Source organism: Octopus sinensis, unplaced genomic scaffold (genome assembly GCF_006345805.1).
Source record: "Octopus sinensis unplaced genomic scaffold, ASM634580v1 Contig10964, whole genome shotgun sequence".
NCBI lineage: Eukaryota > Metazoa > Mollusca > Cephalopoda > Octopoda > Octopodidae > Octopus > Octopus sinensis.
Window position 1 is genome coordinate 355397 of NW_021832231.1, and position 72089 is coordinate 427485.

Consider the following 72089-nt stretch of genomic DNA (forward strand, 5'->3'; position numbering starts at 1 on the left):
CAATTCTTTCTAAAATCAGCAATCAATTGTCTTATTCCAAATCCACAGTTTCTGATGAAATGGTGAAATCAACAAACATCAAGTCATACATCATTTTTAATTTAATTAGAATTATGAAGACCATAACAAATATAATAATTTCTACTGATGCCAAACCCGGCACAACCAGATTTAGTTTAGAAAATTTTGATGCAAAGTTGTTGACTTTGAACAGAACAAACATAAATTCGTCGATTCTAGATAATACTGAATCCGCAATTAAAATAAAATTTGACAAAAAACATCTTCAGGATTTAGTAGAAGGTAAAATAAAATATCTTACCTGTAAGAATCTGCAAAACTAAAAATAGCATTTGTTTTTTGGAAGAACGATGAACTTTTTAACATTTTTAATAAATCAAAGCTTCAGACATCTGTTGTGGGAATATTGGTGAATACTAACAAACCGATTCATAATTTGAAAATAAAACTTGAGTTTCCAGGAAGTATGTTTGTATAATAATAAACAAGATTTCACTATAAAATCAGTTTGTGTATATCTGAATGTGTCCACACAAGACTGGAAGTCAAATGGATGCACCAGTAAGATTACAAAAAATGGGATACAATGTACGTGTACTCATCTGACTAATTTTGCAGTCATTTTTGTATTTTTTGTGAAATAATTATTGCATATAGGACCCGTCTATAGTAAAAGAATATAAATGGCTGAGCATTCTTACAAATGTTGGTCTTGCAATATCAATAATAACAGAGATTGTCGTCATTGTTTACTCGATTGTGTCGTGGAGGTCATGTGATTACTTTAATTTTCAGAAATGGACATAAATCTTATTCATTTAAGTTATTTTTAAATTTATGCATTGCAATGCTTCTGATGAACCTTGTTTTTGCTTTTGGGATGGAATTCGGTAAAAATAGGAGTTGTGGGGCAGTTGGATTCCTACTGCATTATTTACTGTTGTCTGTGTTTGCCTGGATGACAGTAGAAGGAGTCTTCTTTTACTATTTATTTGTCCGAGTTTTTGGAAATATTCCAGTCGATTTTTTAAAAATTGCATTTTGCACTGCTTGGGGTCAGTTTCTAATAATAAAATCAACTAGGCGTTCCCATCATTCCACCAATCATCATATCTGCTATTAATTGGAAAATGTATATGCAAAAACAAATGTTTTTGTTTAACTTCATTTTTAGATGCTGGCTTAATGGACTTGCATTATATTTGGGCTTATACTTCCCTATTGCTATTTGCTTAGCAATTAATATCATTATTTTCATACTCATCCTTATTAATCTCGATAAAAACAGAAGACGAAAAAAATTATTTTCAAGAAACATGTCGTCAAAATTTAAAGAATTCTTTTTGCTATTCGGATTAATATTCTTTTTTGGTAAATTATTTTTATTTTTTAAGGCATAACTTGGGTTTTTGGTTTTTTCATAAAATATAACCATTCAGTATTTCTGCAATTTATCTTCGTTTTCTTAAATTCGTTTCAAGGTTTTTATCTGGCTGCTTTGAGATTTTCCGCATATAAATACCAATCAAAACCTTAGTCCAATTATGTAACTTAATACATTTAAAATATTTTTCGATTTAAACTAATTAAGTAACGTGGTTTATTAAATGTAATAGTTATGAACTTGAATTCAAGTTATTTTGTAGATTTCATTAAAAGTGTAGTAGGTATTCTAATTTTTGTTATATTTCCCTTTACTTATTTCTTAAAATGATCATTTACTCTTTTTTTAATGTCGGTCTTGTTTAAAGTTTACCTAAATTTCAACATTTTTGTGTATAATTAAGTTTTAGACGCAAATATTCCTGAGTTTTGCTTACATCTGGCGTTTTTCTTTTTGAAGATTGTTCTTTTTGTTTAAAGACTGACTTACATCTTTTTTTCCCTATGTTTCGTTCCCTCTAATTCTCTATCAAAAATCGACAATCTTGTCTACGAATCATAAATATAAAATCTCAATTCGAGTTGTACTGGTGACGGTTTTAACCCTGCCAGGCTACCTACACGTTTCGCAGGGATCGGAATTCGCTCCTGTGCGGACCTGGCTTTGCCTTGCTATTTTTTCCACCTCGGCTTTCAGGAATTTTGTTTGCTCAGTTCTATTATCTTTTTTTGAATTCAACGAGTTTTTGGAATACTCCTCCGCCTGCTGTGTTTGCTGCTTATTTGGCCTTTGTTTCCTTGCGATTTCTTTAGTACAAAGGAGCTGAAACAAAATTTACTGTTTAAATACATTACCCAAACTTCGCTTAAATTCGGACCAACATTAGCTGGCCTCACTATACTGCATTTGTCAGCCGCATATGAGAGACTGGCTCAAAGCACTCCCTATCCCCAGTACGGGATTACTACTGGACGATGAATCCTTGCGGATTATCTGTTTATGCTTGGGCTTGGACATCTGCTAGCCCCACCCATGCCGGTACGGAACCAAAATTTTGCGAACGGCTTGTACGCCTTGTCGTTCAAGAAGAATGTTAATAGAATTCCTTCCCACACTTAACTAAACGTTGTCAGGAGGGCTCTAGAGTCGGCAGGTTTTCTTTTCACTCTAAAGGCAGTCAGTCTCTTCCTGAGTGACGGTAAGCGTTTCGACGGGGTGACAACCTTTTTCTTTTAGGGAAAGAAAGTTTTTGGTTTGAGATGTCACCTGCGTCGACTTTTTTCTGCGGCGATGCAACCTAAGACTGTTAGCAACCCGAGCTTTGCCATTGCTCAGGCTACAACGTCAATGAAGAAGAAATTCTTGTGTATTCCGGATTTTTTGAGTTTGTCCCTTTTGGCTTTAAAACCTCAGGAATTGTCGGCAAGGCTGCGACTAAACTTTTCACTTACATTGGTAAAGAATCTCCTTGAAAACAAACGATTGGAGGGAGACAAGCTGGCTTTTCCAACGAATCTTGGTCGCTGTGCTCCGCGGAAACTGCCATTCGATACGCAGCGCGGCATCGTTGAGCTGAGCTTCTTGGCTATTCTTTAGCTACTTACCTATCTAGCCTCTAATTTTTTGGGACTTTCATTTATAAATATTTAATCTAAAAAATATCACGATCACGCTTTGATATTTATCGTTAAAGTGAAGATTATCTCAAGCAGTGAATTGCACTTAATTCGTAAAAAGTGACTTCCTAGATAAATTTTCTTTATCTGAGATTGTCTCTACATTCTTTAAGAAATATAAGATCAAGGAAAGTTGGCACGGATATATACAATTTATTTGAAGAAAACACTGTAGAGCACGTTCGTTGAATAAAAGTATGGTTCTGAAAATACGCCTTATTTTGCTAAAAAGGGATAACGACAAGATTCTATAATCGAAGAAGGCGAACAAAATAACTCCAATTGGTAACACCAATCATGGGAAGAGGATTACAGAGGTAAACTTTTTTGTGGCTGTCGAGCAGCCTGTAAACTATTTAATTTAGCCATAATCACTTTACAAATTGGAAATATTTAATTAATCTTTTTTTTTTTTAATTTTTTTTTTATTAAAACTAGTTTTTTTTAATTAATCACGACAGAGAAAAACACTTAATTTATCAAATAGTGTAACTTTTGTGTAGAATTGAAAGAGCCATTGCAAGCGCCTCTTTGTTGAGACAAAGCACACTCATTCTGTTGCGGAGAGGAAGCTCGGTGTTCTTCTTGCAGAGATGGCACACAACTGTCCATCCTGTTTTACAAATTTGATTGACTATGCATCGATTGCACATAGTATGTCGACATTTTGTAAGAATTTTCGGTTCTCTCAAGTATTCGTCGTAGATACGAGAACACGAGTTACAAATCCCATCATTTACTTGTTCCATGATAATACCATCCGACTCTACTGAGCTAACTTCATCGATAGAATTTTCAGGAGTGTCGATTTTATTTATTGCTGCTAAGTCGAATAGAAAGTCTCTAAAAAGGTTTTCTGTGGGCTCTTCAACATGACTGCATTTTATATAATTCAAAATCTAACTAAAAATGTTCGACATTTTCTTCAAATATTTGTGGTGAATAATAATAGTCGTTTTTACGCGGAGATGAATTTGAGTATGAATCAGACATATTATTATCTCACGAACATTTTTGATTTATATACTACTCTAGAGCGATGTAATTTTAAGACATTGGATGACTTTGAAGTATAATATTTTTATGACATTTTTAGGATTAAGATTTTAGAATAATTATGTTTCAAAAACATAGTGATTCTATAACGAAATAAGTTGATTTTCCTTTCTAAAAAAGAGGAAATTAATCACTTCTTTGACTTATGTTCTCCTCCAAATTAGAGACGTAGAAGAAATGTATTAATAGAATTAAATTTTGTAATAAATTATGTCAACGGAGAATCTTGTTTATCGTTCAATCGTATATTTTTGAAGAGTAAATTTGAATTGACCTGATTTTGTTTCTTTTTCGACTTTGTCCTTGATAAAAAGTCAATTTATAATGTAAATTAATCTTTCATTTCTTCGTCCTGTGGAGTCCAACAGGGTGATCCTTTGGGCCCTTTATTGTTCGCTCTTACCGTAGATTATATTGCCAGGTAAATGAATCATCTCTAAATCTCTGGTATCTCGATGATTGTATCCTGGGCCGTCCGCCTGATGTTTTGTTAAAGGACTTAGCCACTCTAATTCCGGCGTTATCTAACATTAGTCTGGTCATTAATTCCAGCAAGTCTGAATTTGTCAATCTCTCTGTTGAGCCATCCATGTTTAAAAACTTCTTCTCTCTTTTCTGCGGACTCCTTCCTCAGTTGAGACAGACACCTCTGTCTGATCTAGTAATTCTGGGGTCACCGATTCTCGCCGACTCAGCTACACATATCCTCCTCGCCAAAAAAAATCTTATCGCATCTTTTTGTAAAAAACTTTCTGTCATTGATCCTCATCCTTTATTTTCAAGAACTATCTTTTGATCCCAAAAATCATTTATATACTGAGGAGCTGTCTTTGTTTTTATGTCACGAAGTGCTGGAATCTTTGAGAAAATTCTTAATGTTCATTTCGATGATATTGACTGGTGTCAGGTAAACTTCCTGTGAGTCACGGAGGTCTGAATCTCCGTTCCAGTCTTGATTTGGCTCTTCCTGCCTGAGAGACAAAGACGAATTCAATGATTCTATTTTTTTCGTAAAAAACTGCCACGTTTCCACTTTGAATAATTTCAGTAGTTTCAAAGCACATCTCTAAACCACACATCTGACTATCCGCAGAGAGGGCAACTGTAACAACCATAAGAGTAAAGTCACTATCAATCATTTGCCAACGCTATCTCTCGGATCACCTAAACAATCGTTTCTACAGATAAAGTTCGTCTCAGATGTCAAAAACAGACGACATAAATAGACGAAGGGGGCGATAATATATTTAATAAAATATTCGAATTTAAATATAATACAAGTATTTATACATGCTAATTTTAATGTTTCAGATTTATTAATATTTTTTCTATAGTGTTTATCCTTAAATATTTTATTCAAAATAACACGCTGTTTTTACATCTAAGATGTCTTCTCGCTCAAATAAGAAAAGTTGTCATTATCAAAACGAATATTTAAAATATGGGTTTATTCTAAGGACTGAAGATACAAAACAGCCTTATTGTCTTATTTGTCAATGTTCTTTTTCAAATGAAGCGATGAAGCCATCATTATTATAGGATCATTTAAAACGCAAGCACCCGGATAAAATGTCAAAGCCGATTTAGTATTTTCAAACTTTAAAATACAATTTTGAAAATAAGAAAACGATCGAATCGTTTTTCACAAAGCCAGTACATGATGGTTATTTAACATTTACATGGTTATTTGTGGGTGCGCAGATCGCTTATTATAAAATTGTTGAAATTCAAGGGTCTCACTAATAATTTTTAATAAAAATTCAATTTTTGCATTTGATTTATTGTTGTATATTTTGATTTGTGAGTTATATACAAAAAAACTAATTAAGGGACAATGCACAAAAATTTTTAAATTGTATGTGGACGATGAACAAAAAAAGGTCGAGAATGCCTGACTTAAACAATCGTTTCTACAGATAAAGTTCGTCTCAGATGTCAAAAACGGACGATATAAATAAACGATAAAAACAGCAATCTTAAGTAAAGAAAAAAACACCGAAATGTTATTTACAAACAAAATAGCAATCACGTCCACAAATATTTATTGAATTAACGAATCAGATCCAATTGTATCATCGGGATTACACCATAAATTAATCCCATTAAAAGGGAGATTTTGAGGAGAAAGTGTCCCCATCAACTGCATTACCGTAGCTTTCAAACTCCGATTACTTACATACTCCCTTCTCCTTCCACAACTCGGAATGGGGACTGTCGACATATATTCCTCACCTACCAATCATACATCATCACTTACATAACTTGCGGGCTGCCAAAAGGTCTATTCGACAGCAAGGCTTCAGTCGTAGTGTAGAATATGACAACAACGAAGAACTGGAAGCCACACTGCGAGCCAGTTTCCCCACAGGAGTAACCACAAGACAGAACGACTCCCGATCTTTCGGCGGATTTGAAACATCGAGAGAGCCTCTAAAAACAGGAATAATTCCATATTTCCTCCACAGAAGCCAGCATTTAATACAAAGAGAGGTCTCATTAGTCGAATCCAGTTTATATATAGTCTCGGAGACACCACACCCTCCGCACGTGGCTTGAATTGACACTTGGCTCTCAATTGGATCCAAATAAGCCATTGTAATGGAAGTGACCTTCTTCTGCTTTTGTAGAGCCTTGGCAGACTTCTATTCCGTAATATCGACTAAATAACCGTGGGGACATATCTGTTTGTGGTTTTCCAGATGTAATACATTTCTACTAGACTGGCGTGTGTCTTCCAAGGCAACTACAAATCATTCAACGACAAAACAAAGCATTCTTTTATCGAAGAAAATTTTTTAGACGACTTTTCAAGACCTTGTTCGAAGAGACTGATCTCCGAGGGAGACCAACGTTCCAATTCGTCCAAATAGAGAATTGGACTCCCCTCCGACATGAGCATTCCAACAGCTCTTTCAAAGTCGTAATCTGCTTCGTTCAAAATGTCATGAGCGAATTGAGTTGTCACATCCCGACAGGCCGAGGACACGCTTGAATGAAGGGAAGGTTGACGTACAGAACTCACACAGTCAAAAGCCCGTGCCAATGTCCCAAGTCCACTGCAATGCCTCTTTATAAACTCATTACCGGGCTACTGTCAAATAATTCTCTATTTGAGCCATTTTAAAGTCGGCCTTCCATAACTGGGTCTCCCTTTCTTGGGGAAGCACTCCATCAACTATTTTTAGATATTTTTGTTAGTACATGAAGGTTGTGGGGACAACACAGCCTGATTAGCAGAACCAATGTGTATTTCCCCTTTGTATTCCTTCATCTCTCCATCAGTGACTGTAAATTTGAAATAGAACCAGTCCTTGTGATAGAGGATAAAAAATACTTCTTTGGATGTTATTTCTTCTACAGTGTCAAAATTGTTGAGGTGGACAACCACACATTTCCCGCGAACTGTCCCTGCTTCAATCCAACTGTCAGAATTAGACAGGAGGATCAATTCTCGACATTTTTTGGAGTCAACTAAGAATGGAATAAAAGAATTTCTCACCTAATTTTGGTAGTGGTTGGGTTCTCTGGTAGGATTGTACTTTCATCATGATTTGTCCTGTGGGTCCCTAATAGAGAATATAAGAAATAAAGAAGACAGGCTGCATTTCGATTATTTTTTTAATTTCGTAGGGTTTTTTGTAGTCTTCTTCAATATATACATGATCTAAAGATTATTATAATAAATTAAATTACCACCAACATTGTACAACGTATCATCCATCACACACCAAAACAAATTAATTAATTAAAATCAAACAAAAATATATTAAAAATAAAACAATTAATATTTCAAATCCTCATTAATATTATCATAATAATGACTATGATTAAATTGAGAAATCCAAGGATGTTCTTGTGCCTCAGCAAGAGACATTCTCTCTCCAGGCTCACTCCTCATCAACTAAAAATACAAAAAAACTCAACTTACACTCAAAATAAAATCTTTAGCCTCCCTGGACACACATTCTGGCACAGAAAAGTCCATATTTTCAATATTTTTCATAATTTGTAGCTCACTCGAATGAGAAAAAGGAGTTTTCCCCACCAAAAGTTCATAGGAAAGCACTCCCAGGGCCCAAATATCAACAGAGTGGTCATATCCAAGTCCCCTGACCACCTCTGGGGACATGTACTCGACAGTCCCCCCCATCGTGATGCACCGGGAGGCATCTGGGTGGACGGATATCCCAAAATCGGAAAGACGGACAATATCGTGGAGTGCAAACAATACATTGGCGGGCTTTATATCTCGGTGGATAACCCCAAATGAATGACAATGTTTAAGCGCGAAAATAAGTTCGGAAATTATCTTAATTGTTATTTAAGTATTACTCGTGAGGCTTCTCGTTCAGTGAGGGCCCCCCTTGCCTGTAATTTGTCCTCGAGTGACCCGTTGATGGCATGTTCCATGACTAAATAGACTGTCTCGTCGTCGTAGAAGTAGTCGAATAGTCTGAGGATGTAGGGATGTCTTGTATGACTCACTCCACTTACCTCAAATGGTAGTGGAACTCTATTTCTCGGTAGACGTTGATTATTCCGTTTTTGGGGAGTCTGTCGTAGTCGATTGCTTTTATTGCATATACGGTCTTTGTTTTCTTTTCTTGGACCAGGAATACATTTGCCAATGCTCCTGAGCCTATTTTCTTCCCGATTATAAAATCGTCTAAACAGTAGCGCTTTCTATTTTAATTATGTCATTATTGACTACTTATTGTCGCACATCGATATTTATTAATTTCCGGTATTTTATTTAAAATATAAGTTGTATATAAACTATTTATTATATAACTTAATTAAAAATTCGAATTACTGATCACATTATTTATATTTTTGCGATTTAACAAATTTCCCGGATTTTCTAAACGATTCTTTTTAAAAAAATAATTAAAAAACTCTGATTTATATAAATATTATTTTTTTATTGTAACAGTTTTTAATAATTAATTTTTTTAATAAAAGAAAAATAACAATTAAGTGGGGCATGCATCATTCAATAGAGAATTTAGTTAAGCATGCGTCGTGTGATTCGCCTTTTGTGGTGGCGCAAAAATCCAGTTATTGGATTGAAAAAAGAATCATTCGCTCATCCCCCCGCGACTATCGTCAGTCCGGGGCGGCCTTCTCTGTGGACCTCACTCTCCCGTTTTGCCCTTCTCACTATCTGTGGGGATGTGGAACCTAATCCCGGCCCAAAGAGGCATATATCAATTCTCCAACTGAACATCAACGGAGTTACCGGAAAATCAACAGAACTAAACTCTTTTTTGATCAAGCATGATATCGACATATGTGTACTCCAAGAAACAAAACTCAATCCTTCTTCGAGGTCTCCACGTTTCCCCAACTACCACATGGAACGCCTGGACAGACCCTCAGGCCGTGGAGGGGGTCTCATAACACTTATTAAGAAGGGAATCACTTACCAGGAGAGCTCCCCTTCGCTCAGCCCTAAAGGAAGCAAAAACACGAGTCTGGAATTTTCTGCAATTACTATCCCCATCTCACTTGGAAACATAGTGATTTGCAATATGTATATCCCACCAACAGGATCGTGCCCGAAACATTTTATCACAGATCTACGCCCGTTTGATAATCACGATAATCTAATTATTTGTGGGGACTTGAATGCAAAACACCCGCATTGTTTAAAGTCACAAACCGCTGACTCCCGAGGAAAGTCTATTCTCGAGCAATTGGACAACCTTGTAATCCTGAACAACCCATCACTGCACACAAGAACTCCTTACAACACCAAGGACAAGCCTACCTCCCCCGATCTGACCCTCTGTTCCTCCAACCTCGCACCTCTGGTCAAATGGGGCGTTACCTACGATCTACGGACCACCTCGCACCTTGTCACTTTGACGAACTTCATCTCAGATGGACTATCTACCAAACCGTATAACCAAAAAACGGTTATGTGCTCAGTGGATATCCATAAGGCTTTTGACTCCGTTCCCAGAAAAATACTGACCAGGAAAATATCCTTAGTGGAATTCACCCAAGACTGAAAATGTGGCTAGCTAACTTCCTCAGCGGCCGAAGAGGCAGAATCCAACAAAACAATACAAGATCGATGTCTCGATACTTTCCAAACGGGGTCCCTCAAGGCTCCCCCCTTTCACCAGCCCTGTTCAACCTATTCTTATCGGATCTACCGCTACCAAACGACAAAGACTCAATCATTTTATCATACGCTGACGATATCGTAATTGCTACCCGGAGCCGTGAGGTGAACACGGCGAGTACAAAACTGCAGAATCACCTTAACAATCTCGAAAGTTGGCTCTCGCTAAACCGACTATCAACGAGTCCGGAAAAATCGGTCACCACGCTTATGACCTCAGCAAGGAAGCTTGGTAAAACGGTGATGAACCTGTACCTAAATAACATGGAAATCCCGTTTCAAAAATCTCAGAAAATCCTCGGGGTGACTTACGACAGTCATATGTGTTTCTCTCAACAAGTCGATAATATTACTACGAGGTGCATGAAGAAACTGAACATCTTGAAAGTGTTTCTTCGTAAATGCAGACAGTGTATCAGCTTCCCCGCACGACAAGCCTTATACCGGCAATTCATCGAACCCTCCCTTAGCTATGCTTGTGAGGCGTGGGGAGGGTTTATCAGTGGAACGAACCGCACTAAAATCGAGAAAACTCAAGATCGCTTTCGAAAAGCACTGCAGGGACCGAACGAACATCTACTCATCGCCCCATTTAATGAAATCTTGAGAAGAAACCTCGGGGCTACAGGGCCTAAAACACCACCACCGCGCCCTCACAGAAATTGTGCCGGGACAAGGGAGGAGCACCGGGCAAAGCTGAGGACCCTCCTCAGAGAAGCCGGGATCACCTGATTAATTAGTTTTATGTTTTGGACGGTGATCTTGGTTCTAATAATAATAATAATAATTAATTTTTTTAATAAAAGAAAAATAACAATTAAGTGGGGCATGCATCATTCAATAGAGATTCTGCCCTTAGGCAAGTGTCCTAATCATATATCTTTAAGGAGCTGGACAGGACGTCGGCAGGAGTTGTATAATCCTCACAATTGCTGACAAACGAATCATGCTTGACTGTGGAATGCACATGGGCTACAGTGACGAGGTGACATTCTCCCTTCACACTCCCACAGAGAAGATTCCCCGACTTTAATTTAATCACATCGGAAGGACGAAGTCTTACAGATGTCATCGACTGTGTAGTCATAAGGTATTTCTGACTATATATACGACCAGTCACTTCCATTTAGACCACGTAGGAGCCCTTCCTTACATGACTGAGGTTGTGGGATATCAAGGACCAATATTTATGACTTATCCTACAAAAGCAGTGTCCCCAATTCTCCTGGTAGTGACAGAATCACATTTCAGGACGACATGAGGAAAGTCATGTTTCAAAAAGACAAGGAAGAAGTATTTACTTACAATATGATCTCTGCTTGTATGTTGAAAGTGACACCTCTCAGCATCAACGAGACTTTCAATGTCGACGTGTCTTTAAGTCTGAGGACATTTCCCGCTGGGCATGTTTTGGGGGCAGCCATGTTCCTTATAAAAGTCGGGGACATTTCTGTGCTTTATACAGTAGTTTGGGGTTGTTGTTTTGCAGGGGGATTTCAATATGACTGCCGACAGACACCTCGGGGCTGCCAAAATAGACTTTGGGTTGGAGCCGAATGTTGTTATTAGCGAATCGACCTACGCCACGACGATTCGGCAGCCAAAGAGGTTCAGAGAGCGAGAATTTTTGTCCAAAATTCAAAACTGTCTTGTCAACTCAGGAAAAGTGCTTGTTCCTGTGTTTGCCCTTGGGAGAGCCCAGGAACTGTGCATTCTCTTGGAAAATCACTGGGAGAGACTCGGACTGGATTATCCAATCTATTTCAGTGCGGGACTTGTAGAGAAAGTTATTATTACGTAATAATGGCAGGCACATTTTTATTATCGACTTTTTGTGACGTGGGAGAGTGAAAAGATTCGGGAAACTTTCGTCGATCGTAATTTATTTGAGTTTAAGCATATAAAAGTAGTATTTATACATATTTTTGGTTTTGCAAAAATCGACGTGTGATGAAGAAGGGCCGATGGTTGTTTTTGCCACTCCCGGAATGCTCCATGCAGGGACGTCTCTGCAGATATTCAAAAAATGGCATTCGGACCCCAAGAATATGGTTTTATTCCGTGATTACCAATTTTAGGTGATCATTCCGGGATATTGTGTTCAGGGGACAGTCGGAGAACAGCTTTTGAGCGGGAAACGAAAGTTCCAGATTGACTCGGATGAATTCGTGGATGTCAAATTGAGCGTAGAATATCTATCGTTTTCTGCCCATGCCGATGCTCGGGGAATAGTGCAGTTACTGCAGCAATGTCGTCCTCAAAACGTGGTCCTTGTGCACGGGGAATTGGCCAAAATGAAGTTTCTCTCACACAAAATAACCGACGAGTTGGGTATTTGGATTATCCGAATATTTCAGACATTCCTTGTTATATGCCAGCAAATGGAGAGAGATGTCTTATTAATATTAATAAACATGTGCCTTGTCTTGTCGAAAAGTCTGTTCGACCTCCACATGTTTATATTGACCAATCAAATGATATTCCTCTTGTTTGTGATCCACGAACAGTGTCCGAAAGAATGGGGTGGCCAGCCATGTCAGTCACTCAGAGGTATCGGCGTGAGCACGTGTGTGACTCACCAGTCGATTTAATATCGAGATTGGCTGCTGCATTGAAGTGTGTGATCTTCGGGATATTACCATGACGGAGGGAGGGTTTGTTGCAAGAGTTATTGATGAAGAGGAAATTATTCTGGTTGAGGTACAAAATGGAGGTGAGCGAGTCATTACTACTGTCTCGTGGCCTATTCAAGTTTGTGTTCGTTGATTTAATTGTAGAATTCGAAGAGGGGAATTAGTTTATCCAGCTTTATTGATTATTTGTTCTAATTTTTGTATTTTTAAATGTATTTTTATATGGCAAACCTAAATTTTTGAATAGACTATTTGAAATTTATCAATAAATGATTTTTATTTTTGTAATTTTAACAACAATCCAAATTGGATGTTATTATCAGTTTAATAATCCAAATGCTCTGAAAATAGATCGAAACGAGCCTTTAATAATTACTGATTATTTGAATAATGGACAAGCTGATTTGGCCAGAGAATTGAGCAGAGTTGAACCATTTCTTGGAAATATTGAAAGTTTCGCTGGTTTTTTCAGAGTCAGTGAGGATTGTGTGAGAAATATGTATTTCTGGTATTTTCCAGCTCAGGTAAATTTAATTTATATTTTGATAAGAATGGGAATTCTTCAGCACCTATTTTAGTTTGGCTACAAGGTGGTCCTGGCGCTTCCTCACTCTATGGCCTCTTTGTCGAAAATGGTCCATATTATTTTGACTCAAACGACAACTGTTTTCGACTATTTTATTATTTTAGTGAATTTAAGAGAAATAGCATGGACGAACGAGTTCAATGTCATTTACATCGACAATCCGGTATTCAATTATTCCGATTTCAGGTTGGAGTGGGATTTAGTTTCTCTGATGAAGAATGTTATCTCACTACAGAAGAAGAAGTCGGTTTATATTTATCAATGTAATTTTATCAAAATTTGAAGATTAGATTAATGCAACAATTTTATCAGTTATTTCCTGAACTGATTCCTAACCAATTGTATATAACTGGAGAATCTTATGCTGGAAAATATGTCCCAATTATGGTTTATTCCATCGATCAATTTAATAAAAACAATCCTACTCCAATAAATCTGATTGGAATGGCAATCGGGGACGGTTCGTGTGATCCATATAATGTAAATAATCATTATTAACTTGTTTTAAGATGTTGGATCTTGGAACATATTTATACAACATTGGGCTTATTTTTGATAATCAAATTTCCCGGTTTGACGATTTATTTTTATTGGCTCGTCAAAATATTGAAGCAGGGGATTATTATCGAGCTAGTCAAGTTTGTTTTTTAATAAATTGCAAGTACAAAAGTGAAATATTTAAACTTTTCCACACTGTGACTGGACTTAGTGATATTTATAATTATTACGCAGACCAGGTCTATTTATAAAAGCACACATTTAGGAAGAACCATATCAAAATTACATCGATTTTGTAAATAAAAATTCAAGAAGACTGAATGCTGGAAATTTGACATTTTATGACGAATCTGATTCTGTTTATATGGCTCTTTTTGAAGATAGAGCAAAAACGATGGCTCCTATAATACAACAAATAATTAATGCGGGATATAAAGTTATTAAATTTGCTATTAAACTTTAGACTCTCTTTTTTTCAGGACAATTAGATGTCATTATACCATATCCAGCGACTAGTGAATTTCTGAGGCAGCTTGAGTGGAATGGAAAAAAGGATTTTGCGACCGCTTCTCAACAAATTTGGTATTCAACAGACGGTCCTAAACGAGTAAATGGATACTACAAATCAGCTGGGAATGTCATGCAGCTGATTGTCAGAGATGTCGGACATATGGTTCCAATGGATAATCCTGAGGCTGCTATCGAAATGCTCAGATTATTCATTTATGGATTCTAATTTGCTAAATTTTAACGATAGTCAATACTAATCTCATTGAATATTTTTAATAACTAATTTGATTTTTCAATAAGCAATTTTAAAATTTTGACCTGATTTTATTATTTTTACAACTTTTAGTAATTCTTTAATAAATTAAAAAATTTGAATTAAAGTATTAATTTAGTGACTAGACCTCAATATCGCACAAATAAATAGCTGGAAGAACAAAATTCCACAACGATCCCTAAACTAAGCCTTAAACCAACATACTGTATCAAGAGTACAATTCCGTCTAGTCTGAAACTCAAGAGTGTAAAATATGAAAAATATTGAGAAGCCGAATGTCATTGCCAGCATAAATAAGATATTCGTCAACTGAGGAAACAATTTCAGATCAGGAAGTAACGACAAAAGTGCTAGATTTAAAAAATAATCACAACTTCCAAAGCCCAAAAAAAGAACCAAAAGTACCGGATAGTAAAATCCAAGAGCAACATACACAATATATTCATGAACGATCGCAGAAATTAAAAAAACACACAATTTCCCTAACAGTTTGAACCGCATTCCAAAAATCTAAAATAATAAAACTCGAATCAAACCAAACAAACATCCCGATAGACATGAGTATGTAGCCAATCATGTACCACCAAATTCCACGTACGGAAAAACTGCGAGAAATGCACGGAATTCCACCAGTCCTTCAAATCAAGACCTTCAAATACCTTATAAAAAAGACGATCACCAAAAAGTAATAATTCCCCGAAAATGTTAAGCCAGCAGTGCTGGAAAGAATAAAAGACTGCCAATAATTAAACTTAAAAACCCATAAAGAGAGTAAGTACCGACGGAAGTGCCACCCGAATAAATAAAATTGCCAAATTTTGTGCCGTTTTTTTTCCATCACGGAAATTCCTCATATAAACAACGCAGTAATCGAGGTAGAGGAAATAAAATAATACGACACACACCACAAATTGGATCAAATAATAAATAGTCCGCCACCAATTGACCTTCAAGTTCGCACTCCTACCATCAAAATCCACCAAACAAAAACCGTGGGTATTCACGTCTATATAATAAAGTCGGGGCCAAAAAAAAGTAGGCATAACTCCTGAGACTTGGAAATCCCTTATCCGCTCCTTCTTCTATATTTTTAAGTACAATTCTATTACTCGTGATTTTGTAGAAGACCACGTGTCTTAGAAATGAGTGGATCTTCATCAGTATTCTGATCTAAGCATTTTATTCAAACGTCCGACCTGTTCACAGAGAATCACCAGTCTTGAACAAACTGAGAGGTTTTTACGAAAAATTAGCATAGTAGGAACCATCAAATATAATATCATCAAAAAAGTATAAATCCCAGAAAAAAGACAATCAATAGTAATTTCTAAATTAATTAATTTTGTTTATTAATAAAATTATTTTAATTGATAAATAAAATTGAACCAACTTTGATGTGATCTTGTTCGAACAATGGTCCACAGCCACGCAAGGGCATAAATAAATAAGTAAAACATAGTCATGGCGCATTCCACTTGTACAATAAATAATTTATGGGTAAAATGATTAAGAAAGTAATTCCTTCAACAACGTTAAATACTTGGACTAACTCAGTGCCAATTTTAGGAAAAATTGAGTTGCCAATCAAGACGAGAGCAACAACTATCAATATATTAAAAACCGTCTCGAAATGTTTAAGCCTCAAAAGACGCCTCAAATAAATAATAAATATGCAACGTGATTATAGATTCTTGACAGACGAATTGTTTTTCTGGAATGTTCGCCGTGTCTCTGGAATTTTTTTAAGTATTTTTATTACCTCTTGTAGCTCGAAATAGTTTTTTTATGTGGTTTGATCTCTTTTATAAATTCGTCGAGATGTTTAATTAAAAATTTATCAAATTCATGAACAAGATTTTCTCTAAAGACCTGTCAGTAGTGAATCAGTTAATCATACGGAGGCTCTTTCTAGGATGTCGACCACTTCTTCAGAATCTAGAAAATTGGACTATTGTGACGACCAACCAGACATTAATGTTAATTTTTGCTAATTAACTTAATTATATTTCGTTTATCTAACGATATTAAATAAATATCAAATGTTATTATTATTAAAAAATTGAATTTTGATAGTATTTGTAATTACCTAATATTTGGAAGGACGTACAGATTTTCGGATTATCTAAATAATTTTTTAATGTTGACAAATACGGACTCGTTATGCTACTTTTCAAACTCGTTGTTTTTTTACTTCAATCCCTTTGGAGTCTTCAAGACGTATCGTCGGAGGATGTCGATTCGATGATCTTAAACAGAATAAAATTACTTTATTTGGTAGGTTGAAAAATAAAAACAGTCATTTTCTTGGTTAATTTCTATAATAGAGGTCTATCCCAAAGTCGTCTATTTTAGTTCTTGCGTGTTTCTATAATTGGATAATGGAACCGAATTTAAGAACTCTCATGTGACAAAAGTCTGTGAAGAGTTCTGTGTTATTTAAATACATTGAAGATTAAGCAATCCATAAATTCATTGAATTGTTGAAAGATTCAATCAGACAATTACAAGGAGTTAATCCAAAATCACAAGTTTGAATAACAAAAAAGAGTAGATAAAACATATAAAAAGGCTGTTTTTATATTGTCACACACCTCACTTATCCACAAATTAATTTTTTGCTTTAATTTCTGATAAAAATACGACCGAAAAGACTTACACATTTTGAAAAGGAAAGTATTTGTTTCCTAATTGACTTTGGCCAAAATTCCACTAAAGCATATTTGAACAAATTTTTCAAAATCAAATTTTTAAAAGTAAGAGTTTTATCATTTTATTTAATCCATCTTTGAAATCTTAATAATAAAATGGTATGGTGTGTGTCGTCTGTCTGTCTGTGTGTCTGTCTGTCTGTCTGTCTGTGCACACCCACATTCAAATTGTTACAAACCAGATCAATAAAAAATTATTTTCTGCGTTTTTGTTAAAATGAACAACAAGAAAGTCCTCGACTCACATGATGTGGTCCCCCAAAACCTTCAAGGTAAAAAATTAAAAAAATTATTTTCTGCGTTTTTGTTAAAATGAACAACAAGAAAGTCCTCGACTCACATGATGTGGTCCCCCAAAACTTTCAAGCCAAAAAATTAAAAAAATTATTTTCTGCGTTTTTGTTAAAAAAACAACAAGAAAGTCCTCGACTCACATGATGTGGTCCCCCAAAACCTTCAAGCCAAAAAATTAAAAAAAATTATTTTCTGCGTTTTTGTTAAAATGAACAACAAGAAAGTCCTCGACTCACATGATGTGGTCCCCCAAAACCTTCAAGCCAAAATAAAAAAAAATTATTTTCTGCGTTTTTGTTAAAATGAACAACAAGAAAGTCCTCGACTCACATGATGTGGTCCCCCAAAACCTTCAAGCCAAAAAATTAAAAAAAATTATTTTCTGCGTTTTTGTTAAAATGAACACAAGAAAGTCCTCGACTCACATGATGTGGTCCCCCAAAACCTTCAAGCCAAAAAATTAAAAAAATTATTTTCTGCGTTTTTGTTAAAATGAACAACAAGAAAGTCCTCGACTCACATGATGTGGTCCCTCCTCAAAACCTTCAAGCCAAAAAATTAAAAAAATTATTTTCTGCGTTTTTGTTAAAATGAACAACAAGAAAGTCCTCGACTCACATGATGTGGTCCCTCATAACCTTCAAGCCAAAAAATTAAAAAAAATTATTTTCTGCGTTTTTGTTAAATGAACAACAAGAAAGTCCTCGACTCACATGATGTGGTCCCCCAAAACCTTCAAGCCCAAAAATTAAAAAAAAATATTTTCTGCGTTTTTGTTAAAATGAACGACAAGAAAGTCCTCGACTCACATGATGTGGTCCCTCAAAACCTTCAAGCCAAAAAATTAAAAAAATTATTTTCTGCGTTTTTGTTAAAATGAACAACAAGAAAGTCCTCGACTCACATGATGTGGTCCTCAAAACCTTCAAGCCAAAAAATTAAAAAAATTATTTTCTGCGTTTTTGTTAAAATGAACAACAAGAAAGTCCTCGACTCACATGATGTGGTCCCTCATAACCTTCAAGCCAAAAAATTAAAAAAAATTATTTTCTGCGTTTTTGTTAAATGAACAACAAGAAGTCCTCGACTCACATGATGTGGTCCCCCAAAACCTTCAAGCCCAAAAATTAAAAAAAAATATTTTCTGCGTTTTTGTTAAAATGAACGACAAGAAAGTCCTCGACTCACATGATGTGGTCCCTCAAAACCTTCAAGCCAAAAAATTAAAAAAATTATTTTCTGCGTTTTTGTTAAAATGAACAACAAGAAAGTCCTCGACTCACATGATGTGGTCCCTCAAAACCTTCAAGCCAAAAAATTAAAAAAAATTATTTTCTGCGTTTTTGTTAAATGAACAACAAGAAAGTCCTCGACTCACATGATGTGGTCCCCCAAAACCTTCAAGCCCAAAAATTAAAAAAAAATATTTTCTGCGTTTTTGTTAAAATGAACGACAAGAAAGTCCTCGACTCACATGATGAGGTCCTCCACAACCTTCAAGCCTCGTGAGGCCATTAATTAGCTTAGCTATCTTTTTTCGATGACATAAATTCTTTTTGTTAAATTTTCGTTAAAAAAATAAAATAAAAGCTCTAATTGTTATCGACCATGAATAGACTGTGCAATTATCAGATTTTGAAAACCACTAAAAAGGAAAAAGCAAAAATTATTAGAGATTTACATAATTGATTCTTTTTAACTGCCGAAACTGACAAATTCGATTATGCTACTGTTTAGATTTCTTAAAAGATAGAGGCAAATAAAATTTAAATTAGTCATGTAAATTTCAATTTGCCTATATTTAAATCTCCTTGATTTAACAGGCTTTAATTTTTTTCCTTATAATACTACAAAGATGAAGCTGATTATCATTTTCTTTACCGAAACAGACAAGTTCGATTATGCTAAAGTTTCAATTCCTTTAAACATAGAGGCAATTAAGTATAATGGCTTGATTGGATAATACACTTTACATAAATTTCACTAAATAAATTTACGTAGAAAATTTAATATAAATTACTGATTCGCGTTTACAAAATCATAAGCATGTCCTATAAAGAGAGATCTGAGAATGTTAACAAACAAGAGAATATGAACCATATAACAAAAAAAGAGAAACGAGGGAAGATGTGCTTAAATGGTGAGGGAACTTAGACAACAGCTGAACAAGGTCAGGACTGCTGTTAGACTCAACTACGGGTAATAGAATTATGCATTCTAGGTTAATTGTTTGGGATGAATGTACGATGGCTCATAAAGGCGCATTCAAGCAGTTGACCGAACATATAGAGATATCAAGAATTGTAGCGACCATTTGTTTGGGGGAGCATTAGTTGTATTGGCAGGTGATTTTAGACAGACGCTGCCAATTATTCAAAGAGGGACGCCTGCGGATGAATTGAATGCCTGCCTCAAATCGTCATATTTGTGGACACACGTGAAAAAGGTAAGCTTAGATGTAAATGTACATGCACATTTACAAGGCGTTAATTGCATATTCCCACAAATCCCTCTAGATATTGGAAATGGGGCAATCACTTCTGAAATGCACGACCAAAAAATTAGGCTACCGGAAGAATTATGTATTTTCGTAGAAACAGCAGAAGAATTATTGAATGCCGTCTATTCCAAACTATCTGAACACTACGTGAATTTCGACTGGCTGCGTGAACGAGCTATATTAGCTCCACTTAATGATGAGGTACTTAATATAAATTTAGATTTATTAATGAAAATCCCTGGCAGAGAAAGAATATATAAATCGGTCGACGTTATTATGGACCATGAAAGGGCCTGCGATAGATTTAAGAGACTACAATTTCCGCTGAAGATAAGTTTTGCTATGACAATAAACAAGGCCCAGGGACAGTCTTTAAAGGTAGTAGGCTTATTTTTAGAGAACGAGTGCTTTTCACATGGCCAGCTGTATGTGGGGTGCTCAAGGGTAGGTAGAAGAGAAATTTATTTATATTTGCCAAGGATGGACGGACTGCAAACATCGTTTATCCACAGGCCTTAGAATAAGGTTATATCAAAGCAGGTCGCATTTATATATCTACATAAATTTATAGTTATTTAAGGAAACTGCGAGCGTAGCGAGCAGGGCCTCCGCAGGAGCTAGCTCGCAGTGAGCGAAGCGAACTGCTGAGCTAGTATAAAAATAATTTAGTCTTATTAGTCTCATTTAACCATGGAATAGTTTCTTTAATAAAATTATAATCGACTGATTTTTTGATAATTTTGTTATCGGAAAGAATTAATGTGACTGGGCGGCTGGATACGCATGGGCAACCGGTTACATTTTACCTTGAACAAATCATAATATTTTAATCATTGAATAACTTAAAAGAATAATGCATTTTAACAAAAATATTAAAATTAATTATTTTTTTACTCTTTTTCCACTCTTTTTCTAATCATTTATATTCATATTATTTTTTAAATATTTTATTTTAGAAAAAAAGTTAAATCTAATCAAAATAAACTGCGGCATGAATGAAGAACGGTGTGAGTAAAAGAGATAATTATTTATCATGGGAAGAGTATTTCATGTCCGTTGCTTTATTATCAGCACAGAGAAGTAAAGACCCAAATACACAGGTTAATTAAATATTATTTTTTTAAGGTCGGGGCATGTATTGTAAACAAAAAGAAACGAATTGTTGGAATTGGATATAACGGAATGCCCAAAGGCTGCAGCGATGACGAATTTCCTTGGAATAACAACCATTCTGATTGGCTCAACTCAAAATATCCGTATGGTATGACTATTATTGTCGATTTAGTCTGTCATGCGGAAATGAACGCCATTTTAAATAAGAACTCAATTGAAGAGGATGGACTAACAATTTACACCACTCTTTTTCCTTGCAACGAATGTGCTAAACTTATTATTCAGAGTTCCATCACGGAGGTCGTGTATCTCAAAATGAGAAATGATATTTTCACAACTGCAGCACTCAGATTGTTTAAATCGGCCAAAGTGACACATCGGTTTGTTATTTTATTTGAATCATTCTTTTAGTCAGTTCTTCTCACCTAAAAATAGCATTTCTTTGACATTTCCATTAAATAATTAAGCCATTTTTCAATGATTTATTTTGTTTCCGAACTTTAGAGGACTTGGAGTAGATTTGGTGCCTCGATCACACACCACAGCCAAAAGAAGGATCGCCATTCGTGCTTTCCTTATCGATGCCAGTGGTTTTGTTAGTGATTTATTTAAAATAAGAAACAAATGTTATTAAATGTCCAATTATTCCCAGCTTTTATATTTGTTTAAATGTTCAAAATGGAGTTCGGTAGTCACATCTTTGACAGTTTTCTTAGAAATTAAATCAGTCAAAATCATATCGGAAAGCCTTAGATCTTCCTTATTCAACTTATTCTGAAAAAAACTTGCCTCTTCTTCCTAAAAGATATTTTAATTGTCAGAATATTACTAAAGATAAATAAGGATTAGTCAATAGTTGTAAATTTTTATGTTCTCTGATAAGATCTTTAATTGCAAATTGTTTTTGTTTGTCTGTTATGGTCGGAACATATTGCTTCTTTCCGACTTTATAGACTATTCTAGAAAAAGATTGAGACAACAGAATACCCTGGTTTAGGGAGTCGGGATTTTGTGCTTATTCTGCCAGCAAAATGTGAATAAGTTAATTTCATTTTTCGACTGAATCAGACACCACAAGAAATAAAATATTTTTCACAATTGAAAATTATATATCAATAGTAATTAAGTATATATCTAAAAAATTATATCCCCGATTTTTTTATTTAGCAGCCGACAAAACAATCAGATAACCAAGGAAAATGAAGTCTTCAGAAAAAATGAGATTTACGATTTCTAAAGATATTATTTATTGTATTCAAATTTAGAATTTTCTATTTCTCATAATTAATCTCGACCCAGCGGTCGGGAATTAAGTATTAGATTATCTTTAAAAATATTTAGCCTCTCTATATCTCACATTCTATCAGATTTATATATTCTAACGGAAATAGAAATTATCAACCTTCATAAACTGCTCTAGCTGAGGTGTAAATTTAAGATTAAGCAACGATTTTGTATTCTGGTTATACAATACTATAGTCACGTTTGATACAACTCGAAATTTTTTATATTTGAATAAATGAAGATTGATACCAAAAAATTGATATTTAAAATTATTTAGGAAATTATCTGGGTACATTTTTATTTGATTATCTTTACTTGACAATAATCTGTAAATATTATAATTGATAGTAATCAGCTTATTAATAAGATTTAGATTTAGCTTCAATATTTTGAATTCTGTGAAATAAAAATTTGTTTTTAATTAAATTCAAAATGTTTAAATATATTTATAAAATTCTGACTAATTTTAAAATCTTAATAAAACTAATAATAGTAATTATATAGTAACCAAGTGTAGTTTTTGGTATTTAATGCCACTACCTTTATATGACCGTTCCACGTTATCATATCAAAAACATTCGTCTTTGAGAAATCCATGCAGACTTCCAGATCTATTTCCACATAAGAACAATATATCAAAAGTAAACTTAAGTTGTTCCAGAAAATCCATAAAAACAAACTCTGGTGTTTTAGAAAAAACGAAATCTTGTTTAAACCGTCCGAAAATTAATGAAAACAGAAATTTTTTGTCATTCTATCCGAAACCACAAATTAGAAGAAACGGTTCTCAGTCAGCAAATTATAAAAACGAAAACATTTCTGCGAAATATGACTATGATATGAACTATATGAGAAAAAGGAATATCTTAGGAAGCAATCGAAATTTTAATTATCCTTATAAAATAAACAATTTTACGAAAAAAGTTCAAAAACCAGAAAGTGCAATTAATTCCGAAACGAAAATCGAAGAAAACAACAAAGACAAACATCCAATTACCAAAATACAACCACTGCTAAAAAATGCAGACAAAAGCTCTATTTCTAAACTGACAGAACAAAAGCAAGAAGTTTCTCATTCGAAATCAGTTTTCCCAATCCCTCAAAACGTGTTGAAAATACTTCAATCTCGTATTATTTCCGATCGACACAAACCATGTCTTTTGCCTTCAAGACCGTCTACTGCCATTAATAAACCAAAGTCAAGGCTACATTCCGAATTGCTCCCCTCAAAAAGGGAAATTTCATCGAGTTATATTAATGGGAGATCATGTCAAAGTTCGATGGATTATAAAAGTATTTCAAATAAAATTTCCCACAATAAAAATTTTGACAAAAATGAAACTTTTATATCAAAAAATCATGGAAAAATATGTTTTAATAAAATGAAAAATGGGTACCCGGATACAAATGAAAACCATTTTACAAAGTCAAATAATTCATTTTCGCATAATTTTTCGAGTGATTCAATTATTAATCGACCCAAAAGTCATTTATTTAACAGCCAAAAATTGACGCCACAAGTTACCGCACAGCCAGGAAGAAAAACAGCCTCTTCTTCATCAAAACAATGTTCAGATAAAAATATTACTTCAAGGTTTTATTTATTACAAAAATTTCCAAGTCCCGTTGATTATTTTAAACCAAACCATGTTTCGACCTTAAGATTCGTTTCTCCAAAAATTTTAACAAAGTAGTTAAACAACCTCAACATCTTATAGTGATAACAGAAAACAAAAATCCACTGAGAAAAATGACAAAATTGTAGCAAATCTTGCCCCCAAATCACGCCAATATATGAATATCTCAAATCGAAATCTGAACAATAAATCTACAGTGTTTTCAAGTAATTGTACATTTCCAAAAACCTGTGATCTTCCTGAAAAAAACGTTTTGAACGTTAGAAAAGAGAAAGATAGTAGAAGTAACGTGCCGACTTCAATAGCTGATAAATCAAACACAAAAACTGTTTTAAATAAGAAGAATCAAAGTTTATCAAGGCCTAACACGACAAATTCAATTCATGACATTAAAACCGCATATTCTCTGAGGGCTATTAAACAAAATTCGAGTCCAATAAAAACTTCCCAACCGCATTTTTCACTACGTACACGTGACATAAATAAAAATCATTTGAAATGTACAGAAATAAGTGAAAATTTATCCTACTTTGATACAAACAAAATTGAAAAATTAAATCCAAGTCAAGAAGAAAATATTAAGAATTCTTTGTCTTTAGACTATACTCGTGTTTCCACAAGCAAAAATATTATCAACACGTCTTACGATTTGAAAAATGAAAAATATCCCTTTCCACGTGAAAAACTCAAAATTCTGAAAAATGAGCGACATTTATCATACGATGAAGAAAAAGAAATAGTTCCAAAATTAATCAAAAGTCGACAAAATACAGCCGACTTATCTTCTTGTTCTCAAAAGACTGTCAGAGATAATTCTCTAAATTGCCAACTTCCATTGTATGAAAAGCTACATGAAAATAAACATATTTATTCTTTGTTGGGCAAAAATAAAAAAATAACGTATCTCGATTCACCCCAACAAAATGATTTCAAGGCAGATAAATTACAACAACCCATCATTTCTTCTCAAATAAACAAATTCTCAAATTCAAATTTATCCAAAAGTGAGATCGGGAGAAGAGCAAATGATTTTAAAGTGAGATGTTCGGTGGAGCCGAAAAACATAAAATACAGTGATCTAGTAATAAATCAGCTCTAAAAGTTTATTTAGGATTCTAAGAACGAGGTGAGAAGTTCTGGTCGTGCAAGATATAGGGCACGTGTGCAATTTAAAAATAAACAGTAAATTTTAACCAAAAACCAGTTTAGACAAAGGAATATTGAAACAGAGGCATATCAGGAAATAAGCAACGAATATCTAAAAGATGGCAATTATTAGTTTATAATAAAATAGGAGGATACTATCCGATGGAACTCTTGGAGGTGTTAATAAATAGATATGTTATTATAAGGAAGGTAGGATGGGGGCATTTTTCAACTGTCTGGCTCTCCTGGGACACTGTGTATATATTTAATTTTGATGGTAGAGATAAAATTTTTGTGGCTGTCAAGGTTATGAAATCAGATCCAAACTACTCCGAAGCTGCCAACGATGAAATTAAAATACTAGAACAAGCTAATTTTGTTAAGATTATTTTATAGATAAAAAACGGACCTTCTGATCATCCAGGAAAAGCGAAATGTTTAAAAATATTGAACAGCTTTGTGATTAAATGGAATCAGAAAAAATGTATTATTCTTCCTTTAAATGAAGATATATCAATGGTGTTTGAAGTCCTTGGCCATAATTTGCTTAAACTAATTGTCGACTCCTCTTTCCGTGGAATATGTGCTGCGAATGTGAAAATAATATTAAAAGATGTTTTTGATAGCATTAAATGTTATATTTAGATTCTTAACGGCCTTTCATACTTGCATGAAAAATGTAAAATAATTCATACAGATATTAAACCAGAGAATATTTTGATTGTTCAAACAGAACATGAAATTTTTTATACGGGAATTTTAGCACTTCAGAAAATAGTTCTCGGTCGTGAAATCCCATGCGATTACAGTTAAATCCCCATCTTTATTCATAGAATGCAATTTTCCACCAAATTTTAAAAAAATCAACAAAATCAGAGAATCTAACAACGGAAGGGGAGATATAAATATTATATCCCTAATGTACAAACAAATACAAAATTACTTACTTAGAAAGAAGGTCACAATGTTTATTTATTTACTAACTAGGAATACTACACGTGTTCTAATTTGGCTGAGTTTAATTTTTCGTGCACTGAAGTAGAAATGGAACAATATTCAATGTCCACATATTCATTTTCTAAACTTATTTCATGCATCGATCTAAGAATTCCTCCCGTCCGTGACTTTATAATATTTAAAGAACCATCGTTATCCGTTAAAATTGCAGATTTGGGGAATGCTTGTTGGACGGTTATTAGATTAGAATAATTTATGTTTAGAATCATTTATTTTCAGAAGAAATCCAAACTAGGCAGTACAGATCAGTAGAAGTCATTTTAAGAGGCCATTATAATACTTCTGCCGATATTTGGAGCACAGCATGTTTGGTTTTTATACTTAGTTTACTGATATTTTCAGGCTTTTGAAATATTGACGGGGGACTTTTTATTCTCTCCGAAGTCTGTTCCTGGCCTTTCAAAAAACAGCGACCACTTAGCACTCATTTCTGAGCTATTAGGAGAAATTCCATTGTTTGTACTTGAACGCGGGTTTGACTCACATAAATATACAAACTCACAGGGTTTTTTTAGTTATCCATTTTTAGGAAAATTAATAAATCAGTTACCAGTTTGGCCAATGGTCGAAGTTTTAGTAGAAAAATATTCCATTAATAAAAAAGTTAGCGAAGAACTTTGCAGTCTTCTATTGCCAATGCTCAGAGTCGATTATAAAAGGCGAGCTAATGCCCAACAGTGTCTGAATAATAGATGGCTATACACCGAAGACTAAATTATTTTGACAATTTATATAAATAAAATCTGAATTTTGAATTTTTACTATATTTGTATACTAAATCGAAAATTTTATTTGTTCGGTTTTAGCTACCAAACTTATGCTTTTCATGAAATTTTGCACAAAAAAATATTTTTAATAAACCTGCCGAAATTTTGATGTAATAACACATTGTTTGATTGACGGATAATATGGAATTTGTTTAGATTTTTAAAATCATTTAATAGCAAAAATGCAACTTGTCATCTAGAAAATCGAAAGAATGATACTTAGCTCCACGTATTTGTTGTTTAAAAATTTAAGGAAAAAATCGTCAACAATTTTTAAACATCTGATTCAGTTAATTTATCTTGAATGTCTACAAAAAGTTTCATTTTCTGAAATAAATTTTAGTTTAACAAGTGTATCTACTTTGTTTTTATTTTTAGTCATTTTTAAAGTTCTAAATAATGAATTTATTTCAAATAAGAAATTGTTACTAGGATACAATGAAATTGGAAACTGCTACTCAAATTGATAATTTAGGTAAGTCATTTATGATAATAAAAATAGATTTTGTCTCATCAGTTTGTTGGGCAACTGGTTTCTCAGCATTGGCATGCTGTCAATCTCAGGTTATGGATGAATCTCGCAATGCATTTGCAAAATTACCTTCTGACGCAAACTCTATTTGTTCTGGCCCATCTTTTGTCGTTGGCGCTATTGATGGTTTGTAATTTTTTTTAATTTGATAGGAAAAATATATATGATTTCTAAGCTTGGAAAGATTTCAAAAGTTTTTCAAGCTCATAAAAACGCTGTTTTATGTGTAAAATGGTGTCCTGATAATTCTTCGTTTGCTTCAAGTTAGTTTTAGAATTTATTTAAATTAGGTGGTGAGGACGGAACGTTAAAAATATGGTCAAATAATGGAATGCTGAGATCTACTGTACTTCAGGAAGGTTTTAATAATTTTTCGAGTTTAGAAAATCCCGTGTATTCTTTGGCCTGGAATCCTACTGATACCAAACAAATTGTATCTGCTTGCAGCAAAAACTTAATACTGTGTTCTTTGAATGCCAATTCTGAACAGATTAAGGTATGGAAAATTAGATATGTATTATAATCCGATCAGTGGCTTGCACATGAAGGATCTGTTTTAAGTGTTGATTGGAGTAAAGATAATATCATTGTCTCCGGCGGAGAAGATTGCAGATACAAAGTAATTAATTAAATTATACTATAAAAATAGACATGGGACAGTTGCGGCCGATTGTTATACAGTAGTGCTTTGGAACAAGATGTTATAACTTCAGTTAGCTGTTCTCCGTTAGGAAATTTCTTCGTTGCAGGATCATTCAACACTGTTAGACTTTGTCAGACCAATGGCGTATAAGTGTAGTCTAACAAACTTAGAGACTTTGTTCATTGGAGAGATATTCATGTGAGGGGATTTTAGATATTAGATGGTCTTCAAATGGAAGCAAACTTGCTTTTGGATGTAGTGACGGAACGCTTGTAGTGGCGCAAATTATAGAAAGGTTAGAAAATGTTTATTTCCCAATAGAGTTTTTGAATGGAAAAATTATTGCGTTGTCTTAAAAAATTCAAAAAATATTGAAATTAAAGATATTTCGACGGGTGACCTAGAAAAAATCGAATTTCGAGATAATATAATCACAATTTCCCTCAAATATAATACCCTCCTTGTTATCACTGAAAAACAGTGTTATATATATAAGTTGATAACAAGTTATTCTAATATTGTAGTGTTGAAAATTGGAATACGCCAACCATAGTCAGGCTACGGGATACTAGTGTTACCAGCATTATACAATCTCATAAGTAACCGGAATAAGCCAAATAAACTAATAATAGGATATTTGGATTAATTGATGAAAATGGATATATTGGATATCACTATGATGGAAGAATCATTCAGCCTACTCTTCCTCAAAATTTCAACTCCAGTTGTTTATGTGCGATTTCAGATAACTATTTGGTTTTTATATCAAACGGGAGAGGTAATTTTAAGAATATTTACGAATAGAAATCAACATTTGTGATGGCCTCAATGGGAGAAATCTCATAACAGAAAAATCGAATTTAATTCACAAAGTCGCGATAAGATTTTTATATGTTTTTAGGCTGGAATTGTACAAATAGCAATCGGAAATGACGACCTATTGTATATCCTTGACAACAAACGAGAATTACACGTCTTGTCACTCCAGATTCCACTGACAAAAAAAATTTTCAAAATTAGTTACATTTTATTATAACCAAATCAACAGGTTCTTCCGTGGATAGTTTTATTTGTAACGAATTAAATTCATCAATTGTTACAATTAACGATGATAAACTTGTTGTTTGGATTTATCCTAAAATAATTTTTACCGACAAATCTTTATTTGCTTCAACAACTATAGATTATGAACTAAAGTATCATGACTACTTATTATTTATAGGGATATTGGTAGAAATGTTAATTTATTATCTTTCATGAGTAATCAAGTAATTTTAGAGACAATTGAAGGAGCAAAACTATTTTATGCTATTTATTTATACACAAATGCTTTTTTAAACACAATTGGACAAGATTTGAAAAATGCATTGCACCTTGCTCGCTTAATAAATGTTTTTTAATTTATTTTTATTTGTTTAATTATGTTGCAGATGAAACAATTTTGGACAGTTCTTGCATTAGTTTCTTTAAGTAAACTTGAACTTAAAATTGCACGAACTGCTTTCTCAGCAATTGGAGAGGTTTTTATATAATAAAAATTCCCAGGTGGACAAGAGTGAATATTGTAGCTGTATGGAAGAGATGGAAAATAGTGAAGCACAGAAAGCAGCACTACAACTTTATTGCGGCGACTATATGACAGCTCAGCTGATTTATTCAAAGAATAACTTAATTTCTGAATCCATAATGATGAATATAAAGCTTCATCGATGGGAAAGGTAATTTAAATATAAAAACATTAGTGCTCTTGAACTAGCCACCAAACATCCAAAATTTATTGAAACTGTTTTGAATTCTCGGAAGCTGTATTTGGAAAGTATCAAAATTAAAGAAAATATCCCCGGGTTCATTAAATTGACCGGAAATATGTGGAATATTAATAATCCAGCTTCTATAGACTAAAAATGTTCATTTCATTATTAACTGACTATTTGATTTTATTACAAGTATCGAAATCACTCACCAAATAATATAAATTTTTTCTAGAACTCAAAAACACAATTATTTAAAAATATATTATTTAGTTCAAATATTAAATGAAAAGCATATTCAGATCCATAGAGTACCTGATTACTTCTTTTCAAATTTCTATTCCTGGAGGTCAAAAATATTATTGATCAGTCAATCAACTACAAAAATGGTTTTACACTAGAATCACATTTTTAATCCCGAAGAAAGCAAAGTCTGTTGACCCCAAGGATCTTAGACTGATTGCATGCATATTAAGTTTATATTAACTGTTTACAAAATGTGTGAATCAAATTCGTTAACAAAGCGTATGAAAATAAATTATTAGTCGATGTAAAAAATCTCTTAATTTAGTTACCATAATTTCTTGTTGAAGTCCTGGAAAATTCAAAATTAACTAAATGTCTAACTAAACTCACGATTTTAATAATTCCCAACTGGAGAGTGTTGATAAGATTAGGAAAATGACATCTGGGAACGGTTAATATTAAATCTTGTATATTCAAATGTGAATCAATATTATCTCGGATATTTTTACTTGTTTTGAATTCATTAAGAATGTCGGTAATGCTTTTTTAACAAATAAATTTTTATTCATCGATAATTTGAAGTTTTTTGTCAAAGAGAAAGATACAATGAGATATAGAAAGTCTACCTTTGCTTTAAATTGTCTGGTTTTGTGAAGAATTTCAAACAATTAGCGACAAATTTTGAACAATCTTTTTCAAAAGATTACAAATTTTGAGAACAAAAGAACCAGGTAAAAATTTAATAATATGGAAAAATAAAAATATATTAAATAGCTGATGATCCTCACTATTACATACTATAATCGCATGTTAATTTTTTCATTCTTTTTGAAAATCAATTTATTTACTATACACTATTAAATTAGTCTATGCCCATAATTTAAATAAATTAGAATACATTATGTATTATATATAAATACAAAAATGTGAAATTATTCTAATGAAAAATATACTAACAGTGTTTATTTTTGTAATATCCATTTTGATCTTATCTGGTATAATAAGTAAATAACGTTAACTTAAGGTTTAATTTATTTGATTGTGCGTGATTTACAAGTACAAATGGACGAACATACAATGGCACAAACTTCAAAAACTAATTCAACAAAAAATACTCAGTACAGCTACAAGTCAAAAATATCAACAACTACCAGGAGATCCACTACTATGGATTCTATGCACATGACGACAATGCCAACAACTACTATGAGACCCACCTCTATGGTCGATATGACAGAAAGCAACACTGGATCCATGGACATGACGACAATGTCAACAACTACCATGAGACCCATCACGACAATCGAAACGACAGCTGCCACTCTAGGCTTAGCTACTTAACTTAAATTAACTTGAACTGTTCTTTAATCTATTTTTGGCTAATAACACTATTATTTAGAATTCATACAAATTATGTTGTTTTTGATATTTTTTGAAATTTAAAGTTCACAATTTAACTAAAATTTTTCCGTATTATTTATGTCTTTCTTAACTAAATATGATAATTCAATTTAGCAAATTTTATCTTATATGAAAATTTGTCGGTTCAGACGTTAGAGATTTTCTTTTTTAAGTGACTTTATAAGGTTTTTAGCGTTTATTTAATTTATTTTGTTACTCAATAACATAAATTTTAAAAATATGTTAATAAAAATTGAAATTAGATTCATTTATTATGATGACAGTTATTATTCATCAATTCTTCTTTTTGTTTTGTTAATTACGAATTTATTATTATTTATCATAAGAAAATGGTACACAAAGACAAATAAATTAAAAAAACAATTAGGCCTCCTTCATGATTGTCCTTGCAGGAAATTAGTCGACTTTAAGGGACTTCACCCACTCTCTTGTCTACATCTTTATTCACAAGTTAAACAATTAAAATCGAGATAAGTCGGCATTGCATTTACATTTATAAATACGATTTACCAGTTAGAGAACTGAAGATAATTGTGTTAAGATTGTTTCAATTATTTGGTGACATAGTTGCAAATGCTTTAAAAAATGGTACAATAAGCTATCCATAGATGCAACCACGAGTACACACATTCAATCCTTGTGACAATAAAGACTCTAGAAAGCATAATTATAGAAAAGAAACAGGAACTTTTTAAAAGGATGTTGAATTTAATTTATTTTGTTCATATTCCATTATTTTTAACCAGAAATCACCCATACTTAACTAAATAATTAGGTAATTTTAACAATCCTCGTCGTATTTTTATAGCTTTGAAAATTAACATAAATTCAGACTGGCTCTAATTGTCGTCCAGAAGAGTGTTCTCTATAGATGGGGGATATCCGGTGGTGTGTTCGAACATTGTTTGAAATGCACAGATCTCGTCTATGAAATCAGACTCGTCGTTTAAAAAACAATTGATGGAAGTGCCTTGGATACACATGATTTCATCTGCAATATAATTTTGAAATTCAATTCTGCTTTTAAGGTTGAACTATTAACAGGCCCCAGCTTCTTGAACTGTGATAATGACGGGAGACCAAAAAAATTAAAATATTTCGACTTATATCACTACGGACTACATCATTGACGTTGGGAGAAGGATTGCTTCCAGTAAGAGTAAACCATAAAAAACAACGTGCACTGTGAAAAATGGCAATAGGTATCCCCCGTTGGCCAATTAACCAATCCTCCCAACAAACATACTTTTAATATATTTATTGCATTAAAAAAATCTTATCATAACAAATGCAAAACCTCTGATTAAGGAATACTAATGACGTTCCATTAACTTATGTAATTAAGATCATTCATAAAAAAAGATTCCTCTAATGATTGCAAGTAAAAATCGAAAATATCAAACCAAATGACTACCAAAATGGACACAATTTCGAATGAGAAAGAACAAATTAATGAATAAACAGAAATGACCATTTATTAAGAGACAAGAAAGACAAAAACAACTCTTAATCAGCCGGATTGGCACATGCCGTACTATCTTCTTCTCCGGACTGTTTCTTAGACCCAGACAAAATGTTATCAACACGAAGAATGTGAATTACATTCTAAAATAAATCAAAACATTAACCTCGATGGCAGAATTGAGTATTTGCTTGATAACTGACACACAATCACATATCTCGATATCAGCCATGTCACGACACTTCCCAGTAACTCCGTCCACTCCCCAAGAATCATGACCTCCCTTGGAATGCATCCCCCTCAACATCTCGACAGTCTTGAACGGATTAGTCCCCGCATTTTGTGCAAGAGTGAGAGGAATCACCTCCAAAGCCCTCGCCATCGCCACATATAAATCTACATTCTTCTCTGCAACAGACATTCGTGCGTTGCGGACAAGTCGCTGGAATATTGGAATTAACACTACCAGCGAGAGTTGTTGGTACACCGCACCTCCTCCATGTACATATTTGGGATCATCCAACACGTTTTTTGCTGCATGAAGGACATCCTGGAAGGAACGCTCGTACTCACTGATTATGTCCTTACTGGCCCCACGCAGCATGACAGTGCATGCTTTTGGGTTTGTGCACTTTTCAAAAAATGTGAAATACTCGTCCCCAATCTTACGGACGTGGAATAGTCCACATTCAGTGCCTACGTCCTTCTCCTGCAGTTGCTGAGTGTCAGACACAATCGACGCTCCCACAGCCCTGCAATGACTGGAACCAATACCGAGCAATGCGAATCAGGTCTGACTTGCGGGCACGTCGAATCACAGATATTTTAGCACGTGACAACAAATGTTGGGCAATATCCGACACTCCCTTCTCAACAATCACCACATCAGGCTTAACAGCGATTATATCATTACACAATCCTGCCACAAACTCTTCCTCATTCCGCAAAACCTGCCTAAAAAGTACAAAATTAAAAAATACATAAAATCATCATCATTAGTCAATTCCAATGCAGTCTGACTCTCCCCTTTCCGATACTCCAATGCTGTATCCATCACAACAACACGAGGATTCTCAATTCTTCTACTCATGGTGGCTGGGTGGGTCACATCTTTGTTGAGAACAACCCCGTCCACCACTCGGGAATCTCCAAATGACCCCCCGGGGATTTTTTCAACCCTCACGTACTTTTTTATGTCACCACCCTTTCTGACCGCATCCACAGCCATCTCACACATCATTTCCAATCTACAACAAATATTATTCACTACCCTTCGACATGAGGCTTAGTCGATAAAGCACTTCGAACGACCTTCATGAAGTTGTTTCCCACTGGAATTGCCATTTCGTCCAACGCATTTCGAGCATCGTCCAACAACTGGGCCAATACTGAGCACACGGTTGTGGCATGCACTCCTTCCTTTATGAATGACTCCACGGAGGCAAAGACAGCCCCGCCTGTGTTTATTTATGGGGAATTAAACCGACAATCACCACCGAGGTTGTCCCGTCTCCGACTTCTTCATCCTGAGCACGTGCGATTTCAAGGATTGACTTGCTGGAGGGATTGTTGACATTAATCTGACGTTTATTTGTCTATAAACCTCACGGAGAACACTGTTTCCGTCATTTGTTATTACAATTCCTCCGTTTGGGTCGAGCAGCATTTTTAGCATTGCTCGGGGACCCAAGCACGTGCGAATAACTTCGGCCATTAATTTGCCTCCGTGGATGTTCTTTATTTGGACACCCTGCCCAGATTCTCGTTTAGTGTTGGGGTCTTAAATATATTTGAAAAAATTACTGAGAACAACAAAAGACATCACGTGTATTGGTAACTAAGTTTTTAATACTTTACAATGTATTATATCAAAATTTTAAAATGATATTATTAAATTAAAATAATTAAGATCTTATATAATGCAGATCCATAATGAACTCGACAAAAATCAATTTGTACACTATTAAATCATATAGGTTCGACTATATACAGTATTCAAAAAAGTATTTATAATATCACAAAAAAGTCAATATTCATCCTCTAATATTATAAAAAAATAAAATAACCCTCATCATCCACGACCATCGTCATGCTCTCATCGTCCGAAGTTTCCGTTGAGTCATCATCACCGTATCCCTACCACGATTGGACGAAACACAAAACTCGTATTTGAGATGAATGGCCCTCAGCTGATTCCGCAGTATTGGCCGACCAGCTTAAAGCCTTTTCCAGATCTAAAACGCTATCCATTGTAGCGTTTTCAAAAAGTTCGTCCTTCTTGACAGTCAGTTTATCCGTCCACATTTTGCGCAAATATCCCCTTTCCATGTCACACGCCGAATACGACTGCAGAGAATTATTGTTCCAGAAATGAGTCAAATCCAGTCCCTTTGACTAAACTACCTCCGACAAACCACGTGCGGTTTCAATGCCGACAGTTCAGTCTTGGGAAATATTACCGAGGACATGAATTGGCTAGACATGTAGTCGTATAGTAGTTGATAGAGGACAATAAGGTGGTTGCAGACGACCATTTCATGGAGTGCAGTCATCCTACAAATTTCCTCACAATCGAGAACTGAATATTCGCAATTAATTTGGCCCGGTCGACATATTCCGCCATTTTTGACAAGAGTTGTGGCTCCTCGTATATTTTCTGAATTATTATTCGGACAACTCCAATTCGTATTCGTGCATCAAAATGGGAAATAACAAGATTCATCAGAAAATCATATTCTTTCACGGCAACCTCGTTGTTACCTTTCATGCAAAATGGCACAATATACATTTAAGGTAGTCAGTAATTATTATTATTGCTGTCAGCCTGGTTGAGAAGTAGTACGTACTATCAACAAAGTGATGATAAAATTGCGGGTTGAAAGGCAGCCAATTATTTTTTTGCAAAGTTCTGAGGGCAATAAGACACTCCGCCGTGGCAATAAAGCGGAAAGTGGGGACAATAGTCTCCGAGTTCATCCTCAGCTCAATCTCATCTACCAAATGTTTTATTTTCGGTTCGAGCATATCCATGGATAAGCGTCCGTTCCCATTTATTATTCCAAAAGTGGCACTGGGGAATGTGCCAATATCCTTACCCATTTTCATCCTGAGGAGTAACGGTGAATGCCAGTGCTCGAATAAGACAGGATATGTACACCGAGTCGTCAAACTACATCAATTAATCTACTCCACAACATAATTCTCAGTGTTGTCATTCAGTCTCAAAAGTTCCAACAAAAAACTGAATACTTCTTCTGGACATTTTTCGTGCATTCGGATTTTCCCGATGGCACACACAATTTCCTAATTTATTGACTATTTTTATACTTTTTGGATAAAATATGAAATAACGTCAGAAAAGTCATTTTGTCCGACGAGCGAAGGGAGAGAAGGGGAGCCAAATGTCCCCCTGAAAATACCCAGAATCGCTAGAACTGTCGACCACTGGTCGTAAGAATAATTAATGATCTGAAAATGTCATCAAACGTGACCACCTTGACCAGGGCATGTAATGCCTGCACACGGATTCGGTAATAAACGTCGCTGTCATCTGCCATAGACATGAGAACTCTCTTTGTGGTCTCATCCCCAATGTGCTGCAGAATATTGACAGCCTGGAGACATTAGTGCCAGATCAGACATGGCTCTGGGCGACCACATCCCGTTCATATTGCAGCATGTATCGCCACATAAATTCTGGCTGCTCCAACCTCACTACGCGAATCAAATGATGGTCCTTATCGATAATCACCCACAGGACAGGAGAATCAGGACTAAATTATCAACTAGTCACTCCTACTCCATGTATGACAATTCCATGTCGACTTCCTGACGAGTTATCAATGGGATTTTCTTCTTCTTGTTCCTGTAATTACAACAAGTGAATAACCGACGACTCTTTGAATGGCACGTGATATCGTAATGGACAGTGTTCTCCTCAATGTTGAGAATATGTTGGAAGGATCCGTCCAATTCTTGAACAGTGACTGACAATGGGCCCTAAAAATGACCACAAATAGACATGCAGCATATTTCATAGTGAACCCGCTCTGAGGTTCTTGAATGAGTTCAAGTTCCAAAACATTTCTTTTCCTGTTAAAAACAAAAGAGCCACGAAATCTTGCACATCCACTTTGATACCTGAACTTGCTCAAAAAGTAAACTTACACCCACTGGTCCATAAACACTGAAAAGTCTTTACCAGAAATGTCATTGATTATGTCAACAAACTAATTATGAGGGAGAATAGCAACCATTTGAGTAGATATGAGTGCATTTCCCCACGACTCTCCAGACGCGTCAGCAGCAGCCAGTCTAGACTGAATGAGCAGTTTATTAAATGCCTTAATATTACATAAAATCAGCTCACATTGACTAAAAATGATTTCCCCAGTTTCAGTTCGAGCATACGAATCACAAGAATCGCCTTTTTGCAGAAAATATAATAGTAGTCAAGAGGAAGGAGATTCTGAGTGTCGACAAACACATTTCTCTGAACTCTTCCTTCCTTCACTCGCGAGGAATCCAAAAATATTCCCCCAAACTTCATTTCCTGATAGCAGACCTCCTCAATGTCCTTACAAATTGCAAAGAACGTGTGATTTAATCCCAAATAAGTCATATTTGCATTGAAGGACATGTAACCAGCAATCCCCATGCACAACCACAGGTCATTCCTGCCACTAACACTCACCGCGGAAACCATGAACGCGGACAAACGTAGCACCCAAACATCTGTTCGGCAAATGCCAGGGAAATAATCGGTCTGGTTATATATAGCTGGTCTATCTGCTTGCTTGAGTGCAGTAAATCAGTGCTGTGGGATTAACAGACGAATCCTGCCTGAATATGGTCAATCCGGTGTAGGATATGTAGTCGATTGGCAAACACTCCACAAATACTTGCTTATACGAAGGCACTGGGAATCCTGCAGACAAAAACTCGCTGTAAAACTCAATAATCAGCCAATAAGTCACTTCCAAACCTCGTTTTCAAATTTGAGAGAATCCTCAAGCAGACATTCCCCATCTGGAAGACAAAACATCAAAATATCATCCAAATTGTGGGCCACTCGTACCTTAAAAAACCTACGACTAATCAAAACCAATACCCCACGACAAATCCAATATTTATGGCCGGGGAAGGGTAGTCTACAAAGTAGTGGTAGATTTTAGAGTCATCCTGGCGAACAATTGTCTTCAAAATCCCCGGAGCCAATGCTGTCATATTGTTCGGAATAGTAAACTCCAGTTCCCACGTGCATATTTGGTCATAAGTGTCAAAACACGGAAACCACGAACTAACATGGTGATATGACGGGCTATAACGTGCAAGTGCCGTTGCAGTGACATGTAAATACATGTTCTTGTAACTCATTGGCATTCTGGTAGAAGTAAACCCCAGCACTTGGTTTTCGAATCATAAATTCGACTGTAATTGTAAAACACTCCATTTCTGTTTTATTAGACATTTAAAATGCCGTTTATTTTTGATTTCATTTCTTGGGGAAGAGAAATCACCAATTCTCCGCGATTGTCCACACCGGAAACCTGATGAAAGGCCGTATCGTAAGAAGCCTTCACCTGAGCGGGCGATATTGTACTATAAATAATCTATAAAGTTCTAAAATGGTCGAACGAGGTATCTTTCTGGTCAAAAATATTGAATAAAGGAGAAGAAAAGTTGTATTTACAATCCCATTTGTCATCTGCCACAATACTCCCAATTCCTGTGAGATTATTTGTTGAAATATCGACCATGTTGGCGGTAGTTTAAACGGATAACACGAGAGGACCGAGTCAATGGCTTCAGCTTAATAGTTGTTGAGCCCTGGAGATGGTAAACACAGAACACGTACAAATAGTTCTGCATATTCTATATCAATTGCAGCAATTCGGACAGTTTGATGTACTAGAGTAAAATTGGTATTATTTACAGAGTTTAAATTCTCGAGTAATTGGCTGGTACATTCAATTATCAATTATACAACGTAAAAAACTAACAAAAATTAAATTCAAATTTTATTTAAATTTATAGACAAAAATATTTATCTATCCAATAAACTTTTATATCCGAAAAATGCTTGGAGTAATTTTTGACTATTTAATGACGTTCTCGAACCAGGAATTTTGAAAAAATAAAATACATTAAAATTACAACTAATTGTGTAATTAAGTATAAATCATTGAAATTAACCTGATTTTATTAGTGTGGTTTATTATTTAACAAGAATCATCGTTTTTGGTCCGATTCATACGTTCAATTTTATTTATTAAATTCATTGAATCAAATAATGAAATAAAGGCAAAATGCACAATTTCCCATAAAATTTTGAGAAACAATTCACTTAAACCCTCGACTTAGGCGACATAAAGAGTCTGTAAACCCAGAAAATTGTTGCTCACATGAATATTTTTAGAGCCTGACATAAGTAAAATTATTCTGAACAAACAAGATTGGAAATCTCAGTGAATTACTGTTAAATTGTCTGTTGTTTTGATAGTATTTTTATACAATAAATAGTCGAACATGTCTAAACCTGCCCCTGACGAGGCCAAAAATTGTGCGCTAGTGGCAAAAAATTATTTTATTTAAGGTGGTCCACACAAAATTTTATAGCGCAAAAGTGGTCTCAGTATAAAAAAGGTTAAGAATTACTGTGCTAGACTTTCTTTTTTAGTACGTTTAAAGCACTCGTCTATAAATTTAAATAAAATCTGCTGGATTTCTGAAAACCCGTCAATTTCTGCTCCACAAATTGTAAGAATTTTTTTGTAAGACTGAAAAAGACGATTTTCCGAGAGCGATTATAAAAACATTGAACGCTACAAGAATTCCTAAACTCAAGTTAATGAAATTGATGATAAAATGGTAGCGTGGATTAACCTAATGGAGTTAAAGGAAACAATTTTTTCTGATTCAATAATCATTTCAAAGAATCTTAAATTTGGAAAAAATAATGGAGCATTTAAAGCAAGCCGTGGATGGTTATATTGAAAATAAAGAACTAATTGAATTTTTAGAATGGCAATCTCAAGAAGATGAATGCACTATTGTCTGAAATCCCCAGAGAATGATACTAAAAGAATGGAAATATAATTTTTTAGCCAAATATTTAATTACTCTTTTTTAATGTTCAAGTCCAAAGAGCAAGTAGAGAAAATCTAAGTAAGTAGACTCAATAATGGTATTATTTACAAATAGCTAATAAAAAAACTTGTATATTAAGGGAATGTTTGTATTCTTATTTTCATAACAATTTTTGGTTTTATAGATTGTATCGAAATCATTGATTTTTGTAATTAATATTATTAGATTTTAATTCTTACCACATTAGTAGTGTTTGTTAAAAGTACTTTTGTGGCTGTTTTTACATTTAATTTTCATATTTGGGTGAAAAATTTATTTAAGTTAGTTAGTTAATCCCGTCAACTTGTAGGAAGCCGGCAGCTATTAAACATCCAGGATTACCTAAAACTTTCCATAAATGTTTAAAGACATGAATGAGTTTCATCCGAACAAACAATAGGCAGTGCTGGAGAGTCAAAAAACCTCATTAGTAGGAATTATGTAGTCTTCTGAGAAAATTTGAAAGTGAACGTTGCTTTAAACAATGTTCGACTAATTGTTGGTAAAGTTAAGGGATTAAAATGTTTGAATTGATTACAACAGTATCAGACCTTAAATATCTCAAGAGCATTTCTATATTTGCCAAAAATATAAATTGAATGTTTAATAAATGTCAAATATTTGATTATTTTGAATCATTCGGCGTGCTTTTCATAGCTTTCGAACTTTTCTAGAATGATCTCCAATCCGATCAAACAACTGAATAAACCTGAATATCCATAATTTTTTTATTAAAACTAAAATTCATCTGACAGGCTTTTAACAAGCTCATTGTTTAGCTGCATTGGTCAATAATTCAATTTGCGGCGCTGACCATATAATATTCAATTATCGTGGCTGAGTAGAATGAATAACGGTTTCTCGAGAATTAAACTTACGGAAATTGAGGTAACAAATCAAAAAATTCACATTTTTCAAGAAAAAACTTCTGGATGACCTCTCAACGCCTGATTTTAATCCACATCGACTCAGCTATCAAAATAATAATAATTCATCGACTTCTCATACAAGTAAAATTATATCGACTAATTATATTCGTTAAATAGTATCGATAACTATCTATAACTTATTGCTGTCTTTTTTGTTAGTTGCGTCGTATCTTTAAAATTAATGAATATTTATTTTATTACTTAGAAATTAAAATTTACTAACTATCCTAAATAAATTATGTTTCGTAGTAATGAAGAGACAACAAAGTAAGAACAACACACCAAACAAAAGTGTCCGATTCGAGGACGATTTTGAGGATCCTATCCTTTGTTCCCGATTTCCATCTGCCCAGTGCATTCAAATAACCTCCAAACTTTCCTCCGATTCATCTGATGGATTTTTAATAGCTGCTAAAGCACAACGGCCCCATCAAAAAAGTTTCGAAATATCCTCAGAATTGACCGACTTTGATGTCAATCCTCGTTCAGCCTCCCGCCTGCCACAAGCCGACCGTGAACCGCAACGTGAACTCCGCTATCCTAACGCCATGTACTCATGTAAGGTGTAAGTGTTGACATAGTCAGCTCCCTCTCGAATATTGGATCCAGAAAAATTGATGACTGAGAGGATTATTACTAAAGCAAGAACACTCACGTTTCCTTCTCAAAATTGTATATTTTCCAATATAATCGATTAGTTGGGCCCCAAAAAGCACGATCGATGCCTTTCGACTATATTCTCAACTTATAATTCGTTAATTTGGCATTTTCCCTGTTTAGTTTAAAAATTTTTATTTCAAAGAAGTGCAGTAAATAAGTGCAATCTGTGTCGTAATGACAAATCAATTTTAGAGAATCAATTGATTTTTATTTGAACAAACACTGTCTGTCTATTTTTAATGTTAAAACAAATTCGTAAATGGAAATTTGATTTTTGAGTGTTATTGAGTGCATCTTCAATTTTTTTGAAATATTCACAAAATTTATTATTTGCATGCTAATAAAAATTGCTAAAGTTTATCGACAGTCGCTCTAATAATAACCCTAGTAGCGGGACCCTGACAAAAATCTGCTGGCTTCAAAAAAACGAACTTCATATAAATAACTCAAAAAAGTAGCAAATATTTGAAATCGTTCACAAAAGGAACGTCTTGCAAACAAAAGGAATTTTCAAAAAAATTTATACGAATTAATAAATCAATAACCTCTGTAAAAGGGAATGTATTTTCTCTACCATTTTAGATTTTGAAATTATTGTTAAGTTTGTGATCTCTGAAAATATAATAACTATATTTATATATTAAATATAAATAATGTTTATTAATGAAAATATTAATCAAATAGATACTTAGTTAAATTCACATGGCAGTTTTTCTGGTGTAGCACTCTGGGTAGCGGATGTTGTTAACTTTCCGCACTAAAGTGTGCTAATAACAATTTGCACAATTTTTTATTTGTTGCAGACATTAAATTAATAATAGTTTTACACTAATTTTCTATTCAAATTTAACCAATAGATATAGACTCTGATAGAATATGTCCTTTATATTTATACACTCTGTATTAAGTTACATACAATTTGTTATATATAATATTAAGTCATGATTACTGAAAATTGTTAATTTGCGTTTGTACCATCACAGAAACACATTTTTATAGTTGAATTGTAAGAATCCTCGTGTCTTTTCACTTTATGTATCTCTTCAAGTTTTTTAGCTTTAAAAACGTAAGGTCTTGTCCTCTCACTATTGGTCGACACTTCATGTATTCATACCTGTCTGTAAATGCTTGGTTTATTCCCTCTTTTAAATTAATGTGTTTAAAAGTTTTGATTTTTTTATCATTTCCTGGGAGAAGAAATTTTGGAAAAGAACTATAAAGCGGCATTTTGGAAAATTGGTCACGCGGGTACACGTCAGGTAGATTTACGATGTAAGGACTAACGAATAATTTCATAATAACACTTTTCCATTTTATTTTTCCACGGTTTCCATTCAGTTTCCACTGATTTTGCATCACATTTGCGTGGAATTACTGGCGGGTAGTTAATTAGTTTGTCTCGTAAAATGTAGTTTGGAGAAATCACTTTTTTTTCCATCGTAGATATTATTTTCCCGCATATTTCATGTGGTTTATTCTAAAATGTAAACTCTAAAGTTATGCCTTTTTCTGCAGGTTATCATGTCGTGAATATACGTTCTTGCTAATTGCCTTTCTGTTTCTCCAAGCTGCAATTCTCAACACTCTTGAGTTGGCTTTTAGGGAATAAACCTCTCGCAGTGTTGATTTGAAAATATTTTGGACAGATCTAAAGCGTTGTGGTTGAAATAATCTGTTTTGAGAACACTGCAGCCCAGCAGAATAAGTTTTTTGATAATGGAAAGACATCCCTCCATTGCAGCCTGATGAAGTGGAGTTGTTCCGTCGGAATTAATGCTCTGATATTATCAAGATGCCTCACCATAGAAAGTCAGCTCCGTTCTCAATAAGAAAATCAAAACATTTGTCTGCCATATCTCCAATTTCTGAATTTATACAGAGGTGAATAGCTCTCCATTCGCAGGAAGAACTAATATTCACGTCCATTTTATATTCTTTTACAAAAAGCTCAAGACAATTCAGTCGTCCATTCAGGGCTGCAATATGGAAAGGGTGAAATCCCTAAACAATATTTGAGTCAAAAAAACATTTTCGTCAAATGTATTGAGACGATTTAATGGCCGACTTCCTAGATGATGCTTAATCCATACTGTGTCCCCAATTGAAGCAGCAATAAAGAGTTCTCGTTCACCACAACTCATTTTACCCGTAGCAGATTTTGTTAAACAATTTTTTATGCTCATTTTCCACTCACTAATTTAGTTACTGAGCTGTCATGACAATTTCATATTTTAACTTTTTGTTTCCCAAGCAGTTGGGTGTATTAATGTTCGATTAAAAAATCAAAACAATAAAACATTTATTTACGAAACATTTAATCTATTGAGTTTTACGATAATGCTAATTTTAAGAATTGAATAAGTTTTTACGTTTTCCAACATTGATGGATTATTTTTTAACATTTTCAATTTTCTATAAAGATCCTTATTTTTTGAAATGGCTTATTGCTCGAACAGTGTCGTGGAAGTAATGATTGATAACAAGCATATATTCTCACTAAATAGCAGTGAACGCCATATAGTCTCAAATAATGTGAATAGCATCACGTAAGCTATATTCTACCTCTAAGATATACGATGCAGTGTTAATCTTGCCTTATTGGAAGTCGAAATATGTCGCGAGCACGACGCGCACATAATAATATCCTTCGAATTCAGATTATTCAGTGCACGCTGGGAAAATGAGGAGGTTGAAAATATAGACCGTTGTATTTATTTTCATAGAAGTCAGCACTAAGATCTTTACAGATTTACAGACTTTTTTGGATTCAAGATTTCCAAATACACAGATTTCTTTTGGGAAAGAATATTACCGCTAAAAAGATATTCTCAGTAAAAATCTGAAATTTCGAAACTTTAAGGCAAATATTTAACAGGATAGATCACAGAGGATCACTAAGATTGCCAACTAAAAAATTACGGTTGAATCTCTCAGCCAGTCAGTACCGGATTTTCTTAGGTAGATTGATTATGTACGATTTGTTGGTCACGTAGTTGTTTAAGAGTAGAAACAAAGCGACCTAGGAAATATAACTTAACCTAAAACCAAGAAAGCCGGTGATTTCGTTTATCAATTAGTGTATTGCGATAATAAAAGCTAGTCCGGTAACCCCCTCCATAAGTGAAGCAGGTCCCTGTATACCTGACTTCTCGACTACCAGGGGGACTTTCGACTTCAAAGTATTTCTCACATTTTCAGTTTGTCAGATTGGGTTCCAGTATTTTTGATCAATACTTTCCACACACGTGATATCACAAATCAGACATTTTCCCCTCTGAAAAGGAAATGTAATCATCTCATCGTGTCTTCTGACGTCCTCGACAAATACCCCTGCAGGTTCTAATTGAGAGGAAATTCAGGACTTGAAAGAGAACGACGGAAGATCTGGGTGACCAAACTGGTCGGTCTGTACGCCGCAGCGGTATTGGTGTTTAGCCGAAATGAATAAACGGAAATATACAATTAGCCTACTTAGTTAGATATTCACATATTAATGTAAATTCGAAATTTTAAAATGGTTCCTAACATGAAAAGTTTTTTAAAAATAACAACTAGACAAAATATTTAGTACAATGATTCAAGAATTAAAATAATGTTATTTAAACCTATAAGATAGCCATCCTCTTGATTTCCTAGTTCCCAAAAGACAAAATGATTCAAATTCCCATTTTTGGCTGGCCGAACTTTTGAAAAGTCAATCATTCGAATCATTGCAGTTCCTGGTTTATCAGCATCATGGATAAACAAGAGAGAAGATCCAACGATCTACATAATTTAAAATACTATAAGACCTCGTGACTTTTAAAAAATGCAGACTTTTGTAAAATTCCTTTTAACGAAGATATTTGGTTTAGATATGCGGACTGAAAATGTATTACAACAAATTACTATTGTGTCTGAATTACTCCGAGTAAACTCTCGAAAAATGCATTGCACTTCCTCATATGTTTTTGCTCGAGAAAAAGATTTTTTGGGTAAATCAATTTGCTGAATTTACAAGTAATGATTTACTTTTATCCCGTCAACTCGGAATGATAAATTTGTTGTAGAACTTATTGAATCTCTGTATCTCATGTATCTTGATTTGAGAATTCCACTTCTTTCGTGTTCTTCCGCAGTCGGCTCATTAGGATCCACCCGAATCATTTTTTGATACAAGTCGTGCCTGTATTCATTTCCTGTCAGATCTAATTCCTCCTTCAAAAAAGTCCGACATCCCATTTTACAGTCCATAATTTCAGGGGATGTAAATCCTGCTAATAGATTCTCAATTTTTAAATATTCTGAAATGATAGATTCAAGTTATACTTATCCCGTTATCCTCTACCACTGTGCTATAAAATTTGGGGATAAATTTAGATAAGTCATCCTCTTGGTGAATTTGAATATACCCATAAGCCTCTTGAGGCGAAAATACCTTAAGAATCACGTTGTTGTTTTCTGTTGTTGATTGGACAAAATTATCTGATATATTAATTGTTCTGAGACAACCTGAATGCCCACAAAGTTGGATCCAATTAGAGTCGTATTTATCCTGATTCTAAACATAGTTAATGAACTACCATAAGTAAATGCAATTAAACATCGCAAACACACTTATAACAGCAAATGGCAACACATTTTGATAATAATCAAGCGCAAGCTACTAATAATGTACAATGATAAGGCACATATAAATAATAGTACAATTGCTGTTGTTTTATATTCATCATTAGAAATACTCATCGGTGTGCAAGGTTCACTTATCTAAATATAAGTTGTCTAATTAACTTCGCCTGGGGAAAATAATCCAGAATCTGATGAAAAGAGTGGCCCCTTGGGGATATCTAGATTACGTCTGTTCTGAGAATTTATTGATATGGATTCGAAACAATCCTCAGAATTGCAGATAGATGTTTTGTTCAAAACGATATCTGGAAATTGATTTTGATTGTTTTGTTCTTCGCTTTCATGATCCTTGTTCCAGTTAAATAAAGAGCGAATGAATTTCTTCATGGTCACGGAAGAATAATAATTAAATTAACAAAAACAGGTCAAATGGATTGTTTTCAGTTGTTAAAACAATTTCAAATAATACCACAATTATTAATTTTTAATCTTTTATTTCTAGAGAATCATTTTACTGATTGTAAGTTGATTTATTTCAGAATAATGAATTTTGATCTTAAAGATACAAATTTGTACAACAAATTTATTTCAGTATTCCAATAATTAAAAATTGTGTTCTACTAATAAGTTAGTGAAGTATGCGAAATTATTAAAATTCATTCGTTTATTTTTAAAATAGCAACATTTCAAAATCTCTGACAGGCTTTAAGGAATATTAGGCGAGTTGAGTTAACAATTATTTCACAACTGCATGTATTCTTCTGTATATGTAACAAGGGTTAATCATTATCCATTGATTTTTTAAGTTATTATTTGTATATAATTGCTATTATCATCAAATCAACCTTATATTAACATAAGACTATTGCCTATCAGAAAAATGTTTAACTTCCCGACTGCTCGTTTAGGAAATAAAAAGTCTTTTCACTCATATAGTGTTTAATTGTGTGTATTAGGAGACCAATAAATGTTTACCTGTTTATTCACCAAATGAAATTAGCTATGTTTAGAGCTCCAGATGGGATGACGTGATATTTTTCAAGATATCTGCGGAGTGTTTCGACTTTATCTGCGACGCCAGCTGGACATGTCAGTTATCTGGCGGAACAAATTTTACGAAATCAAGATACACTTTAGACCAGTGATTCTCAAGTGCGGCCCCTAGGATTTAATTAAGGGGCTTAGGTTTCTATAAATATTTTATTTTTTGTCACGTTTTTTTATTTTTTGTTGTGATGTCGAATTCTAAGCGTTTTCGAAAAATTTCCAAGGAATTTAGGATTTTTAAACTCATCTGGGAAGAAAAATATTTCATTATTGAGGTCAATGGAAAGGCTTTTTGCCTAATATGCAATTCTATTATTGTAACTTTAAAAACGTATACGATCGAACGGCACTATCCTTCCCACTCTATTCTTTATGACAAATTCACTCTCAGACGAAAAAACTAAAACAAATAAAAGAAGATTATTTAAAGCGATCATTCACTTTCAAAAGTGGCACATATTCGTCTAATATTAACCTGGCATCATACAAAATTAGTTACCCAATGGCTAAAAATATGAAGCCTTATTCTGATGATGAATTATATAAAACGGCAATCGAAATATTTGCATCGGAATGTTGTTCGCCCGCTGTTTTCGATATTGCACACAAATTACCTCTAAGTAACGATACCAAAATTAGGAAATAATACCGCAATGAACTAACGGATATCCATCTAAGTCAGATGTTGCGGATTTCGACATCTAATATCGTACCAGATTTTGAAAATATGACAAAATAGTTTATAAATTCTTTCATTCATTGATATAACAAATGTGCGGCGATAGGACGCAGCTCTAAATTGCATGTACACAGTAAAACAAAAATCATATGTATTTTCTTCAGTTCAGCCTGAAATAACAAATATCTTATCTTCATTAAGTTGACAAAAAAATTTGCGGCCCCTATAAATAAAAAATTTTATTTTTGCGGCCCCTGGCTCAAAATTCTTGAGAACCACTGCTTTAGACAAAAGGAGGTATATTTTTCAATAAGAGTTTTCATTATAACAGTCGAGACTTTTCCAATACAGGGGCCTGCTCTGACACATCAGATCACTTTTGGAAAGGGTACCCGCGACCTATCTGGCCCACCGAGCCTCTCTGGCTTTAGTCAAAGGTAATGTCCTACCTATTCATTCTCTTTTCTTGTGTAACTACTTATTTTTCTAATAAATACGCCAAGTTTAACTCTGTCGCGGCCGCTTGATGCAGGTCGAAATAAAATTCGAGCTGGAGAAGAAATTTTACAAATCTCGTCCAAAATCGTCTTTTGTATCTTCCCCGGCAAGATTGCCAGATTTGGACAGAACAGAAACTTGATTAATAATATATTTCAAGTCTAATATAGAAAAAACAATGTGCATTCCATTACCAACTTAATTATATTAGGCTCGATATTTGATAATGATATTCTCAGATCACCTCTATTTACAACATCAAGTCTATTCTTTGCTTGCAATGAATAATATCGATAATTTTTCCTTTCAATTGGATATTAAGTTTGTTTGACGTTTCGAATATATTAGTCAAATAAAATATTTCCACTTTTGCACTAATAAGTTTTTTAGTGAAACTTTTATCGTTCATAAACAAAATTATTGAGTCCCAAAGAGAAACTAAACGATTCAGACAATTTCCTTTCGAAGCCATCTTACAGTTGTGTGTGGAACTAATGTTATAAAATCTTGATCATTTTCTTTACATAATAATCTAAAAAAGCGATCTTAAAGTAAATGAGATTTTATATAATTTACAACATCAATAACCACGAAAAGAGAAATAAAAAGACGATCTCACAAATTTTTGGTAATTAAATGTTCTCAATAAATGGCACAGATGATACGCAAGATTTTAAATATGCCAAACATACTCTGTATTTGCCAACCATAGAAGCTCCGCCGTCAGTGGCACATGCGATTATGTTTGCAAAAGAAATGTTATTCTGACAAAAGTATGCTTCAATTTCATTATGCAGTGACACCTCTTTCAAATCACTTGAAAATCTTTCTTGCAAAAAGCATTTCTTCAATAATTTCTCTACCATTCCAAAACCTTGCATATGCCATATTAAAAGAATCTAGTTTAAATTCTGTTTTTGTCGAGTATCAATGAACATTGGAAGTAGTTTTTGTCTTCGAAACTTGTCTAAACCGGCCCCGGAATACACCAGATCTCTCCTTATACCGGCCTTCTTCTTTGGGTCCCATTTTTTACAATCATTCTTAATAAAAATTTAACCTATATAGAATCCTACTTCAAGTTCTTTTAATGAAATGACTTATAAACCTCAATAAACTGAACTTCTCTATAAACGATTTCCATAGTCTCGTTAGGGTCCCGTTTGGACAAGTTCGACTGTATATTAAACTTTACATTTTAACACTAAACCAAAAGAGATAATAAAAAAATTAAATCAAAGAAAACAAAGGAAAGAAGAACAAAAACTAGTAATTATCCCTTAATGGAATTTTCAGTTGGGGGAGGTGGCTGACCCTGATGAGCCAGATCGTTGATATAATCATCAACCATTTTCTTGCGCTCGAGTTCATAGCAGTCCAACTCAATATACCGAATGTCATTCTACAAAATAAAATCAAAGACTACTCGTAAAATATGCTCAATATTAGCAATGTCCTCCTCTCCATCGTCAATCAACTGCCGAGTCCTATAAGTAATCATCTTGGTCTCCTTCAATAGCTGTCTCAGGTCAGACTTGGCCTTTGCAGTCTTCTCCTTCATGAAAGTATCAAACGCTTTCTCCCTCTTCTAACAGTAATAACAAACACTCACTCTGTCACTCGACGAGAACTTGGAATACCTCCCATCTTCCCGAATGAATTTCTTGGCTTCTTTCCACGTGGTCGATAGTTTGATCTACGTGGCAAACACAACCAACCTCGGAAGTCTCAGCCAACAATGTGTAAAATAGTGCCTTATTCTTTTTAGATAGAACACGCTGATGTTCAGAGTACACGCTCTCGATCTGTCCTTTGTCCAAATGAGACACTTCACTCCATCGGGGGTCGTTTTCCATCACCTTCACTGCCTCCCCATATTCCATTTTGGGACTCTTAATCTGCCAATCACCCACCATATATAACCATGTCAGTCAACAACAACATCAATGTCTCCTTTTCTTGTTGTATTTGATGAGCTATTCGAGCCCTTTCGATTTCCTTTGCAGATGTGTTCATACTCTCCTCCACCTCAGCTTGACGAGCACGCAAACTCTGTTCTTGCTTATTTCTCTTCTCCTCATCTTCGACCACGGGAGACAACTGTCGTGTTACCCCCGTCGACATACCTGTGGGGACTTTGCCAGGGATTGGACGTAGTCATCAAATAGATCACCTCGCCGATCACTGGAAATTGCCTTATATCGAGGGTCGTTTTCAATTCTACGTTTGACGTCTCGCCATCTGTCACCAACTGTGACATCATTCTCCTTCAGTAGCTCTGTGAAGTCTCGTGATTTCCCTCCCTGCCATCTACCACTCCCAACTACCTTTTCAGTTGCCCTCTTTTTCTTAAAATCGTCGACATGCTCGTAGAACAATGATTCTCGATCACGTGTCCTCTCAATTGCCTGGAAACGGGGATCCTTCGACTGCTTTCCAGCAAATTCCGAATAAGTAGACCTACCAATAAAGAAATATCCACACCGGTGATTCAAGTTACTCTCTTTTAATAAATCACGGAAATCCTGCCTCCGCTTTTTATGTTGCCGAGTACGTTCAGTCCGTTCTTCTTCTACTTTCTCCTTTATGTACTGATCGAACACCTGCCGACGTTCCTTGCTCAACAAAAGTGTATATCTCTTATCAAACACAATCTTCTGCAATTCTTTATCAAACGTGGATGTAGGACACACCTACACTCCTCACATACACCAATACATTCTTCTCAGCCAACAGTTCACGAAACTGCTCCACTCGCTCGGCATATGGCAGTGTTGACCGGGCTTGGGTAACCTTCTTGTCCTCACTGTCCACTCGCTTGCTCCCAACATCCTCCTCATATGCCTCACCTGCCCTTTTCCCGTCCTCATGTACTACAAATATATATATATACATACACTCAATCGGTACTACATCTCCTTCTACTGTCGGCTTACTTTTCATGAGGTTTTCCACATCTTTCCTTCCGCGGAGTTCTTCTGGGCAATTCCAAACAGACCTCTTCTCGACTACATTGAAAAAGAACATTCGGTCATCCCCCGTCCACACAATCGACCAGTCAGTCCCCTCCAACAACGTCTTGCTCACTGGCTTTGTCTTGTCCACCACCTACCATGTTTAAACTCACATACTCGACTATTATCCGAAGCTATCTAAATCAAATATACAGAAATATACGATATTTGTGAATCGGCCCTGGCTTTTCCCACACAGTCTCTGCTGTCACTTTATTGTAGTAATACGGAGTCCCTTCTGGGGAATAATAAGTCAGCCAGGTCGGATTTTCAGTAAGAGGCTAAATATTGGTGATAAATCCGAACTATTCCTTGAGTCACTGCTGGTGTGGTGGGGGCGATATATTGTTGTATTACAGGGAACTGTTGGGCTGGCTGAATGTGTTGGTAGGCGGTTTCGTACGTCATTGGGACTACAGTGCCATATTGTGGGTACACCTGATGGGTACACAATCTATTACTTGTGGGTAGACTTGGGGGTTTTGAACTGGCACTTGTGAGTAAGGAATGAAGCGAGTTACTGTTGGAGGTGTATTTGGAGGAGCAATTTTAGGTTGACTATATGAATAATTAATTTATTATACTTCTGAACAGAGTTTGAATAGTTGTTTGATTCTACTTGCATTGATTCTGTATATGATTCAGAATTGCTAACAGAATTTTGCGCCACAACAAAGTTTGAGCTCATTTATACTCGTTATTATTATTAATATTATAAAATAAATATATTTCATAATATTTAAACGATTATAATTGTTTTTAGCTATACTCTTTAATATTTCATAGATAATTTTGGCAATGATCACTGATGTGCAGCAGTCGAACAAGATGGAGCATGCTGCTTTGAAATCTTGTCGCATGCTGCTTTGAAATCAAAAGGACTACCACCTGTTTGAGTCTATACGGTAGTCGCGCTTATGCCTGGCTTTGCCTAACTTGAACGTCTCAGCAAAACCAGACACAAATTAGTTAACTGCACACAAGCAGCAACCAGTTAAACGACTACATCGTCTCAGTAGTGATCCTTCTGTAGGTTCACCTACAGAAACCTTGTTACGACTTTTACTTCCTTTAAATGAGTAGGCTCGGGTGTCTACTCGCATGCTATAGCACACGATCCAACAACCTCGCCAAATCATTCATCGGTAGTAGCGACGGGCGGTGTGTACAAAGGGCAGGGACGTAATCATTGCAGGCTAATGACCTGCGATTACTAGGAATTCCTTGTGCACGAGGAATAATTACAAGCCTCGATTCCTGCCACGAAGAAATTTTAAGGCTTAGTTCGCTTTTCCAAGCAAAACCCCCTCTGCTTTCTTCATTGTAGCACGCGTGCGGCCCCGAACGTCTAAGGGCAATCACAGACCTGTTATTGCTCATTTTCAAGTGTTTTTCACACTGATCCTTCTTAGTAGTCGAACAACTAGAATCGAACGACTAGTAAGTAAGTCTGAGTCTCGTTCGTTATCGGAATAAACCAGACAAATCACTCCACCAACCAACAACGGCCATGCACCACTATCCACAGTATCAAGAAAAAGCTATCAGTCTGTCAATCCTCACTGTGTTCGGCCCGGGTGAGTTTTTCTGCGTTGAGTCAAATTGAGCCGCAAGCTCCACTCCTGGTGGTGCCCTTCCGTCAATTCCTTTAAGTTTCAGCCTTGCAACCATACTCCCCCCGGAGCCCAAAGACTTTGGTTTCCCGGAAGCCACCCGCTAATGTATCCAAATATTATCAGCGGAGTGCTAGTTGGCATCGTTTATAGTTGGAACTACGACGAGATCTAATCGACTTCGATACTCCAACTGTCGTTCTTGATTAATGAAAACATTCTTGGCAAATGCTTATATCAATGAGAACCCACCTAACTCACTGGACCAGATTTGGACAAGTGTGCTATCAAATATTGAGCATGAAAAATTCTGAAAAGTCTGATTGGAGTATTAATATGGAGGGATAAATTGAGCAGTGGAAAGCAGGGCTGGGCTATATCGAAAAGTTTTTTGCAAAATCACTCACGACTGAAGAAAAGCCGCCTGCATTATCCCTCGTTGGATATAAAAGAAAAACTCTGGAGAAAGAGCAAGAATAATCTCCTTATTAAATGAAATGAAAGAATTATGGTAATTAAAAAGAAATTATCTACGCACGAGACAAGGAAAGGGTTCCGACTAGATAATCACAAATTTATCCTCAATCAGAAAGCTTTTTACAGAGAATTGAAGGGGGCAACTCTGAAAACCTTATGGAACATATTTGGAGAATATGTGACGGAAAAAACAGCTTATTGGTCAGACTGTGGAGATTGAGAAGAGAATGACTAGAGTAGAAGGCGTAATAGTCAAAGTCTCGAAGTTTTTATTTCAGGAGATCGTTAAATATTTGCCAAATTGGAATGCCCCAGGCTGCGATGGTGTGTATAATTTTTTCCTGTAAAAGTTCACATCACTTCATGAGTCAATCTTCGAACAGATGCTTAATGTCATAAATGGAGAAACCACTCCTGGAGATTGATTTTACACAGGGGTGACATATTCCGAAGTGTGAAAATCCCGTGTCCCCAAAAGAGTTACGGTCTATAACATGTATGTTGGCTCTGATGACTAAATGTGTAAATACCAAGCTTGGCGATTTTGTGGAAGGTTCCGGCCTTCTCTCTGAATATCAACTGGGAACAAGGAAGCTGTGCCAGGGAAAAAAGAACAAGCATTAGTGAACAAAGAGTTGAACAAAGCGAATGGATACAAACTCCATGCTGCATGGATCGATGTCAAAAAAGCATTTGATTTAGTAGATCACGATTTTCTAATACAGATTTTTGAAAAGTCTGGTCTACCTGGATGGATTGTCAAGTTTGTTGAGTCGATGGTTACCAGATGGAGAGTAAAACTAAGGCTAAATGGCAAGTACATTCGACATGAGAAGCTTCTCGATTCTTCAGGCCGAAATGCTGGAAAAAACTCATCTGGCCACTATTGAAGAATACTTTAAGCATAAATTTTTACTTGAAGAATCAGTTATACTTGACAAAAAACTGCTGTTTAGTGCCCAGAACAAGTACCTTCTGGATCAGATTTTTTCAAAATGTCTTCATTCCATCCTATACAAAAATGCTACGGAGGATTTTGTGAATGTCAAAAACTCTAGTCACTGGCTAGCCAAAGCCAATAACTCCCCACGGTCTGAAGGCTTATTCTGTCTCATGCAAGATAGAAATTTATTCTTTGCAGAACATAACTCAATGTGTTCTCACTGCATGAGATGGAAGAATACCGTCGATCACTGTGCCACTAGATGTGAGAAGATGTTACATGGGGATTATGTCAGGATGAAGTAGTAAGATGCATCCACTTTCATGTTTGTCAAGAGTTTGGACTCGAGAATGATAAAAAAACTCAATACAAACTCGGTAGAATCTGTATCGTCGAATGAGAAGGTTGAAATCAGAGTGAACACATTTATAAACACTAGCATTGTCGTAGAACATAACAAGCCCGATTTGTTTGTTTTCGACAAGATTTCAAATCAGATTTCAAACAGGCAGGTCTACTGCTGATATTGTTTGGGGCCACAGACGGTGTTGCGCCCTAAGCCAAAAATACAAAAAATCTATCGCAATACTTAGCATTGATATGTCTCCACCGTTTGATTTTATACACCGGGGAAAACTCATCGAAGTTCTAAAGAGTTTTTTCAATTCCGATAAAACGGAATTTACAACGCTTACACGTACTAATCGAAGATTCGAAGAATCACGGAGAAGGCAAAAGAAGCTAGGCTCCTATCTAGGAGACTTTGAAGACGTTACTCGTAGGAAGATTCTTGCTATGTGTGCATTAAAAAATATCGGCTATATGGAATCATAAAAAATAGGATTAAACACCAGGCTCAGGATATATAAGGCTTTTGTCATCCCGGTTCTTACTTAATATCAAGGGCAACATTTTTATTGAGTTGAAAAACTAACAATTTAATTGACCGTAAAATTTTTTGTTTAGAATCAAAAGTTCCACTATGCACAATGTAGCCTGACGTTCAATCAATAAAGAATAATCCGAAGGTGAAATGAAATGATCATCAAAATTCATTATTTTTGTGTTATCATTAAAATTCATCTTTTTTAGTATAATTTTTTATTCTACATATATTTTCTGTAAAATCCAATTTTTTCAAATAACGGTATGCTTTATTTATACAGTCCGACCTCGATTTGAAACAGACCTCGGGGCTGGAACACCTCAGTTTTTGGAACAACCTCAGTTTTTGGAACACTTTGTAGGATCTCTGCCTAGAATAAATAATACCTTTTAAATGAAAACCTCGATTTGGAACAAAATTTATTATTATTATTTATTTCTAGTCATTAAAAAAATTAATTAATTTGGGCGAAAAAAACTCATGTAATCGTGATGGAATTCAATCATTTTTAAAAATTTTCCATGGAAAAATTGATCAATTTGGAAAAAATAATATCTTTAACATTGATGAAACTTGTCTTTTTATAAAAAAGACCCCAAAAAAATCATTCGTACAACAAAATAAAAAAGCGTCAGGGTCTAAAATAAATAAGGAAAAAATTTCTTTGCTCTTTTGCTGCAGTTATTCAGGCCAAAAATTTGATCCTTTAATAATCGGGAAATTTAAAAATCCCAGATGTTTCAGAAATTTTAACCCTGAGGATTGTGGTGCTATGTACTCATCTTCCAAAAATGCCTGGATGACAAGAAATATTTTTATTCAATGGTTATTCTTAGTGAATGAACCAATGAAAATGGAAAAGAGAAAAAATTTAATAATTCTTGATAACGCTTCGTGTCATTAAAATAAATCTCTCTCAAATATCGAATTGCTGTTTTTATCCAAAAATACAACTCCAATTCTTCAACCATTGGATAATGAGATAATCAAAGCTTTTAAAGATAATTATTTGAAGGCGTTAATTGAATTTATTTGTTGTATAGATGAAGAAGATTTTTACTGCGACTTACTTAAAAAAATTAATTTACGCCAATCATTGATAATAGTATCGAAATCGTGGCAAAATGTATCCTCCGAAATAATTACAAATTGTTGGGATAATACTTTCGGCAATGAAATATTTGTTGTTTCTGATAATCTGACGGATGATGTTATAGAACAAGTTGTAGAAGAAGTGTTGGAAAATACGGAAAGCAGCGATAATGAAGAAATTTTTTACAGTGGTATGCAAAATAAACAGACTACGGTCAAAGAAGTAGTAACAAAAGTGAATGAATTGGAAGAATCAGTTCTAGACATAGCTCCAATTTTGTTAAATGATTTTTACTGTTTCAGACAAAATTTGTTCAGTAGTTTGAAGAAAAATTATGGTTATGGAAAAAGAATCGATGACTATTTTTCTATAAATAATAATATTTAAGACTTTTTTGCATTAATTAAATTATTAAATTTATATTGATATTAATTTTTTGACAAAACCTCAGTTTTTGGAAAAACCTCAGTTTTTGGAACATTTAGTGTTCCAATTCAAGGTCAGACTGTAGTAAAATTGGTCGATTCTATATCATCACGCGAATGTAATAAAAGTGATAATTTGAGAGTACTTCTCACAGAAGCCATATATGGAGAAGAATCGGTAATAAGGAGAGAAAAATTGTTTCTTTCAACATTATTTTTCCAAACAGTTTCATCAATAATTTGATTTTTGATAGAAAAATTCGGAGAAGAATCAATTTTTATACAATCTATTAGGTAAGATTTTTGCGGATTTGCAAACGTTTCAACTAAAAATTTAACAAATTTGTTTCTTCCAGTCCACAATCAAAAAACCTTAACAATTAAATTAATAAAATTAACTTTCTCATTTGAAATTAAATTAATTATTTTCGATATCTTGACCTAATTCTACTATATTGCGGCAAGTAAACTCTAAAGGAAGTAAATGCCCAATATTTTCGAGTCGCAAATTTTTTAAAACAGTAATTTGGAGAAACAATATTCAATTGTTTTGTATTTGTGGTAATAATTGTTCGTGTAGAGTGGTTCTGCGTATTCCTGTGTTTGTTCACAAACAATGTTTTTCTGCAAGTTACTGGTAACTCACATAATTTACAAAAAAGCATTCCATTCAATTTAATTGAAAATTCTTTGGAATATTTTTCACAAATATTTTTAGCTTTTTTAAAATCGGAAGGATTATTTTTAGGCATATGTACTCTATAATTTAGTTAAAGATTTGTTACAATAAAACAGAAATGATGCTCAAATTTATTTTGATATTATTTCAATTTGTATTTAAAAATTGACCTAATTAAAAAAATTGACCTAAAAAATCAAAAATTGACCTAACAAACTTTTTATAGAAACTTTTTTTGGAGTTATAAGGTATAACTCTGGCACATGGGAAATCTTTAAACAAGAAATGGACCGTCTTGATTTTTTTCACAGAACACAGCTAAAATCGTTAATCAAAATCAAATGGCCTCTGAAAACCTTTATAACGAATGAAAATCTGGTGTCCTGTCAGATGATATCTTCAGATCAAGATGGAGCCTTTTTTGCCATGTCCTACGTTTAAACGACCTGGTTCCAGCAAAGATTGCAATTGATTATTTCTTCGCGCAAAGTCTGGATTCCGTGGAATATCAAGAACAACGCTTTCGACCATCTTAAATGGGGATCTGTCGATGGTTAGTCCGCGACTGACGTTGGCGGACGACCTGGACAACTTCAAAGATATTGCACGCAACAGAAAATCCTGGTCGAGACTAACGGAGAGAATATTACGGAACACCGTACAAGAAAGACTTAAATAACTTTATGTTTTCTCGGAAGTGTTCTTAAGTCATTCGAAACTCGACAAAAACGTTTCAGGCAGTCTGTACCTAGTCAGCCTTTATTATAAAAAAGAAATAGATATTTAAGCAAATTTCATACGAAACGGAATAAAAATTCAGACAATTTCTTTTCAAAGTATTTCACCAAAATTATCAACTGAATAACATAATAAGCAAAGATGAAAATTTATTAACGAATAAGGAAAACAGAGTCAAATTAGTGTAACTTACTAAAAGACTTGATCTTTCCGACCTTCTTAGCACTAAGAAAAATGACAATAACAAGCCCACTAAGTAAAAGATGGATTCCTCTCCAAAAAAGTGGAGCGTTCATTTTCGAATTCTGCTCTGAGTAATTTCAACTGGTCTCTCCTCGATTCAATCTCCTGTTTGTACTTCAATTCCTTCTCTTTAAACTACACCTCGACAAACGGAACATACCAACTCGGTATTTTCACGGAGTTTATTCAGTTTTTGAGTCACCTTTGACTTGAAAAGCTCCTCCATGCTACTTTCCGCCTCACGGAGACGTTTTTCCATGGTAAACCGCTCCTTCTCGAACTGGGAAATTGGATTGACATCAAAGTCGGCGGGTATTTCTTGGTCACATGAACCCAAAAGTCGGGATCTTCTAAATTCTCTGTACGTCACGGAGTTGGTGTGGTTGATAAGAGCTGGCAACCCGACACTGAAATCACGGAAACACCAAAAATCACCATAAAAGTAAATATCTCAAGGCCTGGAGGTCTGAATGCTGGGAATTTTCCGCTAAAACTCAAAAACTGACACAAAACTCTCCACAAGTCCCCAAACGTACTTCCTTCCACGGACAACCGAGGATCCCGAAGGATGAAAGTCCTCACTTCCAACCACCGCAAAAGGAAATCGACACTTGGAATAAAAACCACGGAAAACCCGAAGTTCATTTGTCCGTCGTTGGGATTCCTCGCTCATGTGGGTTGTGAGAGTTGAAAAGTCAAAAAAACGGATTCCTTCTCTGGTAAAGACCTCCACAATCCTCGACTTCTCCAACTCCAACTCGGTCGGTGTGAACGAATCACTCCGTGGAATCACCGGAATCACGGCGACCTGTTCATGGATTGCCTTCAACGTAGACAAATCAAGTTCCCGGAGTCTGGCAAGTCCAAAGAGACAAAAACTGACCTCCGAGGGACCAGGTACAAACAACAGTGGACTCGTTGATCGGTGATGACCGGATCCCTTTCCACGGAGTTTTCTGCACAGAAATACGACTCAAATCCACTGAGAATGCATTCCGTGATCGAATTCCAACTTTCGGCTAAGAAATTGACCACAACCTTTCAGTATTGTCCAACAAATCACCGAAACCACGTGTCTTCAATACTCGGAGGTGCATTTTGAAGTTGTCTTCCGTTAAAATCGCTTCCGTGGTCTCAATCTAATAATTATCGATTTTTCCTAAACTTGAAGTTTGGCGGGAAAAGTTATGTCTTTTGAATTTCCAGCTTTTTCGAGGACTTGGCAGTTAAAGAGGCTGTTGATGAGAGTCGATGCGCCAGAGGATTCGCCTCCAATGACGAGAATGTTGAATTCGACTGGTTTGTTGCATACTTTGAGGTAGAGCTGATTGGGGAGATTGCCAAAGCCAATATATGTATTTGGTGATGTCTCCGAGTCCCCTTTTTTGTCTTGGTCACACATTTTTTGTTGAGAAAGTGGATTCTCGTCGTTTCCGGTAGTCATTTTAGAGAACTGAAAAGAACAAGAAAGTCTGCGCGGTTATAAAATTTATTTATTAACTATTTCATAATTATTTAATAAGCTTTATTTTAAATCTATTAATTTGATATTTAGAAAAACAATAAATTTATTTAAAAATCCTTCTTTTATAAAACCACAAAAATTCTACGGTTTAGGAAAATGATTAACAGAAATTAACCTAAATAAGAAAACCCGAATATCGAATCAAACCTTTTTTATTTTAATTTAATTACTTCTAATGAAAAATGCCCTTTCAATATTTTCCTAATAGTTTCTAACGGCAAATTATAATAAAACAAAATACACGAAAAATGTTTAAGCTAACCGCATCTATGATAAACCTTTCCATAAAAAAATTGGATTACTGCAAGGTTACTCTGGAGATGTCAATTATAGAAAGATACTATCAATCGTATAAGCAAACTTTTTATTAAACAAATCCAAATTAGTAAATTCTTTGAAGTGGAAAAAATATTTTATCATGAGAATTTTAATTCCAACTTCTTTCTCTTTGCTATTTATTCGCCTCCTTCCGCCAGATTCATGGGGCGGAATACAGTGTGTGTATTCTTCTCCATAGACATTCTTTTAAAAGCAAGAGAGAGAACAAGAAAGTTAATTAATTCCAAATTGAAAAGTCCATTAGTTTCTTTTATCTTATAAGTTTTCCTTTTATTGTAGTTCGGTTGTTTTAACGATAGGAAGCTCGTGATACCCCAACCGGAAATCCATTTATATTTAAATTTTGTGGCATAAGGAAAACTTAATTAGCTTATGATTTTCTGTTAATAATAATGGAAAATGCCCTCCGGTCAATTCTTGATTAAATCGGCAAACCATCTGGAAATAAATGTAGATATGTGTCACCTTCTCGTGGAGATTTCTGGATGATACTATTCACGTTCCAAAAAAAAGACCCCATAATCTCTTTCTATCAGTAAGTTGGTATTCTTACTTACTCTTGGCAGTCATTGAGCGGGCACAAAGCCGTCGCTTCGACCCGTTGCTTCTGCTCTCTAATAACATTGAATCAAATTCAGGACAAAAGGATCGTGGACATTTTTTTACCATCATCCAACTGAGACCTAATAAAATGCTCATCTCAGAATATACACATGAGTATATTCGCATACCTTTATCCTAATTACTCAACAGTTCAACCATTTGCTTAAAGGGATTTCTACCACGGCTCGGGACGAGGTATATTTCCTCGGTGGTCCACTTGGTGACGCAGAATTGCGTAAACACCATCGGAAGAAAGCAGAAAACCTATCACTATTTACACAACGAATATCCCTCCTTGATGCGCATACTGCGTTTTTTCTCATGAGAGCGAGTATCTGCATGCCAAGACTTCTTTATGCTCTAAAGAGCTGCCCTTGCTATGCAAAACGAGACAGCCTTTTATTACTTGATCAGACACTGAAAGACACGGCCTAAACTATTTTAAACGTTCGTTTTGATGATCTGGGATGGATTCAGTGTAAACTGCCAACGAAATTAGGTGGAGTTGGCTTCAGGTCCGCATTGGAAGTAGCAGCACCTGCTTATCTCTCGTCGCTCTCAAGCAGCTGGGATCTGGTCCAGGAAATTCTACGTAACCCTTCTGAATTTTCCTTGGAGCCGGAGTTCGCTAGAGCTTGTGAACGGTGGAGTGGAACTGGGTTGATGATTCCGGCGGAGACATTCAAACAGACTAACTGGGATTCGATTTTATGCAACGACATCGTCCAAAAATACAAACAGAGGGTCAATCAGCATCGACTCACATGTCTCTTGTCCGGAGCACGCCATCATAGTGGCGCGTGGCTTGATGCTCTTCCGTGTTTTGCCCTTGGCAATCTATTGGACAATAATTCTATGAGAATCGGTGTAGCACTTCGTCTGGGACTGGATATTTGCCAAGTTCACGCCTGTCGTTGCGGAGGCCTTGTTGATGCCAAAGGACTGCACCCTCTATCCTGCGGAAGAAGTGCAGGTCGAACCCCTCGACATGCCGCATTGAATGATGTGATACGACGTGCCCTAGAGGCAGCAGGATTCCCAGCAAGACTAGAACCTGCGGGTCTTAACCGTAATGATGGGAGAAGGCCAGATGGAGTGACTCTTTTCCCCTACTCTGGGGGAAAACCACTAGTTTGGGACTCGACATGCGTGGACACTTTCACAAGTCGCTCTATCAATAATTTAAAATATTATTAAATTTTTTACTAATTTATTTTCTAATTTTTTTAATATTATGGCGAGCATGTACCTAATATTGATATAAACTGGCACTATAGGTCACATGGAAAATTCTGTTGTGGACTTATGCAACATCAAATTCCGACAGCTCCCAATAAGTAAGGAGGATGCAGTGCATTTCTGCAAAATGTGGATATCCTTTCAAAATCACGTATATGTCCGAAGGGACATCAGATGGAATTAGTCTGGGACCGAAGCTCAATTGGAAATGCTCAAGAGTTGGTTGTAGAGTCCAATGTTCTATTAAAAAAGGTATAATTTCTCTCAAATAATTCTAGATACCTGGTTAGAGATTGTAGATTGCCATTTGAGGATGTCATCGCCTACATATACTTATGGAGTTACGATAGGCATACCTTCAAATGGCTTCATCACGAATACAATTGGGGTGAACATACATATGTCGATTGGGCTATGTTTTTACGTGAAGTCTGTGTGGACGCACTTGTTAAAAGATCTGACGGCAAAATTGGTATTATTAATGTTTATTTCAGGTGGTCCTGGTATGATTGTGGAGGTAGACGAGAGTATGTTTTCCAAACGGAAAAACAACTCTGGAAGAGTTTTACCAAAACAGTGGGTCTTCGGTGGTATTTGTCGAGCCACCAAACAGTGTTTTCTGCAACCAGTCGCGGATAGGAGCAGAGAAACACTGCTCAGTCTAGTAATTCGATATGTCGAGGTGGGAAGCATTATTTATAGTGACTGCTGGAAAGGTTAGCATTATTTGATTAACATTTAGGGTATTCAACTGATCAATTGGTTGAAAACGGCTACACACACAAAACCGTTAACCATAAGTAAGGAAATATAATATATTCAGAAAATTCTTTGTGGATCCAACGACGGGAGTGCACACCCAGACAGTAGAACGAATGTGGGGAAGTGCAAAATGCAAGAATAAAGCTCAAAGAGGAGCTGTAAGACATCATCTGGGATCTTATTTCGCAGGTTTTTTTAGTTAGTTATTTTTTCAGAATTTATGTGGCGAAAACAAATACAGAACTATAAGGAATCTTTTGCACAGATTGTAAAAGACATAAATTCCTTCTACAGTCCTGGAATTTGGATGCCGCGTACTAAAAATGACTAAATTGGTTAAATAAATTTTTAAATAATTTTAATAACCATTTAAATTATTGATAGAGGGTTATAAATTAAATAATCTATTTTTCACTAAAAAAATTAATTAATTTTAATTATCTTCTAAAAAAACTGCGACCACTTCGACAAAAGTACCAAGATTCTTATCTTATGGTTCGATTTGGGTCAGATAGCGAAAACAGGTACACTACTCTAAGTCATTCCCACAAGGTCCTGCACGGATATTCTCTGTCTAATACCATTTATTATATGCTTTCTTCTTCTAATTACTATTGGCATAATCGGTAATGTAGTCCTCTAGACTTAAAGGTCTGATTTACGGAGACTTGAGGAGACTGGTACATCCCGTGGACTCGGAAGGCAGAATCTGTGGAATTAATAACGGAAAAGACCACAACTATTTAAACAAGTCACGTCTCCTGTTCTACGACTTTATCACATGCATAAAAGGAGGGGTCCACACTATAAAAAATGGATGTCCCACACAGCAGGTCTGCGTGAATGAGTGTCCTTCCTCCAACCAAGTTATATCAAATTCGAACTATCAAACATTCATTTCTCGCGGATATTGTGCCAATGCTACTCAAAGTGACACGGTTGGTTATTCCTGCTCATTTTTAGTACTCAGACGTCTTGGTAGACGACAAATGTCCTTTATATTTGCTGGAATCTATTTCGGGTAGTGACTCTCATTTTAATCCACAGTGGTCAAACGGTGTGTGCCTTCGGTTATAGTGACGAACGAACTGTCAAATTTGACTCTCAATCTCTACTCTGTCAATATGTCTATTACCGATTTAAGAAATCTTTCCGAGTTGGAATTTGTAATTAATGTCGTAGTAAACAGGGAATCTATGCTAGAGTACAATCCATAGTCATTGGGTCTCTGGCGGACATTATTTCAACCAGAAATCAATTGTTCATGTTGCTTATTTATAGACATGTTCTTAGATTTGCTTGTATTTCTGTCCTTGTGACAATCATTACAATTGTAATGCTTAATTTTGTTGTTGTGCCCACTACAGTGCTCATGTTTGTTCTCGTGTTTGGATTTATGGCTTCTGGTTAGTCTCTGTGTTATATTGTAGGTTCGGTTTTCTTTCTAAAACGGTATTTTGACCTGCGGGATGCAGGAGGGGATCCATGGCCTACAGCCTTCACTACAAATTTAAAGTCTTACGGTGATTTCTACAAATTAAACCTTACATTTGGTCTTATTACTGTCTGATTTTTACAGGATGCATTTTTTCAATTATAACTTTAATATTTCTGCTAATTGTTGTGGCACTTTTCAAAAATTTTCGGATTGCAGTGCAGCTTTTGAAAGAGACCTCAAAGTTGGTTTGAAAACTAATCTTAGGGGTGTCCGCTATGTTTGGGGAGTTTACTTTTTTGCTTTGTTTATAATCGGTTTGCACATTGTAACCTTCATCTTGTGTGTTTTGATTGCCGGGTTGTATTTTTGGGCGATATTTTAGGTATGTTTACACATCAGGGAGTCCCGAGTACAGAAAGGTCGACAACATGACTTTGCGGGGTAACATCATCACCAAAATCCATTCAATTCCGTGCACTCCTGACGTAAAATCACGTTTTTATGCATAGAATGCGACATTGATTGGCAGTGCGTGTCGGTTTGTTAAATTTGGCGAATCAAAGTACAGTTTTGTCTTGATTGACAGATATAAGAATTATATGTACATGTTCGACGTTTTTATGTTTATTTGGCTTACACAGTTCATCCACGGTATCAACACCTGTGTGATAGCGGGAAGCTTTGTTGGGTACTATTGGGCACTGTACAAACCCCGAGACATCCCAGTTTCCCCGACGTCGAAATCAATTCGGATTACTCTCAGGTGGACTGTCATTGGCAATCTGTAGATACCATTTGGGGTCAATCGCCTTGGGGTCACTGCTAATTGCCATTGTCAAGTACATCAGACTCACTTTTGAGTACATTACCAAAAATTTGAGGCAATACGACAACAAGGTTGTCCGAATATTGACAAAGTGGCATTCCTGCTTTATTGTAGGCTATTCAAGTGCTGTTTTTGGTGTTTAGAGAAAGTATTGTCGTTCATAACAGAAAATGCTTATATATATGTATTCTCTGTGCTCATTCTTAGATGGTCATCCACGGTAGTAATTTTTGTCTGTCTGCTAAACGTGTTTTTTCTTTGATAATCAAAAACGTTGTCAGGTGTTTATTATTTTGACATTGTATAGGAAATTTGTGACGAATGTACTAACAGAAGTCATTATATTCATGTTCACTTTGTTGTCGGTGACTTTAACTGGTTTTTCCATTATTTAACTTTTATAGTGTTGTTGGCTTATTTATGGTTTGTGATGAAATTGCCAATTTTTGACGTTGCTGCTGAAAAGATTGGGCTGGCCAGGATTGATTTGAATTATGAACTGGTCCCTGTCATAGTATTGCCAGAGGAATCTATTTTAGGTTGTTGGTCTTATTGCACTGATAACGAGTCAAGGCTTGTTTGAGATCTATAATGCAGGAGTCAAGACTATATTCATATCATTCTGTATTGTGTTATACTCCATTATATGATAATAGTGGAGGATATAGATATGAATGACGGGACCAAGGAGAAGCCATATTATATGAGTAATAAACTACTTAAAATAATGGGGAAATCCAAAGAAGCAGAAATATAGATTAGTTATAAAATCATTTTTGTTAAACGATTTTAATATTTGTGTTTTGACTAATTTTAGGGATGTTCTTTAAATAGACATTTATAATTAATTTAATAAAACTTCAGCATTAAACTTATTTTCCAGTTTTACTTTCACTATTTGTAATTGTCTAATAAAATTTATTTGTTATGACTTCTTTATAGTAAAACAGTTTATTATAACAAAAAACAAAAAAGATTGAAATTCGATCTACAAATAGAACGGTTTAAATCCAAGTTTCTGATGAAAAGGCGCATTCAAATTAAACCCACAAAACGTGCCCAACTTGAAGGCATACTGACACGGTGCAGGGAAAGAAAATGCATTCTAAAAATACGGAAATTAAAAAACAACAGTCGAATTGAAATATCCATGTGACAAGGCAAATGACAGCCGCTGCGACATGTCAGGGGACAATGCAGTGTCGTCGTAAATTACATTATAATTAACTGGAGTAGCCACATATCCGGCCAATGGCAAATTCGAGATCATGTAATAGTCATATTTTAAAGGACTGGTGATTACATCGTCAACCACAGTCCCCGGAGAAGGGTTCGAATGTACTATCCCACTCTCCCTCAACAAGCGGACATCCTCAGACTTCTTCACCACGTTGAATTGCAGACTAAAGTTTCCCTTCGCCAACTCGGCCATCTCCTGACATGTTTGAACTGTCAATGGAAAATGTGATCCGCCAAGGCAATACACGATGATTTGTGCTGGTTTTTTACCGTCGTTATGTTCAGACCAATAATGAAGGGCGTCTATAACTTCACTTTTATAAAAAAAACCAGTAAATCGCCTGCCAATTTCGATGGAAGACGTGGAAGACTTTTGAAAAAAAACATCATTTTTGTATTTACAAAAATCTTTGTCGACAGTGGAAACCATGGAACTGACCGCAGTGGACATCCCAGGTTTAAAATATGCATACAACCCAACGAACATTGTGTCCTTAATAGCCTGGAATAAACCAGAAATGTACATATCCCAAATCCCAGGCAGGACTGACAATCCAAGGCACTGATCCAGTTTTGGTCATCATTTGAAGAGCAATTTTATCGTAGAACAGTTTAGCGAATTTATTGTTAATAAATGACCTCACTTTCGACCTCTCGATGATCTGAGAGGGGACTAAACCTATGAACTCAACACAATACTTCCAAGGTCACATGACATTATCTTCTTGAATGAATTATACCAGGTGGTCGAGATTGTAGACAACACAATATCACTCCCTCCACACTTCTCCATTACGGTCCTCATTTTATTGGGATCGTTTGAAGGGAAAATTACACTGAGGGGAGTCAAGACAAGGCAAACTGCTCGACTTCCCCCACAGACCCCCCAAAGGCCTCAATTGAGGACTTGACCTTCCCTCCAATGTGCCTCAAATCCTCCTGCATGTATTTGGGGGACATCAAAGTCATTTTACCGATCGGTTTGACATTATGTAAACCCGCCTTCCCTAACTCAGAACTCCATTTATTCCCGCCCTTTTATAGTCTTATTAAACCCACCGATTGACAATATTTTATAATTTTCCCGCGCGATGAAATATTTGGAGGGGAAATTACTCGAGAGGGGACTTGGCTGACTCGATTGCTAATTTGGATACTCCACCGGGCGAGATCCTCCTTAGTCTCCACATTGGACGAGACCGAGGCGGCAAAATCTGTCAACATTTTATATAAATTTGGCGGGAAAGTAGACGTCAATCTGATTTTTTCTTTTTTTGAATTTTCTCCACATTCAGAAAGGGCACCTGGAAGTCACGTGGGGAAAGACCTGTCATGTAGCATAATTCAGGGATCAGATGAACTGTGCTCAGTTCAGAATGAGTTTGACAGAGAAGTAATGGTTGTTGTTTATGCTCAATTTCAAGTCCATATTTCTATATTAATTATCAAAAAAAATGATTAAATAATATTTAAAATAATAAAATGTGTTAAAGTAGTACTTCTTTGTAGTAGTCAATGCAGGACAGTCCATCTTGACTAAATACAAGTGATTCGGGAGTGGATTCGAAATCTATGGACAAAATCTTGTAATATCGATGATTATATCAACAAAATAAGACATTAAACACACCCAGTTATCAATTTCCGTCCAATAAGCATGTCTTCTATCAACTGATAGTCTCTGTTGAGTAAAAGTGGCTTTATTGACTCGTAGACAGTCGAACGTGAAATAAACTTATGTTTCCGAGAAATTGAGAGGAAAATGTTATTTCTTTCCCCCTCAAACACTGATTTGCCAATTCCACGCAAAACCCGTAAACTAATAGCCATAAAATTCCACCAAACTTGTCTGTTTCCAGAGAAATAGACGATTCTGGGTCAAAAAAGTCATTGGAAATACAAAGCATTTTTTCTCTAAAAAGCATCCTAAAAAATCTCTATAAAAACGACCTTCGGACGAGGACATTTATGAATTGTAAGGACAGGGGAGACTGGAATTGAATCTCCTCTGCCAATTTAACTGTGACCTTCACAACTACATCACTCCCGGGGATAGTCTTCTGATATGATTTCTATAAGTAGACATTTGTTAGAGGAACAGTTGGGAATGGGTGGATGGTGTATATGCTGTCCCCTCCACTGTAGTGGTAGAGGGAGTCCCCGCTCTCAGCTGCGTCTCTCACTGCACTCAGTTTTTCCCCTTTGGTGAGAACGTCTGGGTTGAATGTGACTGAGTAGTGTAGTAGTTGCCAGTTGGGTAGTTTATTTATTTGGAACATGTTGGCTTTTAAGGGGATTGAGATTCCGCTTGTTCCTGGGGTGGATTCAGTAATGAGCACCTCGTTTGTCTGTTATGTGTTTCGGGCGTGTGTTTGCATTGTAGTGACCTTTCAGTGTAGTTATTTTCCTTATATTTGATAAGGTGTAAATTCGCCTCATCAGAATACCACGAGATTGCAAATAAAATAGCGCGGGATTTATAATTATTCAAAAATTTAATCAATTTGTGTAGTATTTATGAGTATGTTTAGTAGAAAATTAATATATTTTGAATAACTTTTATGTGTTTCTTTGATGTTTAAGGAATTGTACTGGTACCACAAACCGTGATAAAAATGTGGAAAATGACCGTCCTCTCCTTAATGGAGTTTCGATACTTATAATCAGTGTTCTTTGCTATAGTTTTGAATTTTTTGTAATTTACATCTCTACAATAAATCTAAACGGCGACTTCTTCTAAGGTAGTTTTAGTAGATTATAGTCTTTTTCTGCTTGTTTAATCATTTATTGTAATTTTAATTAAAGCGTTTAATCAACGCCCGTAATTGCCTCAAAAAGATTGAAAGTGAAAGTCTTGGCGATATCCAGCTGGTATCGCAATAAAACTAGGGCAACAGTTTGCTATAAAATTCCATTAATCTAATTCAAATTATATTGAATTGACCTAACGAAAAGGGAAATCAGTGACAATCTGATCACAATTAATCGATTGAATAAATGGTTTTTTATGATTTTAAAAATGCCATTTTTGAAAATACTGGCCATTTTCTCAATGCGTCTTTTTAATAAAAAATATAAGTCATTTTTAATTGTCTTCCTGTTTATGGGTCAACATAAAGAATATAAAAGACCTTACTTGTTGTATCAGAATTCCCAGAACTTGTCGTTAATACAGACGGAAATCTATTTGCAGTATTCGTTGCAAATTTTTATGGTGGAATAAAAAATATTTGGTCAATCCACGCCGTAGTTCACGGAAACATTTGATTGGTCTTACTTTAGATTTATAAATATTTATTGAAAGTATCAAATCAATCTTTTTTATTTTAAATTTCCGTCGAACATATTTAATGTAGCTTGAAAGTCACTCCTGCCTTCTTGAAGCTAACATTCAGCGTTTAAAAATAAGATATCTGTCTATAGAAAGGTTATTTGAAAAAGTTTCGTATCTTTTTCCATCAGAAACAAATTGTCGCAGTTGTGTAGAAGAGATTGTGAAATAATGTACAAGTCTCCGTTTTTTTCAGTTGTGCACAACTGGGTAGAACCCGAAAAATTAATTTTAGAATAAAGTATTTCATTGGTCTACATTTTAGTAGAAAACTGGTCGTTGACAACGCCCGATACATAGAACGACATTTCTAGTTTTCCTGGTAGGAAATATTAGCTTTCGTCGCAAGTAGAAAAATCTCCTGAATAAACCAGAATATTTGAATTTTTCCAATAAAAATATTTTCCCTGGGATATTTTGTGAATTCAGCAAGTTCCGCGGTCACAAAAAAGCAATCTCTACTTTGGAAAAATAATCAAAGAGGATAGAAACTTTAATTTTGACAATATATAAAAATATTTTATTTTGAACAGACTATATTTTAATTTCGAACTCTTCAAAAGCGCAAAGATAAATAACAATAAGCAGCTTTTCAACAAATACTCAAATGAAAATTATGTCTTAGGAAGTAACCAAGAGCTATTAAAGGCATTAAGAACAAGCGGTAATCGATATATTTCCCAGTTTGAGAAATCATCTCCCACCCCCATGTCTTCTCTGTCGGAAAAACCAATATTAAGAATATCACACGAAGAGGGGAGTTCAAATAACTCTTGTTTTTCCAAATATTTAATATTTGAAGGCGACTTTACAAAAAAAGCATATAAACAAATTCTGGTAGATTTTATTGGCCCATAACAATTCGTTTTCTTCAAAAATTCAACCAAAAAATGACGCACGTGATCTTCATGTTGTTCAGAATTGCACTGGTTGGGAATATTGTCACTTTCTGGGATCATCAAAGTCACACATCGCTTGGCCTGTTCTCTGCTGTCTCCAAAAACGAGGGATAACTTGGTTTATTCGAAATAAATTACTCTTTTAAGATCTCTAACAAGACACAGTTCTTCTAGAAATTGAAAAAATTCTGAGACTTGTAGCCAGTAGTTAATAAAGTGGAAATATAAGAACTGATTGGTCAAGCTCTGTGGTGATTATAGTTCAGATACCTCGATTTTGTATATTATTTCGTATAGTTCTACAAAGGTCAATGGAATATGTCCATATAGGTAGAGAATGTTCTGGAAAAGTGCGGATATTATTGGGATACGACTTGTAAAGGAGGAAAACGCACTCTTTATTGGTCCTACCAGAACAAAATCGTTCGATGTCATCCTATTTATTTGAAAGTAAATATTTTTGCCATCATAAAATTTGAAAATATTTCAAAATTATTTCATTTCTGAAAAATTACTCAACCACATTTATATTCCTCTTTTAACACACTTTTTTGTATAAAGAATAAAGTGAGCACAGATCTGGTGGATTTTTTATCATTTGAAATTTAAATTGTAAACATCGTTTACAAAAATCTGGCTTGTGATAGTTCCCAGTACTGTATACTTAAAATAACTATACATATAGGGTTTTTTGCCAAAGTGGGAATCACTTCCCAGGACCGTCTGAAGCAGGTCGAGGTCGAGAAATGCCATAAATACAATCTATTGGCAGGGGAGTTGTCCAAGTGAAAATAATTCTACTGGTTTTGACTTAGACGGGTTTGTTTCCAAGTTTTTTAAGAAATACATTGAAAAGTTGGTTATCGAAGACGCAACTCAGTCTTATATACAGTCAGTTGTATTGAAGAAAACATTGGAGAGTATGATTGTTGAGCACA

General features: G+C 35.0%; 6 protein-coding genes, 1 long non-coding RNA gene and 1 pseudogene across 7 annotated transcripts; 6 read left to right on the top strand and 2 right to left on the bottom strand.

Annotated features, from left to right (window-relative positions):
* Positions 1-7318: 7318 nt before the first annotated feature.
* On the bottom strand, positions 7319-8862 carry LOC118761237 (aurora kinase C-like). Its single transcript, XM_036499004.1, has 4 exons — positions 8849-8862; positions 8470-8740; positions 8155-8377; positions 7319-7608 (listed from the first exon to the last, which is right to left on the bottom strand). Exons 1-4 carry the CDS (start codon positions 8860-8862, stop codon positions 7319-7321), a joined length of 798 nt encoding a protein of 265 aa, XP_036354897.1.
* Positions 8863-11198: 2336 nt separating this feature from the next.
* Positions 11199-12345, top strand: LOC115228723 (annotated as a pseudogene).
* Positions 12346-12907: 562 nt separating this feature from the next.
* Positions 12908-14720, top strand: LOC115228724 (vitellogenic carboxypeptidase-like). Its single transcript, XM_029799244.1, has 4 exons — positions 12908-13018; positions 13224-13373; positions 13772-13946; positions 14464-14720. The coding sequence occupies exons 1-4, from the start codon at positions 12908-12910 to the stop codon at positions 14718-14720; spliced, it is 693 nt and encodes a 230-aa protein (XP_029655104.1).
* A 6732-nt stretch (positions 14721-21452) lies between these two features.
* On the top strand, positions 21453-21794 carry LOC115228725 (deoxycytidylate deaminase-like). Its single transcript, XM_036499005.1, has one exon. It carries the CDS (start codon positions 21453-21455, stop codon positions 21792-21794), a length of 342 nt encoding a protein of 113 aa, XP_036354898.1.
* Positions 21795-24461: 2667 nt separating this feature from the next.
* Positions 24462-27181, top strand: LOC115228727 (serine/threonine-protein kinase SKY1-like). Its single transcript, XM_036499006.1, is given in 7 exon segments — positions 24462-25385; positions 25416-25486; positions 25570-26065; positions 26096-26258; positions 26619-26629; positions 26671-26778; positions 26810-27181. Coding segments are annotated over 7 exon segments (2145 nt in total).
* Positions 27182-27672: 491 nt separating this feature from the next.
* On the top strand, positions 27673-28559 carry LOC115228761 (intraflagellar transport protein 80 homolog). The gene is made up of 4 exons (XM_036499007.1): positions 27673-27709; positions 28057-28262; positions 28299-28385; positions 28416-28559. The coding sequence occupies exons 1-4, from the start codon at positions 27673-27675 to the stop codon at positions 28557-28559; spliced, it is 474 nt and encodes a 157-aa protein (XP_036354900.1).
* A 12702-nt stretch (positions 28560-41261) lies between these two features.
* LOC115228757 lies at positions 41262-41899 on the top strand. Its single transcript, XR_003883245.1, has 3 exons — positions 41262-41306; positions 41338-41428; positions 41597-41899. It is a non-coding gene; the product is annotated as an uncharacterized LOC115228757 (long non-coding RNA).
* A 4101-nt stretch (positions 41900-46000) lies between these two features.
* LOC118761238 (transcription elongation regulator 1-like) lies at positions 46001-59623 on the bottom strand. Its single transcript, XM_036499008.1, has 6 exons — positions 59487-59623; positions 59111-59357; positions 51558-51947; positions 50966-51526; positions 50154-50241; positions 46001-46290 (listed from the first exon to the last, which is right to left on the bottom strand). Exons 1-6 carry the CDS (start codon positions 59621-59623, stop codon positions 46001-46003), a joined length of 1713 nt encoding a protein of 570 aa, XP_036354901.1.
* Positions 59624-72089: the final 12466 nt, after the last annotated feature.

Excerpts from the sequence above, each read along its gene's own strand:
- LOC118761237 (XM_036499004.1), bottom strand. Across the intron at positions 8,378-8,469 it reads CTGAACGAGAAGCCTCACGA|CCCGCCAATGTATTGTTTGC; the intron begins GTAATACTTAAA and ends CGAGATATAAAG. Across the intron at positions 7,609-8,154 it reads AACTCCTTTTTCTCATTCGA|TTGACTCCAAAAAATGTCGA; the intron begins GTGAGCTACAAA and ends TTCCATTCTTAG.
- LOC115228724 (XM_029799244.1), top strand. The coding sequence starts at position 12,908 with ATGACGGAGGGAGGGTTTGTTGCAAGAGTTATTGATGAAGAGGAAATT. Across the intron at positions 13,374-13,771 it reads GTTTCGCTGGTTTTTTCAGA|ATTAGATTAATGCAACAATT; the intron begins GTCAGTGAGGAT and ends CAAAATTTGAAG. Across the intron at positions 13,947-14,463 it reads TGGAATGGCAATCGGGGACG|GACAATTAGATGTCATTATA; the intron begins GTTCGTGTGATC and ends TCTTTTTTTCAG.
- LOC115228725 (XM_036499005.1), top strand. The coding sequence starts at position 21,453 with ATGCCCAAAGGCTGCAGCGATGACGAATTTCCTTGGAATAACAACCAT.
- LOC115228761 (XM_036499007.1), top strand. The coding sequence starts at position 27,673 with ATGAAATTGGAAACTGCTACTCAAATTGATAATTTAG. Across the intron at positions 27,710-28,056 it reads TACTCAAATTGATAATTTAG|GTGGTGAGGACGGAACGTTA; the intron begins GTAAGTCATTTA and ends TATTTAAATTAG. Across the intron at positions 28,263-28,298 it reads CCAATTCTGAACAGATTAAG|TGGCTTGCACATGAAGGATC; the intron begins GTATGGAAAATT and ends TAATCCGATCAG.
- LOC118761238 (XM_036499008.1), bottom strand. The coding sequence starts at position 59,623 with ATGAGCGAGGAATCCCAACGACGGACAAATGAACTTCGGGTTTTCCGT. Across the intron at positions 51,948-59,110 it reads TCCGTGAAAATACCGAGTTG|GTGGTGGACAAGACAAAGCC; the intron begins GTATGTTCCGTT and ends TAAACATGGTAG. Across the intron at positions 50,242-50,965 it reads CCCTGGCAAAGTCCCCACAG|AATGACATTCGGTATATTGA; the intron begins GTATGTCGACGG and ends TTTATTTTGTAG.